This window comes from Mauremys reevesii, unplaced genomic scaffold, assembly GCF_016161935.1.
Source record: "Mauremys reevesii isolate NIE-2019 unplaced genomic scaffold, ASM1616193v1 Contig11, whole genome shotgun sequence".
NCBI lineage: Eukaryota > Metazoa > Chordata > Testudines > Geoemydidae > Mauremys > Mauremys reevesii.
In genome coordinates this window covers 90,057-160,580 of record NW_024100727.1, presented here as the reverse complement: position 1 = coordinate 160,580, position 70,524 = coordinate 90,057, and the positions used below count along the sequence as shown (strand labels likewise).

General features: G+C 49.4%; 1 protein-coding gene across 1 annotated transcript; it reads left to right on the top strand.

The window, feature by feature from the left end:
• The first annotated feature begins 9,950 nt into the window (after window positions 1-9,950).
• LOC120392689 (stonustoxin subunit alpha-like) lies at window positions 9,951-61,036 on the top strand. Its single transcript, XM_039517425.1, has 4 exons — window positions 9,951-9,978; window positions 27,235-27,366; window positions 34,600-36,651; window positions 60,504-61,036. Exons 2-4 carry the CDS (start codon window positions 27,270-27,272, stop codon window positions 61,034-61,036), a joined length of 2,682 nt encoding a protein of 893 aa, XP_039373359.1. The 5' UTR covers window positions 9,951-9,978; window positions 27,235-27,269.
• The last annotated feature ends 9,488 nt before the right edge of the window (window positions 61,037-70,524 follow it).

Below are 70,524 nucleotides of genomic sequence, written 5' to 3'. Positions count from 1 at the left end.
CAGCCAAGTGCCTGGCTTGCTTTGGATATTCATGCGTTGATCTCATTATCCAGTGATCCATCACTGGATATGACACTACCCAGATATTTAAAGTTCTCCACTACTTTAAGCTGAGTGCCGTCAATGGAGATACTCGGGACAAAAGCATTTGATCCAGGTGAAGGTTAATGGAGAACTTCTGTCTTTTCGAGGCTGATAGTTAGTCCAAAGAGTTGCGAGGCCTCGTCAGGCTTGTTGACAATGTGCTGAAGATCATTTTCAGTGTGAGCCATGAGGGCACAGTCATGGGCAAAGAGTGCCTCAAGAAGTAGTTTCTGCACTGTCTTAGTCTTTGCATTCAGACGACAGAGGTCAAAAAGTGAACCATCGTGCCGGTATTTCAAGTATATACCTCGGTCCAGATCTTTCATTGCATGGTTAAGGACACATGCAAAGAACAGGTTAAATAGGACAGGAGCGAGAACACATCCTTGTTTCACACCGTTGGTAATGTTGAAGGGGGCTGATGTGGCTCCAGCAGACAATACTTCGCCTATCATGCTGTCATGAAAAAGGCATGTAATCTGGACAAATTTTCTTGGGCAGCCAAGTCATGTTAAAATAGTCCAAAGGGATTCCCTGTTGACGGTGTCAAACGCCTTTGTCAGATCTATGAAGACAGCATACAGGTGCATGTTCTGTTCAATGCACTTCTCTTGTATTTGTCTGACAGCAAACACCATGTCGACTGCGCTCCAGCCAGGTCGATAACCACATTGACTTTCAGGTAGATTTGCCTCGGAAATACTGGCTATTAGGCGGTTCAAGATGATGCGGGCGATGATCTTCCCTCCAACAGAGAGGAGGAATATGCCTCTATAATTTCCACATTCTGCTTTGCTGCCTTTGTTCTTGAAAAGAGAGACAATAGTAGCATCGCGGAGGACCTGTGGTATGTTTTCATCCTCCCAGATGCTGATGATCATGCTGTGGAACGCTGCTAGTGCTTCTGGACCTGCTGCTTTGTATATCTCTGCTGGTATCCCATCTTTTCCAGGAGCTTTTCCTGAACTCATCTGGCTAACAGCTTTCTTAATCTCATCTATAGTGGGCGGAGAGTCAAGATCTGTCAGAGCAGGTTGTTGTGGAATTTCATTGAGGACATTATTATTCACGGGTTGATGGTCTATTGAGAAGGTTGCTAAAGTGTTCTTGCCATCTTTCGTTGATGCCTTCTTTATCTTTAGTCAGCGTTGTGTTGTCTGATGAGAGCAGAGGGGTGGTCCCTAGTTTAGAAGGTCCATAGACAGTCTTAATAGCACTGAAGAACATCTTTGAGTTGTGGGTCTCAGCATAGTGCTCAATTTCTTTGGCTTTGCTCTCCCACCAGTTGTCTTGTATCTGACGGAGGTCTTTCTGTGTTTTGCTCTGAAGGAACTTGAAGTGGTCCCATTTAGAGACTGAGGAGGGATCATTCTGCCATTCAATAAAGGCTTTTCTCTTTACTTCTAGTACTGAGCATATTTCTTCTTGGTTCTCATCAAACCAATCCTGATGTGCTCTTTTCTTTGGTCCAAGAGATGTTATTGCTGTGTCAGTCACTATCTGCTTGAACTGGTCCCACTTTTCGGTTACAGTACCGATAAGTTGTCCATGCGATATCAGTTTGTCATCAAGACTCTTCTGGAAATTTGATGAAACATTGCGCATCCTTCAGTTTGGCTATGTTGAAAGCAGGTCGCACATGCTTAGGGCGTTTGTGGCGAGAGGGAGCGATGTGAAGTTGAAGAGACATCCTGACTAATCTGTGATCTGTCCAGCACTCTGCTCCTCACATTACTCTGGTGATCAGTACGTCTCGGATGTCTCACCTTCTGACAATGGCATAATCTATCAGATGCCACTGTTCGGACCTACGGTGCATCCATGTCGTTTTGTATTTGTCCGCTTGTCGGAACAGAGTGTTTGTAATGCTCAGGTCATTTTCAGAACAAAGGCTCAAAAGGAGTAGTCTATTGCTGTTCATTTTGCTTACACCATGTGGCCCGATTACTCCTTTCCAATTCTCGCTGTCAGTCCCGACTCGGGCATTGAAATCTCCAAGTAGGAGTAGTTTGTCTGTTACAGGTGTGGCCTTGATCAGTCTATCGAGATCTTCATAGAATTGTTCCTTTGAGTTGTCAGAGCATGTTAAAGTGGGTGCATATGCACTGATGATGATGGCATGACGTTTGGCATTTAGTGGGAAACGTAGTTTCAGCAATCTTTCATTGATACCCACTAGAAGGTCTGGGAGTTGATGCATTAGTGAGGTTTTTATTCCCAGACTGACTCCATGTATTCTATCCTCTATCTCAGTCTTACCCTTCCAGAAGAAGGTGTAGCCACTTCCTGGTTCGCTCAAGGAACCTTCCCCAGCCAATCTTATTTCACTTAATGCCGCTATATCAATGTTGTAGCGGGCTAGTTCTCGAGCAATGAGAGCTGTCTTTCTCTCAGGTCTTGCAACAGCTTCTCGATCCATGAGGGTACGAACATTCCATACACCAATGGTGAGTTTCCTCAAATTTTTCTTTTGGTTTCGGACGCAGGTTGGGTTGAACTGCCAGCCGCGGCTTGCTGGCCAGTTGTTGTAGAGCAGGCAATTTTTAGGCCACCTTTTCTAGGCCCCTCCCTTACTAGGGTGAGCACTGCTGTCCTAAAGATGGCTGCTCAGACGCCTGGGAGGCTGCCGGGCAACTCTGCTGCCCCAGGTACAGAGCTGGACGACCACCTATCCACAGGCCGCCTGTGTGCAGGATTGGGACTATGAGGCCCAGTGGTAACCTCCACCTGTTGCTTTGCCCCTCCCCCATCGCCACAGGACTTGGGTGGTATGATGATGATGTTTGATGATTTGCACAGGACCTGTGTGTGAAAGCTATTTAAGTGGTAGAGCCGTTGCATGGGAGCAATCCCAACGGTATGAAAAAATGGTCACGACTGGTAACTTCTTTGGTTGCAGTGGATGGCCTTGACGTCTTTCGTGCCTCGTCAAGCCCTTCGCTGTCCACAAAATGTTGCAGAACTGCCTTCTTGGCCATTGGATCTTAGTGATCTCTTTCGCCCAGTCTGCCGGAGCTGACGTCGCATGCGGGTAGGCATATCCCTAATTCACTGAGGGTTTGAGTCCCATCAGTTGCACTCACCTGGTTTGGCCAGCCTGTCGAAGTCGTTGCCTGAGGTGTGGCCGCTGCGCGTGCTCCAGCTACTTGGAGCCACAGGTGAGAGGTGAGTGACAGGTGGGGACCAAAGTGGACGGACCACCCCCAAAGGGGTACGACAAGTCCCCCCCATCAGAGGTACTACCCCTCCCTGGGCACCCCATACACCCCATCCCTAATATATACATTCTGCATATTATATATACTACACTCTTGTTCTCCCACTTCTGCTTCTCTTCTCACCCACCTCTCCCAAGCGTCCTCTTCTCCTCTCCCCAACCCATCACTTATCCTCAGCCCCCTTTCATGCCTGCAGAACGCCTGACTCTGAGGAGGAGGAGAAAGAAAAGTAATAGGGAGGACATGTTATGCAAGATCCTGCAAGCCAATGCTGCATCAGACTGCAAACCAAAGGCCTGGAGGGCCAATATGGATTGGCAGAGAGCACGGAGAAGGGCAGAACGGACAAGAGAGAGGTTCAGGAGTCCCAGCAAGAAAAGAAGCCAGAGATGCACTAAGTCTGGAACATAATGGGTCTTCTCAGGCAGCAAACAGAAATGCTGCAGCTCCCTCCCCCCTTGCAGCCTGTGGAGAGTTCCAGGATGGCAGCTCCCTACAACTGTCAATGCTTCATTGAGCACAGGACCTGCAGCAGCAACTGTACATCAAAACTGGGCTGAGACAGAGAACAGATATTTGACTTCTGGTGCAGCCACACCCAAAGCAGTGAGCGCACTGTCCCCTGCACAGCGCTAGGGGATGAAAACTAAACCCACATGAAAACACGATTCACTCTCCTATTTATCATCTTCCTTGGGCTCAACGACCCCCAGCCCCAAGCAGCAGAGCAAACAATTGGAATGAAAAGCTGCTCAGAAGGCTGGACCAGCCCTTGAAACACACTAGGCCAGTCAGTGGGAGCAACAAATTAAAACCAGCCGCAAGCTGGACTGCTACAGATCCCTGCACAGAACTATCTCACTGCAGACACCTTGCCACAAAGACGTGCAGAAGTGAGGCCTTTCTGCCCTAGCCCAGGCTCAGTGACCCTAAACAAACGGTGGAATCAGGGGCCACAGAGCACAGGCAAAGGAAAGGAGCCTGTGACTCCAGTATGACAGAGCAGAGATTGGAGTCAAAAGTGCTCCTCTCTGTGTCCCAGATACAAGTGCAAACCAATATTCCATCATCTTCTCAGGAGCTAGAACAGCATCTCCCTGGGAAACAATGAGTCGCACACTATGGAAACTGACAGGAGGACGCTGCAGAGCGGCCGGCCACTGGGGCAGGAATGAAGAGAAATGGACCCAAGAATCAAACTCCAAACACACTTGTAACCCCGTCCTGAGCACAGTGCCCCAGTAACAGTCTCCTCAGTGCTGTGTGCACAGCTAACACCTCCCTACTCCGACATGGTGTTTCCCTGCGGCTGCACCCTGAGTAGGTCACACCCACCCCGACAGACACTGCACGGCCTGGCTTTAAACCACTCTGGCAGCACGCAGAGAGCTTGCCCTGCCCATGGCATCTCGCTGAGCTGAAATGGCTTCTTATAAACTAAGGAAGAATGATGGACTCCATGTGTCTCAATGCTCTGGTGAGCAAGAAGCAGAGGGGCAGGGAACTAGCCATGTATGTAAAACGCTTTCCTGCATCATAGAGCAGTGTCCTTAGTACTGGCTTCATCATGCTTCATATTCCACTGGCAAAGGGCTTTCCTCCCACTCCCCATCCCCTCTGGATCGCCGCTGGTCGTTCCACCCCCTCCACCACCTGGGAACCATTATTACCCCTTTGTTCTACTAAATACCCCATTCAATGCTGTCCCTGATTCTGGCCAGATTTTCCTCTTGGACGTCATCCAGCATCACTTCGACTCCTTCCCTTTGACAGCAACTATTTCTGTGCAGAGTGTTTCCTTCAATATGATTTAGCTGCTTTTGTGCCAAGGGATGAGGTAAAGCCGGCTGAGTCACTGTAACCTTGTCTGTGATTTCCCAGAAACAGAACGTGTTCTTCTAAAGCATTTGCTGTGCACCTACCCCAGCCCCAATCCATGCACATGGGGCAGCATCTGGCTGAGGCCTGGTCTGACTCTGCACTATAAAGTTAGGTCAATGTAGCCACCTTGTGTCGACCTAGGTGGGCAAGTGTCTACACTTAAATGTGTGTCCCACCAAAGTGAGTCCCCCATTACAGCCACACAGTCACACCAGCGCCTCGAGCAGTGCTAAGCCAGGGTCAATTGACGGAGTCCGACGCAGCGTGAGTGGAGACACCGAGTTACTTGTTGACCTAACCCATGGGCGGGGGATGAACCGTGGGCTTGGGGAGGCCATGCCCCACTCATGGCTGGCCTGCTCCTTCTGCCCAGGGCTCTCCCCTCCCACCCTCTTTGCCCGATGGAGCCCGGAGACCCCCCCACCCTCTGCCCAGCCTGGGCTGCCCAAGCACCTCCAGCCCTGGAGCACTGCGCAGGCAGAGCGGCCCGTAGCCGTGGCCCCAGGAGCAGCAGGTGGGGAATGGGTCAGCACAGCCCCTCCCCCCAGCCCCAGCACAGCCAGCAGCATGGCCCCAGCCCCCAAGTACTAGGCGGGTGGGCAGCGCAAGCCCCCGGCTCCAGTCGCCTGGACTCCCTGTCTGCAGGCCGCCCCCGTCAGCCCCAGCCCAGGGCAAGGGCACCTGAGCCCTCCCCAAAGTGGGGCTGGAGGTTCCCGCCCCCCAGCCTGAGATGGAGGCAAAAGTAGCCCCCTGCCCGTGTCCCAGGCCCCCACCCAGGGCAGGTAGAGGGTCTGCAAGTCTTTGGCCCCTCACAGCTGCCTGCCTGGCTCTTACCATGGCTGGGCTGCAGCACCGAGCCCCTCCTCTCCCCTCAACTGGAACCGGATTGGGGCAGATGTGGGACCACGATGTGGAGTCACAGACCCTCTACTTGCCCTGGGCTGGGTGGGGAGCCTGGGGGGATGGGACATGGATCCACTCTCAGCCCCTCCCTCCCGCACCCTGGGCAGGTGGAGGGTCCGTCGCAGTTCCCCACAGGTGCCCAGGCTCCCTGACCGGTCTCCATGCCAAAACAGGGATGTGTGTGCCGTCCTTTGCCCCGCTGCAGTTCGGGTACCCCCCATCGCTGCAAATCCATCCATACTGGGCTTTGGGTCTGTCACACCAGCAATCTGGGTCCTGTCTCCACTCTGTGCAGGTTCTCCGCGGTGTATGAAGTCTTGTTTCATTATAGCGGCAGCTAAGGTTAAGATTCACTTACTGTTTAACAGAGAATTTTCTAAGTGCTCTGAAATGTACCTGCTGAATCAGATTGTCTTAAAAACTGCTGTGCCTCCTGGGGGTGCCAGGCAGGGTTAAGGGTCCATATTTGGGATTTTTGACTAAGAGGGTCTTGAGATGAAGCCTTCTATAAATCACATGACATCTCAATTTTCTAGCACTCACAGTATTTTTTTGTTTGCCTCTGAAACTCAAATGGCTCTGTTACTTCCCTCCCTCCCCTCTTACCCCCTCAGGTGTTCTCACCATCTTCGGATTGATCTCACCAAGTGTCTGCCCCTTTCGGGAAGCAATATTCCCAAAGTTCTTCAGGCTAAAGTTTGGAACTACAACCTAGGTGGAGTCAAACTGACGTACCAAAGAGAGTCAGTGGCACATATGCTATAGACCCATAAGCCTTACAGCTCCTCCTGGCAAATTGTTTTTTTATAATTGGAGATATTCCAATCTCCTAGAGCTGGAAGGACCTTGAAAGATCATCAAGTCCAGCCCCCTACCTTCAGTAGCAGGACCAATTTTTGCCCCAGATCCCTAAGTGGCCCCCTCAAGGATTGAACTCACAACCCTGCATTTAGCAGGCCAATGCTCAAATCACTGAGCTATCACTCCTTCAAATGAGTTGAATCACTCATTAAAGAAAGGACATCAGGAAGGGCACGATCCCAGTGACGTAGCCAGGTTCTAACATCAGGGGGAACGAACACACAAAAAAAGGTGCCACCCGACATATCAAATTACACCTCTACCTTGATATAACGCGACCCGATATAACACGAATTCAGATATAACGGGGCAAAGTAGGGCTCCGGGGGGGCTGTGCACTCTCATCTCTCCTGAGGGGCTGCTCTGCAATCTGTGCCCCCTGGAAGCAGGCAGCACACAGGAGCGGGGGGGGGCACAGTCCCCTGCATAAGAGAGACAATGGGACAGAGATGGGCAGGGTCTGTTGGGGGTTCGCATGGGGGAGAGGGGGTGGAGGGCTGCACTGGAGACTCCAATGCAGCACCTAGCCACGCTGGCTCTGTGCATCATGAGGCCACTCGGGAAAAGGAGGCAGCAAGAGAGAGAGGCCAAGGAGGGGGGTGCCCTTCCCCTCCCAGGTGGGTCTGAGTGTCCCTGATCTCAGAGTCTCAGCGCTGCAGGCCCCCAGCCCCCAGGTACTGGGCTGCAGTGCAAGAGGGGCTGATACAGAGAAGTCAGGACCAGTCAGAGCACTTCCCATGTCACCATGAAAACTCACTCCTGGAAAGCTGGGTGAGGTAATACGGGTGGTGGTGGGGGGTAAATATATATCAAGGTGGGTGAGGTAAATATTTTATTGGACCAGCTTCTGTTGGTGAGAGAGACAGACCGACCCCCTTCTTCCCCAAGGCCCCCGCCTCTCCTCCTCCCCAGGAGCCCGGCTTGCTGGAGCTCAGTTCTTTCCCCTCCCCTTGCTGATTAGCTGTCTGTCCCCCTCCTGCTGGGAGACAGCTGATCGGGGAGACAGGGAGGGAACAGGGTTTGTGCAGCACACTCGGGGAAGCCAGCAAAGCCTGCCTGCAGGAGCCCAGCTTGCTGGAGCTCAGTTCTTCCCCTCCCCTCCCTGCGGCGAGATCAGCTGTCTCCCTCCTGCTGGGAGACACAGCTGGTCAGCGGGGGCGGGGTATGCAGCAGGCTGGGGGAAGCCGGGCAGGCCCAGCTTCAGAGCGGAGTGTGGGCCCTGCCTCTGGCGCCATGGTAACTCCGCCTAAAGCTCCGCTTTTTTGAAAATGTGCTGAGGGGAAGCAGCTGCTTCCCCTGCACCCCACTAGCTACGCTACTGCATGATCCTATAGGGTCTAACCAGCATGGATTCTGCCAACAGACGTCACGTCTCACTAGTCTCAGAATTCTTTGCTTTATTGACATGTCCCCTGGACAGAGGGGAGCCATCGGAGCTGCTCTGGCTTCCTTTCTCCTCGCCAGTGTTTGATCCACGACGACCCTTTGCCTCTCACCCCACGACTGCTTAGCTTGTCTGGGAGCCTCCTGTGCAGGACTTTGTCAAAGGCCCTTTGGAAGTCTGAGGGTCTGTGCACACGGCAAAAGCTGTGCAGGGGCTCCCCTCCCCAAGCTAGCTTGGCTCCAGCTAGTGCAGGTAACAATAGCTGTGTAAACGGGGCAGTGCAGCCCTCAGAGGGGCTAGTGCACAGAGTGCTCACTCCCAGCCCATGCCGGACCAGAGGCCAACTTCCCTCATGGCAGAAGGTTCTATGCTAGGTCCGTGTTGTTTAACATATTTATTAATGATCTGCTCAGGGCTGGGGGTGAGCAGGGAGGGAGCAAAATCTGCAGCTGACAACAAGGTACTTAGATTAGTCAGGTTCAGAGGGGGCTGTAAGGAACTCGAGAGAGACCTAAAGAAGCTCTAGGAACAGGCAATGAGTAAAACTCACTATTGATAAATGCAGAGTGATACCCGCTGGAGGGAAAGATTTAAACTCCTCAGACACTTTGCAGGGTCCTAGGGTAATTGTACTGACTCATCAAAGGGTCCTGAGCATCACTGTAGGCAGCTCGGTGACGACCTCTGCTCAGGGTGCTGCTGTGGTAAAAAAAAACTAGCAAGGCATTAGGGTCCATAAGGAATGGGCTAATGCAAAGAATATCACAGTGCCTTTAGCCCAATCGATAGTGTGGGATAATGGGATATTGTGGGCAGTGCTGCTCACACCGTCTCTAACAGGCAATTGCAGACCTGGTATGGGGCTCAGAAGGGCAATGGGAATAGTCACTATCCAGAGTAGTTTTAATTAAAGCTGACAAATTTCAGGCAGTGTATTAAACCTCGTACTTCAGGGGTTAAGCAAATCTCTGTTAGAGACCAGGATGAGATGTATCAGCTTGGGGGGTGGAGGCAGCGTTGTCCCACATCTGGCCCTTGTGAGGTTCTTACACCTTCCTGTGAATCATGAGGAGCTGGGCTCTGTCAGAGACAGGCTGCTGAGCTAGATTGCAGAAAAAGGGAGCTGAGGACAGAGTCGTATTTCAAACTGTTAAATGTTCCCAGTCACCCAACCCCAGACCTTGGGCTTTCAGCATATGGGGAAAGAGAGACTCTATCAGATGTTGCAGACTTGGGGAAAAGAGCTGATCAACCCAACTGCTTCCCTGATGGGAGAGAGGTACCAGCACTTCAGTTCTCTGGTTCACACGCTGCTCTGTTTCCGATGCTGGGGCAGGTTGAGAGCTGTCAGGTTACCCAGTTCCTATATAACACATCTAGAATTCAGAGTGGTAGCCATGTGGTCGCTTGCTAATCAGGTTCCAACTCCACCCCACACAAACTACATACATCAATAATTGATTCTATCTCTGTCTTTCCATAAGCAGTTCGTTTCAGTTTTACTTTCTATCGGTGACATAGCAGAAGCATCCCTATAAATTGCTCTCAGTCCTGGCAGAGCCCCATTAGCCTGGCCGGACGGCACAGCGGCTGGAAGCGGCTCCAGAGGCTGCAGGAGGAGCACACGTTCGTTCTCCAGGCACACAGGTATTGTTGGCTGATTGTCCTACACTTGGTTGCAATGTCTGACTAGAGAATGTGTATAACTGAAGATCTGTCACTGAAAGTGCTCCGGGGTTACAGGAGGAACAGGTACTTGACTGGCAGAGCTCTGTCTGACTCTCTCTCTCTCTGTCTGTACAAGATCCAGCTGATGCAGGGCTGGCTCCAGGCACCAGCTGAGAAAGCTGGTGCTTGGGGCGGCAGATTCTAGGGGGCGGCTTCCGCCCACTCCTAGGGCGGCACTGACGCTTTTTTTGCTGCTCTGGCCGCCATGTAGGGGGCGGAGGAGGGCAGCACCCGGCAGGGCAGCCCGCGTCCTTCCCTCCCCGCCGACCGGAGCAGCGCGGAGCTCTCCCGGCAGGCGGCGCGGAGGTGGTGAGCGCCTCCTTCTCTCTCTCTCCCCTCCCTCCCTCCCCTTCCCCCATTAGCCCGGGCGCCCGCTCTGCAGCACAGGGAGTCCCCTGGCTCCGGCCGCCCTGTAGGGTTTTTTGTCTTGTTTTTCCCCTGCTTTGCCGGCTGCGCCGTTCCCCCCCCCCCTTTGCCGCCCCAGCTGCGCCGTGTTTTGCCCCCGCGCTTTGCTGCTCTGGCCGCTGTGGTTTTGTTTCTGTTTTTTCCCTGCTTTGCGGCTCCGGTGGCCCCACCCCTCCTTTTTTTTTTCTTGGGGCGAGCCAGAGCCGGCCCTGCACATGACGTTACAAATTCCATCTGTGTGACAGCCTGGGGCTTTCAGCTGCTAGTATAGATTCAGCAACATTGAGATCCTCCCAGCCGAGTTTACCTGATACCTGGGCACTATCTTAAAGAAGCTGGTCTCCAGGATAGCTGGGTCTGGGGTATTTCAGAGCTTTGAGTAAAAGCACCAGCTTCAGCCGGTTAGGATTCATGATGTTACATCGCTCGTTACAAGTATTCAGGCAACTGCTGGTTATTTATTAAAAGGTTCACAAATCACAAAAGCTCAGTGAGTTTTAGCACAAATGAATATTCTTTGAACACTTATTGGAATGAATAACATTCAAAGTGAAGAGGCTGCAAACACATACCCTGCCAGAGAGCATTTCATCCCGAGTATTCTGAATAGTTAATAAATCATGAATACACTTGCAGAAGTCAGGAGTGATTCACTAACCAAAATGTGACAAGCTCATCAGTCATTTGGCACATGATATCTGACCAGCTGTAGTTATCACCAGGGAATGACCTATAGACCAGAAAAACCTGAACACCACGAATCCATGTTTATAGAGGGGGCATCCTCTGCAATATGATGCTAAAGATACTAAATGTATTGAGATGCTTTCAAATTAGCATGAGATTATTAACCGAGTTCAGTCAAAGATCTCAAGGATCACCTACTGGGTGATTCCATCTCTCTTGGGAATTGGCATCAGCCCCAATAAAAATAACAATAATTGTAAATTACAAACGATCGGCGCTGATGAGTGATCGTTCCTGGCGGCCAGAAAAAACCAGACTCCACCCGGTCACGTTTATGGGGATTGTTATTTTTAATTTTCAAAGGGCGAGGAGAGGGGATGGCTGGAGAGTTTCCATTGTTGTTCGTTCATGAAAAGCACCCGGGTGGGGCACGGGCGCTAAGCGGAGACTCGCCGAACAGCGACGTGGCTCCACTTTAGGGAAGCAGCGGATAGCTGCGCGGTGTGTAGGAAAAGCCAGTCCCGGCCCGGGCACTGATCGGGGCAGAGCCATCGAACCGGCTGCGATCCGTGCAGGGAACGCGGGGAACCTCCACCTCCCTGCCCTGCCCTGCCCTGCCGAGGACCCCAAGCAGGGGCGGCTCTAGGCACCAGCTAAACAAGCAGGTGCCTAGGGCGGCGAAATTTAGGGGGCGGCGAAATGACGGGCGTGTATGTGCCCGCTTAACGGAAGAGCGGCGGGAGCTCTTCCCCGGCTGCAGAGGACAGGCCGCTCCTCGGCTTGTCCCCGCGGGTGCACACCAAGAAGCGGCCCCTCCTCTGCAGCCGGGGAAGGGCCGCGCTACCAGCTCCGCCTGGGGGGGAGGGAGGAGGGAGGTTGCTTACCGCGGAAAGGCGGGAGCCGGTAGCGCAGCCCTGCCCGGGCTGCAGAGGAGGGGCCGCTTCTCCGCTTGTCCCCGCCGGTGCACTCCGAGAAGCGGCCCCATCTCTGCAGCCCCAGCAGGGCTGCGCTACCGGCTCCCGCCGGTCCGCGGTAAGCAACCCCCCCCAGGCGGAGCCGGTAGCGCGGCCCTGCCCCAGCTGCAGAGGAGGGGCCGCCCCTCAGCTTGTTCGCGCTGCTCTCCTGCGGGCAGCGGCCACCCCCCACCCTTCAGACCAACCGGTAGCCAGCTGCGGGCCGCCTCCCTGGGGGGGCTAGGGCGGCGCTGCGCTGCTCGGGGGGCGGGGGCTCGGGCTGCGGTCGGCGCCGCTGGGGGGGGGGCGGCGCTCTTCTTTTCTGCCTGGGGCGGCCGAAAAGCTAGAGCCGGCCCTGACCCCAAGCGCCGGCTGAGAAGAGGGCTCGGACCCAGAGCGGGAGCGGGCAGGAGGCCCAGCCGCGCTCAGCGGCGGGGTTTGAACCAGGCGCTCGCTGGACCTACCAGCTGACCGCTCCCGCGGGAGTTACAGGGGAACCGCAGAGAGGGGGACAAGCGGCGAGAATTTCACTCCCGTTTCGGAGGGGCCGGGACACCCCGCAATTGAGAGCCTCGGCTGGGTCTCCGAGGTTAGCGCCGGAGGGTGGCTGGCTGAGCGCTCCCCGCTCCTCCCTCGGCCCAGGCTGGAGGGACTCCCCGGGGAGGGGGACCCTGAGATCCCCGCTGGGCCCGGCAGCCCCGCAGCCTTGAGTTACTCACCTCATTGAGCAGCCCGGCCCCGCCACCCGGGTTCCCGGGGATTTCTCCTCTCGCCCCCGTCACTCGAACTCCTGGGTGAGGGGCTGCTTCTAAAGCGGGTCCCCCCTTTCCTTTCCCGAAGGGATCCCGCCGGGGAGCTGGAGAGTTTGGCCAAGGCAACACTTGAGGTCTCTCTGGGCTCTGCAATCGCTCGATTCCTGCCTGGTGCCGAGCCTCGGGTTCACATTCAACAGTCACCGATTTGCCAATTGCGTTCTGAGCCGACACTCGACTCACCGTGCTGGAAGGGAAAAGTGGGGAGGCTTTAAACCGGTGCTTCTGGCTCAGCACCTTATCTGTCTGTGGGCTAGCAACCCCTCCGGTGGCCCCGTTCACCGGGCGGGTTTAGACTAGGATGGGGGGAGAAAGAGAATTCAGGATCGAACTGGAAGCTCTGTGCTCTGTCCAGGGCGCTAACTTGCTGGGGCAGGGCTGCCTGTCGCTGTCCCTGGTGCTGAAAGGCGGATCGGCCTCACTCCGTCCGGGGTTCTGAGGGGCGATTGCATTTTCTAGACAAACCCAGAAACACACACGAAAAATATTTCATTTTTTTTCTTAAACTGACTCTGACTTGTTAAACATTTCATGGCCGGACCCTCTTTCATCTGCCATGTCCATAATTATGAGAGAAACCACAGTTCAGTTGCGCTGCTATAATCTCACATTGAATCTATTTCCCCAATGTTAAGTATTCTCACACCTTCTTGTCATTATCACTACAAAAGGTTTTTCTCCTGCTGATAATTGCTCATCTTAATTAATTAGCCTCTTAGGCCTGGTCTACACTAGGACTTTAATTCGAATTTAGCAGCGTTAATTCGAATTAACCGTGCAACCGTCCACACCAAGAAGTCATTTAATTCGACCTAGAGGGCTCTTTAGTTTGAATTCGGTACTCCACCCCGACTAGTGGAGAAGCGCTAAATTCGACATGGCTAGCTCGAATTAGGCTTGGTGTGGATGCAAATCGAACTTACTAGCTCCGGGAGCTATCCCACACTGCACCACTCTGTTGACGCTCTGGACAGCAGTCCAAGCTTGGATTCTCTGACCAGCCACACAGGAAATGACCCGGGAAAATTTGAATTCCTTTTCCTGTCTGGCCAGTTTGAATCTCAATTCCTGGTTGGACATCGGGGCGAGCTCAGCAGCACCTGCAACGATGCAGAGCTCTCCATCAGAGGAGTCCATGCAATCCCAGAATAGAAAGAGGTCCCCAGCATGGACAGACCGGGAAGTCCTGAATCTGATCGCTGTGTGGGGCGATGAGTCTGTGCTTTCGGAGCTGCGCTCCAACAAACAGAATGCAAAGACCTACGAGAAGGTCTCCAAAGCCATGGCATTCAGAGGATATAGCCGGGATACAATGCAGTGCCGCATGAAAATCAAGGACCTGAGACAAGGCTACCAAAAAGTCAGAGCGGCAAACGGACGCTCCGGAGCCCAGACCCAGACATGCCGCTTCTACGAGGCACTGCATGCTATTCTAGGTGGGTCTGCCACCACTGCCCCACCAGTGACCGTGGACTCTGAGGATGGGATAGTGTCGAGGGGCAGTTCCTCGGCGATGTTCGCCGATGGGGAAGATGAGGAAGGGTTTGTGGAGGACGACGCAGGCGATAGCGCTTACAATACCGCTTTCCCCGACAGCCAGGATCTCTTCATCATAAGAACATAAGAACATAAGAAAGGCCATACCGGGTCAGATCTCGGGTCACCCTCACAGAGATCCCCTACCAACCCTCCCCGGCCGTTAACACGGACTCAGAATCAGGGGAAGGATCAGTCGGTAAGTGTTATAAACATGGAACCATTTATTTCTTAAAAAACAGGAATATATACTATCTAAAAACTAGCTAAAAAGTTGTCCATATAAAACTATATAAAAAGAAGGTCCACACATATAGGGATTGAATAGAAATCCTCTTCGGTCACTTCCACGAAGGTCTCGTAGAGGTGCTCGAAAAGCCTCCACAGGAGGTTCCTGGGGAGAGGTGCCTTATTTGGTGCCCCATGGAAGCACACTCTTCCGCGCCAGGCCATCCTCACATAAAGCGGAACCATTGCCTCCACCAGCATGGCTGCATATGGTCCTGGTCTGTGCAGGGATTCCCGCAGCATCCTCTCTCTCTCTCTCCGAGTGACCCGCCTCAGGGTAATGTCGTGCGGCGACTGCTGCATCTAAGTAGGGCAATTAGTGTACTGTTACTATTGTGAATGCTTGACTTTTTCTTTGCATAGCAAAGACCTTCGTTCAACAGGCACGTGTTGGAGGCCGCAGAGGAAAAGCATACAGTGATCTTTCCCGGGCCCAGCCGCGAGGGGCTGGAACAGGGTCGGACTTTATGCTTTCCAGATTGCCTTCTGCGGGAGGGCACAGCTACCCATTAACTGTCAAGCAGCCTATAGTGTAGGGCTTACCAGGCCTGGCTGATAAAGGGATTCAGCTGTACCGCCCCGCTTGTCCGATCTCCGGTGCAAGACCGCAGCCACTGAAAGTGTCTTCCAAAATCTCGAACTTGTCCTGAGAGCTCGTGAGACTAGGTTCCCTGTATGGTCTTGTTCACAGAAACTGAGTAGACTGTGTTCAGTGTTCGCAAACATGTATCTTTTCAAGGAAATCACTTCCTTTTTCCCATCACACAGCTGCGGCTCTTTCCCGAACTGCCCCGGCATCCCCCTCACAGAGGCTGGCGCAGATTAGGCGGCGAAAGAAAAAGACTAGGGACGACATGTTCTCGGAACTGATGGCCTGCTCCAGAGCCGAGGCGGCCGAGCAGAGACAGTGGAGGGAGACCCTATGTCAGCACCAGCGCTCACACATCGAACGGGAGGACAGGTGGTGGCAGGAAGACCAGCAGGTGACTCAAACGCTGCTTGGGCTAATGAGGGAGCAAACGGACACGCTCCAGCGCCTTGTAGATGTTCTGCAGGACCGCAGGCAGGAGGAGAGAGCCCCCCTGCACTGTATCTGCAACCGCAATCCCCTGCCACAAAGTCCTGTCCCCCCCTCACCCAAAATAACAAGAAGGAGGGGCGCTAGGGGCCGTGAAAACTGGCACAGCACCCCAGCAGAGCGCTCATGTACCACACAGCTCTGATGCCATAAACTTTGAGAAGTGCTTCCCTTCCTGCATCACCCAGTCCCAAATCCAAGTTTCATCCCCCCACTGTGTAGTTGAGTATTAAAAGTAGTTTGTTGTTATTCACTGTTTCCATCCCATTTTTCTTGTCAGAAGACTTTGTCTGAAGGGGGGGGAGGGTTTTTTTAATTGCATAGGACAGCCTTCATTACCAGGGTACAGACTTGGGGGCAGGATCAACAGCAGGACACACACAGACTGCAGTCACTAGGCACCAGGGTCAGTCTGGGAGGTGTATGCTGCCCCGGGTCAGTCTGTGAGGTCTATGCTGCCCCAGGGTCCTAGCGCCTGCCATCCACAAATGGCAAGGCAGGCTGCCCTTACCATGCCCTTCCACCCTAGCCACGAGCCTCTCCGATGCCCTGAGCCCCAGCAAGAGCCCTCATCCACGGACACATACTCACCCTTCCCACACACCCCTCACCCCTTCCTACGCCCCAACCCCCAGCCCAGAGCCTGCATCCAAACTCCGTCCCAAAGACGGCACCCCTCACCCCTTCCTGCAAACCCACCCCTTCCTGCACACCCACCCGCAACCGTCCTCCCCCCAGAGACCGCTGTAGGAGCAGAAGCCTGTCATTCCTCTAGTGTAGAAGCGGTCTGTACATCAGTGCACACCGTACCCACCACAGTCTGCGTCCATGTTTCAACCCTAGAACAGGAATTCATAATTAAAGAAAACTTTGTTAATAATCAGTGTTCAATTAACTTTATTTTAAAACGTGTGTTAGAAGGGGGGAAACCTGGAGAACGGGGTATGTAACCGCAGATCGAAGTCAACAGTCACTGAAACAGGCTCAGGTTCAGCTTGTCTGTAAGTCAAGTGGACAGTCATAGGTTACCCTACTCTCTGAGGAACCTAGCTTTCAAAGCCTCCTGGATGCACAGCGCTTCCCGCTGGGATCTTCTATCGGCACGGCTGTCTGGCTGAGCGTAATCAGCAGCCAGGTGATTTGCCTCAACCTCCCATCCCGCCATAAAGGTCTCCCCCTTGCTCTCACAGAGATTGTGGAGCATACAGCAAGCTGAAATAACAACGGGGATATTTTTTTCGCTGAGGTCCGAGCGAGTGAGTAAGCTCCGCCATCTCCCCTTGAGACGTCCGAAAGCACACTCCACCACCATTCTGCACTTGCTCAGCCGGTAGTTGAAGAGTTCCTTCTCACTGTCCAAGGCGCCTGTATAGGGCTTCATGAGCCAGGGCATTAGCGGGTAGGCTGGGTCCCCGAGGATCACTGTAGGCATCTGCACATCCCCAACCGTTATTTTGTGGTCCGGGAAGAAACTACCTGCCTGGAGGCGTCTAAACAGACCAGAGTTCCTGAACACACACGCGTCATGAACCTTGCCCAGCCACCCGACGTAGATGTTGGTAAAACGTCCCCTATGGTCCACCAGTGCTTGCAGCACCATAGAAAAGTAGCCCTTTCAGTTAATGTAGTGGCTGGCCTGGTGGGCTGGTCCCAGGATAGGGATGTGAGTCCCATCTATAGCCCCACCGCAGTTTGGGAATCCCATTGCGGCGAAGCCATCTCTGACGACCTCGACGTTTCCTAGAGTCACTACCTTTGAGAGCAGTTGCTCAACGATTGCATGGGCTACTTGAATCACAGCAAGCCCTACGGTAGATTTGCCGACGCCAAAGTGGTTCGCTACTGACCGGTAGCTGTCTGGCGTTGCAAGTTTCCAGAGGGCTATGGCCACTCGCTTCTGCACAGTCAGGGCTGCTCGCATCCGGGTGTCCTGGCGCTTCAGGGCAGGGGCCAGCAAGTCACAGAGTTCAAGGAAAGTGCCCTTACACATCCTGAAGTTTCGCAGCCACTGTGATTCATCCCAGACCTGCAGCACTATGCGGTCCCACCAGTCCGTGCTTGTTTCCCGGGCCCAGAATCACCATTCCACACCATGAACTTGACCCATTGCCACCATGATCTCCACTGCGCGGCGTACCCTGCTTTGTGAGAGGTCTGCGCGACTCTCCTCACCGCGCTGCCAGAGCCTCCTCGCCCGATTTCTCAGCAGCTGACTGTGGAAGAGGTGGACGATAAGGTGCGAGGAGTTGACAACGGCCATAAGTGCAGCGATGATCGCAGCGGGCTCCATGCTCGCAGTGCTGTGGCGTCCGCGCTGTAACCGACCAGAGAAGGGCGCGAACAGATTTCCCGCCGGCGCTTTCAGGGAGGGAGGGCGTGATTGACGGTTCAATGACGACAGTTACCCAAAACCACCCTCGACACATTTTTTCCCCAGCAGGCATTGGGGGCTCTACCCAGCATTCCAATGGGCAGCGGCGACTGCGGGAACTGTGGGATAGCTTCCCACAGTGCAACGCTTCCAAAGTCGACGCTGGCCCCGTTAGTGTGGACTCACAAAGTCGAATTAGTGTCCTTAGTGTGGATACACAAATTCAACTTCATAAGGTCGATTCCACAAATTCGAATTAAGTTAATTCGAAATAGTCTTGTAGTGTAGACGTACCCTTAGAGTTGGTAGGGCTACTCCCACCTTTTCATGTTCTCGGTATGTGTGTCTATCTGCTCACTACGTGCATCCTATGTAGTGGTTTCTAGCCCAGGAAAGCTTATGCTCAAGTAAATTTGTAAGTCTCTTAGGTGCCACAAGTACTTCTGTTTTTTAATCTCAATGTAGTTATCTTTAAATCTTGCCTTGATAGCTATTTCTAATACAGTAGTTCCATTTTTGCCGCCAATGCAAAGCTTTCTTTAGGTGTTAACTGGTGTCTTTGTTTTTAGGCAGTGGCTGGAGTCTGTGAAGTGTATTTTGATCATCGAAAAACTACTGGTACTGCTCAATATTTCTGAGACACAATCTAAAATAATGGAAGAAAGGCCTGAATAATCCCCCCTCCCATTTTCCCCTTATCTTTACTTTTTGGATTGAATATCATCTAATGTGACTTGAGATATTAGGACATCTGAACAAGTGTTATTATTTTAAATAATTGTTCTGTTGCATCACTATTGTAATATTTTAATAAGCTGGGTTATTAATAACTATTACCCATTAATGGATACCTATTTAGGCATGGCTCACAAAGTAAGAGGTATATTTAGTTTCCAGGATACACAAGAAATATTCATAAGAACCAGCACCACGTGTCTCACCTTGCAACTGTTGCAAACTTTCAGATGAATCTTCCCAGAGCAGATAAGCAGGTAGGGAAATGCTGTTCTAGGGAACTGATCAAACCTTCCCAGCAGTGATTCGGGAGGGTGCTTTTATGACAGTAAATTTCTGAGGCAATAAAACTTCCAGAGGGGAAAAATGCCTGTGACTCTTTTGATTTGTCCATGGTCCAGTTAGGGGGGGAAAATGCCCCTTGACACTATGATAAGAAGGACCGGACCCATTCTTCAGTATGAAAATGAAGGACCATTCAGAAATAGCTCTCATGTAACTCAGTCAAAGTGAATGGATTTAGGTAGGGATGGTTCTGACCATTATGTTCTCTTCCAGTTCTGCAGTTTCACATTGGAGTCTGGTTTTGAAGGTTTTTTGTTGAAGAATTGCCACTTTTAGGTCTATTATTGAGTGACCAGGGAGATTGAAGTGTTCTCCTACTGGTTTTTGAATGCTATGATTCCTGATGGCTGATTTGTGTCCATTTATTCTTTTGCGTAGAGACTGTCCAGTTTGGCCAATGTACATGGCAGAGGGGCATTGCTGGCACATGATGGCATATATCACATTGTGCATATCTCTCTTTCAGTGATACACAGGAAGGTTTCAAGTAAACAAGGCCATTTGCAACCAATTGTCCTGGTCAATGGGAGCCATCAAGTTCCTAATGCCCCATTGACGGCCCTCACCTGGTGACTACATCAGTAATACAAGTTCATATCTTATATTTCTAACTTCAGATATAAGAATGATACATGTGTATGAACAGGATGAACACATGCAGTAGATTATAAGCTTTCTAATGATACCATACAAGGGGTATTCAGTGTAAAGCATATTTCAGTTACGTCATATTCAAAAGCATATTTTCATAAAGCATATGGTGTGCAACATCACAAACTCAAATGGTCAAAACTTTTCTGACAGACTTGACAGATCAACACCTTCCACGGGAACATGTGAGTTTAGTCACAGGATCACCCTCCTCCTGCTGGGTTGCCATGTCTAGGGAATACATTGAAACAACGAGGAGTCCGGTGCTTATGCCCAAATAAATCTGTTAATTTTTAAGGTGCCACCAGACTCCTTATTGTTTTGTGGATACAGACTAACACAGCTACCCCCAATACTGGGGAACACATTGTGTGTCTGTGACGTTATTGATATAACTTGGGACCATATAGAACATGGGTTGCAACCAAGGTCCTGTAGTGGCACCAAATCTTAAGTAAAGGGGGTCATATAAGGTGTCTAAGACCAGGTTCTGGGTTGCTGGTTATGATTATGCTGTCTGTATGTCTGTGTATCATTTTGTAGTTGAAGTATAAGTATTGGCTCTGTACTGTCTGTATTTTGTATTATGCTCTGCTTCTGGGAAATATCCCAGACAAGCTGGTGTTAGCCCTGCCTAGCTGGCTTGATGGCCCATTAAGGACCATCAGCTACACAATTGACCCATGGAGAGGAGGCAGACACGCCTTGTGACTCAGCAAAGTATGCAGAGACTTGTCCTTGTGACTGCAGACTCCATTTTGATGTAATTTTCCACAATGAGGACAAAGAGATTCTTACACCTGGAAAAGTCTATATAAGGCTGATGCATCATCTCCATTTGGTCTTCAATCCTGCTTCTGACCTCTGGAGGGACTTTGCCACAAACTGAAGCTCTGCACAAAAGGACTGACCGACCCATCCCAGCGGGGGATGTTCTCCAGAGACTCAATTTGAACCTGCAGTTTACTCCATCACTGCTGCAAGCCTGAACTAAGAACTTTGCCATTACTGTATGTAATTGATTCCATTTAACCAATTCTACCTCTCATCTCTACCTTTTTCCCTTTGTAAATAAACCTTTAGATTTTAGATTCTAAAGGATTGGCAACAGCGTGATTTGTGGGTAAGATCTGATGTGTATATTGACCTGGGTCTGGGGCTTGGTCCTTTGGGATCGAGAGAACCTTTTTCTTTTATTGGGGTGTTGGTTTTCATAACCATTCATCCCCAGGACGAGTGCACTGGTGGTGATACTGGGAGACTGGAGTGTCTAAGGAAATTGCTTGTGTGACTTGTGGTTAGCCAGTGGGGTGAGACCAAAGTCCTCTTTGTCTGGCTGGTTTGGTTTGCCTTAGAGGTGGAAAAACCCCAGCCTAGGGCTGTGACTGCCCAGTTTAAGCAATTGGTCCTGATTTGGCACTCTCAGTTGGGTCCCGCCAGAATCGCTCCGTCACAGTGGCGTAGTCGTGCTTGGATCCACAGAACCAGGTCAATTAAGCTTTGGGTCAGAACCCCACGCTATCCAAATTTTAACTTTGGGATTGAGAGTTTGGTTGGTTAAAGATCAGTGACTATGAGACAGAAAGCATCAGGAAAAGCAAGGAAACTGCAAGCCTTGAGAGACAGCCTGCAGTTTGATTATGAGCAAGAACTGGCAGAAATTCGAATGGAGAAAGAGGCTGATGAGAGAAAGAAAGAAGTTGCTAAGAGAGAAGAAAAAGCTCGTAAGAGGCGTCTGGAGCTGCTGGCTGCTGAGGAGAAAACTCGACAGATGCAACAGGAGACAGCTAGACTCCAACTCCAAGTCAAAAAAGCAATGGAAGAACAGCAGAGACTGTATCCTCTTGAAAGTCCAGTTTGTAACAATGTTGGTATGTTGTATAACTCTGAGCAGTTGTCTGGGGGTAACCAAATGTACCCCAACAATGCCACCTTTTATGTCAATGCTGTTACTGTGTGTTCAGTAGAGGGTGGCCCCATAAATTGTGCCAGTGCTATAGATGGGAATGGTAATGGAAAATTCATAGAGTGTGTAAAAGTCAATGGTAAAAGCTGTTTAGGGCAAATTATGGCTTCTAACATCACTCTTGTTAAAGCAGATCTGGTCAAAGAGGAAGATTATTTACCAAATCAGAGTGTGAATGTTGTGATCCTCTGTCAGTTTACTGTCCGTGTGCCTTTAGCCAGAATCCACCTTGAGTGGAATGGGGCTCAGCATGAAGTGATAGCTGGCGTCAGGAAGTTATTGCCTAAAGATCTTTTAATTGGGGAAACTGTTAAAGCTTTGTTCAGTCCAGGTAGCCAGTCACAGGGGAGAAATGATCTTAAACCTGTGTCTATTGTGGGCAATGATTTGCCTGAGGTGGGTTGCTCCAAAGGTTTGTCTGTGCCAAGAAGCAGTGTGTCTGTGAGTGGAGTTTCTGAATGTCTGTCTGATGTCTCAGAAGTGAATCTGGAGTTAGATCAAGAGCAGAAAGATCTCATTGGTGAGGAAAATGTTTCTCAGGAGCAGATTAAAGTAAATGGTCAGGTTAAAGCCCTAACTGAGGAAGGAAAGGGTAAATTTGTGATAGGTGATGGATTGGTGGCTAGTGCAGCTTGTAGAAGTGAACCTGAAATGGGTAACTGTGATTTGCTGAAAGTAGCTCAGTGTAGTGAAAAAAGCAGCAGCTTATCTGTTGGGAGTGGCAATGTGCCTGGTAGGGAAAGTTTGGAGGAGCCTAGGCAGCCTTGTGAGCTGATGGCTTTGTCTAATCAGCAGTTTGGGAAGACAGGGATAGTGGAAGAGGAGTGTCCCTATCCCTTACCTGTGTCCTGTGTGGAGAAATGTGACAGTGGAGGGAATGTGCCTGTGTCTGTCAGGAGTATTGACTTGCCTATGAAGGAAGCTACCCCAGTCTCCAAGCAGTTGTCTGTGAACAGCCCTGTGCGCTGGGACAAGGGAAGTGAAATCCCAAGCTGTGTGTCTGGTGAAGGAGAATGTGTCTCCGGCTCTTCTGTGTCTGTGGAGCAGACAGAAGGTGCCTTTCAGCCTGTGATGGTTGAGGGTGATGCAGTTGTCTCGGAGTTGGTTGTAAATACAGCTAAAGCCCAGGGAGGGAATGGTCCTAAGTTTGTGTCTGATGGGGAGAATGGCACTGTGACTAGGTTGCATCCAGTTAGTGTCTTAGCAAAATCCCAGAGAACAGACAATTCTGGTGCTTGTAGTTTGCCAGTTGCTAATGTGTGGTTGGAAAAGGGTGCAGCAACTCTGTCTGGTCAGGGTAATACCCTAGCCAGGGCACAAGGAGAGCAGGAAGGTGATTTAATTGTGTTACCTACTGACAGTTTGACAACTTGTAGCAAGAAGGAAAAGATTCCTGAACTTGTTCATGGCCAAGGGAAGGAGACTGCTTCTGACCTGTTATCTAGAAAGTCTGTAGGTGTGCCTAAAAGGGGATTGTGTAGGAATCCGCCTGTTGGGCCTGAAGTGATTCTGAATGTAAGTGAGACCCAGAAAGCGTCTGTGGGTGCGCAGGGAAGTGTTCCTTTAGAGCAAGCCCTAGGTGAAGAGGGGAAGGGCAGAATTTCTGAGAGGGGTGAATTGCTGCTTAGAGAAGCTCCTAGGGAAAGGAATCCTCATGGTAGCCTGTGCAAGCAGTTTACTGCAACTGAAGGGTGTAAAAGTGATTTAATCAAGAAAGTTTCAGTTCCTAACAGCCAGAAATTTTCGGTTGTGAATGGATCCACTGACTTTCCTTTTGAGAGATCCAGTGTGGGCAGCTTTGAAAAGGTCTCAGGTGGAGTAGAAGCTGTTAAGGAAGTTGAGCAGCCCTATAACCACCTGGCTGTGTGTGGCCAGCTTGTTGGAGAGACAATGGTGTTGGGACAGGAATGTCTCCATGCTGAATCTGTAAGTGAGCAGTCTGTGCTTCAGGGTCTGAGGACAGATTCAGTTACTGGTGTTTCAGAGCAGAACAGTTGTATGGCTGAATGCTTGAGGAGGCAGGGGAGAGCAAGTCAGCTCTCACCCTCAGACTCTTTGAATTGGTGTGGTATCTCTGTAAGACCAAGTCCAGCTTTGGAATCCATAGCAGCTAAAGAGTTAAAAGCTAGTGTCTGTGTTAATGTGAATTACTTGGCTGGCAGGGGGAAGAAAGACTTGCTAATAGCTGTTAGCACAGAGGGCCCACCCCATCAGCCAGTGAATTCTGTTAAGCAAGAGAAATCAGGGTCTCATCCTGCAGAACAAGGAGGAAAGAGAGAACTGATTTTTGCAAAGGGAAGCCACAGGTTAACCCTAAAAGGCCCAAACTCCAATGGTATTGAGCCAAGGGTATGGCATGACAAACATGTTTGTAGATGGACACTTGCAATCAATTTGTTGTTATTGCTAATGCTAATTTTTGTAACTAATGTGTTGCTATTGCCAAGAACTGTAACAATGTACAATGTGCCTAATCTTTTGGAAAGTCCCTTGAACATGTTGAAAGGAATACATGAAAACACACTTTACGTTAAAGGGCCTTGCTATACTAATGTTTCACAGTTAATGCCTGTAAACAGTATTGGAACGTTTCACAGGGGAAAATACATTCCAGACCTGATGTGCTGTATGAAAGGGGAAACTGAGGCACACTACCATATTGCTTTCATGGCTAAATGCCAAGATTCCTGTACTATGAACAACATCAATATCTACATTGGTTTAATGTTAAATGGGTTCCAAACAGTGGCCAAAGCTGGTATGGATAAAGTAGCTGTTTTCTTTAGCTCTTGGCAAGATCACATGAAACATACAGGAACCATGCTGCAAAAGCTAACCAAGTTATACCTTTAGTTTGTAAAGAGATTCATTCATGTTATTGAACATGACTTTGATAAACCATTTCGGTTATACACTGGTACGGCCTCTAGCCCAACACTAGCTGTAGTGAGACAAACCCAAGGAAAGGGGGCTCTTGGGATGCAGTCAGTGATGTTTTGTCATCCCTTCCTGCATCAATTTTGCGTTGGGGGTGTGACGTTATTGATATAACTTGGGACCATATAGAACATGGGTTGCAACCAAGGTCCTGTAGTGGCACCAAATCTTAAGTAAAGGGGGTCATTTAAGGTGTCTAAGACCAGGTTCTGGGTTGCTGGTTATGATTATGCTGTCTCTATGTCTGTGTATCATTTTGTAGTTGAAGTATAAGTATTGGCTCTGTACTGTCTGTATTTTGTATTATGCTCTGCTTCTGGGAAATATCCCAGACAAGCTGGTGCTAGCCCTGCCTCGCTGGCTTGATGGCCCATTAAGGACCATCAGCTACACAACTGACCCATGGAGAGAAGGCAGACACGCCTTGTGACTCAGCAAAGTATGCAGAGACTTGTCCTTGTGACTGCAGACTCCATTTTGATGTAATTTTCCACAATGAGGACAAAGAGATTTTTACACCTGGAAAAGTCTATATAAGGCTGATGCATCATCTCCATTTGGTCTTCAATCCTGCTTCTGACCTCTGGAGGGACTTTGCCACAAACTGAAGCTCTGCACAAAAGGACTGACCGACCCATCCCAGCGGGGGATGTTCTCCAGAGACTCAATTTGAACCTGCAGTTTACTCCATCACTGCTGCAAGCCTGAACTAAGAACTTTGCCATTACTGTATGTAATTGATTCCATTTAACCAATTCTACCTCTCATCTCTACCTTTTTCCCTTTGTAAATAAACCTTTAGATTTTAGATTCTAAAGGATTGGCAACAGCGTGATTTGTGGGTAAGATCTGATGTGTATATTGACCTGGGTCTGGGGCTTGGTCCTTTGGGATCGAGAGAACCTTTTTCTTTTATTGGGGTGTTGGTTTTCATAACCATTCATCCCCAGGACGAGTGCACTGGTGGTGATACTGGGAGACTGGAGTGTCTAAGGAAATTGCTTGTGTGACTTGTGGTTAGCCAGTGGGGTGAGACCAAAGTCCTCTTTGTCTGGCTGGTTTGGTTTGCCTTAGGGGTGGAAAAACCCCAGCCTAGGGCTGTGACTGCCCAGTTTAAGCAATTGGTCCTGATTTGGCACTCTCAGTTGGGTCCTGCCAGAATCGCTCCGTCACAGTGTCAGGGACACCGAAACAGCAGCCTGGGCAGCTGGAACATTTCGGTATTTCCAAAACAAAATGTATCAGACTTTTAGTCCCACTAAAAATGTCCAGCTTGGGGGTTTTGGTCCTGATTTGGGACAGAACATCTTTCAAAAAATCAATTTTTTTCATGGGCTGGAAATTCTGTTTCCTGGCCAAATAACAAAACCATCCCAGCTTCCCCCGTGCTACACACCTACCGGATACTGTGACCATTTCCTGTAGTGTCGGCAGGATTACAGGATTCATTGTGTGAAATGCACAGGCACAGAATTAAATGTATTAACAATATGGCAAATCGCCATTAGTGATTTAAAAAGCTCAGGGTCCAAATCACTCTTGCCCTGCACCCTGTGTAGTCACTTACACCAGTGCAAGGTGGGAGTGAAACACGACCATTCTGACTAACAGCATTTCACACCCACTCTCAGCTCACTTTGCTCTGGTGTCTCCACAGCGTGCAGAGCTGCAGTGAATCAGGTCCCTTGTCCTCACCTTCTAGGCCCTGCTTGTTCTCTTCCCTGCCCACATCTCTCCTCACACTGTCTCCCAATCCACTATTCTTACTGCTTCCTTCGGTTCCTAACTGCTTGGATCCTGAGTCTCCCTGCCTGGTGCCTGCCTCATTTTTGATACCTGTGCAAAAGTGGGTTTAAAATGCTACCAGACCAGAGCGGAAGCATTTCATACTCATTTTATAGGGGTATCAGTGATGACACCAGATGTAAAGCAGTGGAGAGTCAGGCCAGGGTCTCCTACCCTAGTCTGCCTTATCCTGTCCAACCATCTCCTTCTCTCCCCCTTCAGCTTTCTCCTTTAAACCCACTTCTTCCAGCAACCCTGCCCTGGCTGAGCTCACCAACAACTTCCCTTCACTGGTGCTCAGTGCTCTGTGTTTACACTAGACAGTGAGATCACTGAACTCCCCCAGTCATGTCAATAGAATCAAAAATGATGCACAGAAGCGTGAAACTAGCCCTTTTGCCAGGCTCCTGCATGGACTAGTTACCGTTGGGAATCGGTTTCTGGGACCTCAGTACATTGCACCTGAGTGTGTGTCAGGAAGCGACACAGAACCATGCTCACAAACTCACACTTCCAGTGTGATGAACCAAACTCACCTGGTCGGAGAGGTGTGAAGTCCACAGCCGAGGAGGTGTTTGAATCTGCCCCCTGGAGGACGTCAGTGTAACACAAGTTATTTCTTGCAGGTGAGACACAGAGGAAAGAGTTTGGACGTTAAACCATGGCCGGGTCAGCTGACACCATTGTGATGCCGGCTCTGGGCCGCCCGTTCCAGCTGGGGATGCTGTACGACTGCCGCAGTGACTCTCTCATCCCAGGTAATTCCCCAGCTGTAGCCCTGAATTCAAGAGTGAGAGGAGGGAAGGGTCACAATGCGAATCCCTTCATACCTGAGAATGAGCCAAGTGCGCTGTGAGTGGCCTGGTTACGGGTATTATGGAAATGGCCCTTCACATTCCCCAGGGTCCAGGCTGTAGTAACTGGATGGGGCAGGAGGTACCTGCATTGGGAGACCTGCTGCCATTCGTTCTAGGTCAGTGGTTCTCCCCTTCTTTGTGTCTGTCATAGTTTACCCTCCCCCAGCTCCCACCACACAAGTACATACACCAGTAAAAGAAAATCAACATGCAGCTCTCACTGCAGATTACAAACAGTGAGGCCTTGATTCAAACAGAGCCAACGATCCATTGTAATAAGAGCAAAAGCAAACCTGCGACTGTGATACGTGCTTACAATCAAATGTGCACCCCGCCCCCGCCTCGTAGCAAGCGGGATAATGTACAGATGGCAGAGACCTCGTATAATGCTTTGCAGCTTCCCAGAAATCCATCAGAATGCACAGCACCACCTAGAGTCAAATACACAGCACCATCCAGAATGTAAGATCAACCCAGGATCTACCCCGCCCCTTCCCAGAGACCCCGCCCCTTCCCCGAGGCCCCGCCCCACTCACTCCATTCCCCCCTCCCTCCGTCGCTCGCTCTCCCAAAGGGCTGGGGTGCAGACTCTGGGCTGGGGCCGAGGGGTTTGGAGTGGTCGGGGGAGCACTCCAGGCTGAGCCTGGGGCAGAAGGTTGGGGAGCAGGAGTGAGGGGTGCAGGGTCTGGGAGGGAGTTTGGGTGCAGGAGGGGCTCCAAGCTGGGACCGTTTGGGGATGCAGGAGAGAGTGTCAGGTGCAGGCTCTGGGAGGGAGTTTGGGACCGGGGCAGGGGGTTGGGGTGCAGGAGGGAGTGTGAGGTTCAGTCTTTGGCTGGGAGATGCTTACCACAGGCAGCTCCATGCTGGCGGTGCAGCGGGGCTCAGGCAGGTTAGTGACCACTGATCAAGAGTCAAATGCACAGCGCTTTCTGAGAACCTGATATGTCTGGAGGAATCGGCGTTGCTCATTATTCGTTGCTGTGGGTAAAATGTGGCCAGTGAGGCTTTTTCTCCTAAAGCTTCTCATGCCCCCCAGTGTGAGAACCTCTGTTCTAGGTCTGGTAGAACTAAAACATCTGGTAAATGGCAGGGAGTGGGGGGTGGGAGAGCACTCTTTTATGGACACCAGCCAGTCAGTTAGCTATAAAAATCCTTCTTAGCAGTGGGATTCTACTTGCTTTGCCTGTAAGGGATTAAGAATCTCACTGAAATGCTTAGGTAGAAGGAACTGAGTTGGCACCTGGCCAAAAGAGCCAGCGGAAAGACTTGAAACTTTTAAAATTGGAAAAAAACCTTCCCTTCTGGGTCTGTGTTCTCTGAGCTGGAGAGCCAGAGCCAGCAGGTCTGCTACAAGGAGCTTGGGCCAGGTATGAAAATTCCTCATTATTCATACCTAGAATTATTCATTTGGAACTACAGATCTGTAAGTAGCACAGGGAATGTTTAGCTAGATGGGATCAGGTTTATCTCTTTATTTGGGGCTTGAGGATTTCTCTGTGCTGAACACAGGTGCTTTTCTTTTCTTTTGTACGCTGGACCCCCAGGGAGCCATTTCTGGTGTTTAACCCTTTTCAGTTGCTCTTTAAAATCTAGCAACAGCCTGATTTCCCAGATGAGCTGGCTTTCTTTTTTTTAAATAAAAATTACCCTTTTGAAGAACACGATTGGATTCCTGTATCTTAAGCGGTAAAGAGGCCTGTGCGCATGTTACTCCGTTAGCTTCTAAGAGGGACAAAGCGTTCCAGGTTCAGCTGGTGGCAACAGCTGATTTCTTTTTCTCTTTTCTCTCTCGGCTCTGCCCCGGAGGAGGGTGAAAGAGCTTGAGGGTGTCCTACAGCAGCAGTTCCCAACCTTTCTCTTTTGGAGACCCCCCCAACACGCTATAAAAACTCCCTGGCCCACCTGTGCCACAACAACCAGTTTTCTGCACACAAAAGCCAGGGCGGGCGTTAGGGGGTAGCAAGCAGAGCAATTGCCCAGGGCCCCATGCCACAGGGGGTCCCGTTGTTGGGGACTTTAACCCCGACAGCGAAATTCGTTGTCTGTTCACAGAGAGACAGGCAACACCAGCAAGGTCCGATCAAAAGCCCTTTATTGACAAGTGCACGCATCAATAAAGGGCAGCTCGTCTCCAGTGAGAACCAGCCAGGAGTTTACATCTTAGTATTAGCCTATATAGACAGTTTTATTACGTCATACATCACTCACTTGAGCAAAACCCACCCCCCTTTGTTTAACAACTTAAAACTAGACACTTTTAATATACACACATGCCTAGACTTTATGTCTACAACTTTAAATTATTAATTATATCTTAACAACACCCAAAAGTTAGAAATACAGGGGAGTTTTAAACAAACCTATAACTCACCCAAAGAGTTAGAATCTGAACCGTGGGATGCTAGAGTTTCTTATCAGTTCTTCAAACACTGTCCTTAGCACAGCTAATGGTATGCCAGGAATGCAATCCCTGGCTTATCTCAGGCTTATCTCACGTTTTCCAGGGCTCTGTAAAACAATGCTGCTTCTCAGTACTTTTCCACTCTGGGATTACCCAGAAACCTCTGTAAGCCTGACTTCAGTCAGGTTGGCATAACTGTTTTGCCTGCTATATTTTCATTCAGGCCTAACACCGTGCAGCTACACTGCTCAGGCTTCAGCCCTGGGTGGTGGGGATCAGGGCCCTGGGCTTCAGCCCCATGTGGTGGGGTTCAGCTTTCTACCCTGAGCCCTAGTAATGCTGGCCCTGCTTGGAGGCCCCCCTGAAACCTGCTCGAGGCCCCATAGGGGGGCCTGGACCCCGGGTTGAGAACAGCTGCCCTACAGGAAGGAATTCCCAAGTGCAGCTTCCTAGGCTTTCAAAAGGGTTTTTGCATTTGGGTGGTGGCAGCACTATGCCCCAAGGCCAGGGGGATCTGTAACCTTGGGAGTTTACTACAGGCCTGGAGTGGCCAGTATTATTTTTTCAAAAGTCTTTGTGGGCCCCCACCTTCTGCACTGAAAGTGCTTGAGTGGGGAATTAGCATTAACAACATCTCATGTTCCTAATTACATGAAACTTCCCAGCTGGGAAGATTTATTTTCTCCTGATTTTTTCTCAAGGTGACTGCTCTCTTACATCTCCACCCACCAACCAATAAAGTCTAAACATGGAGCACATGACTTATGAGGAGAGGCTGAGGAAACTGGAACTGTTTAAGCTGCAGAAGAGAAGAATGAGGGGGGGGGGGATTTGATAGCTGCTTTCAGCTACCTGAAGGGGGGTTCCAAAGAGGATGGAGCTCGGCTGTTTTCAGTGGTGGCAGATGACAGAACAAGGAGTCTCAAGTTGCAGAGGGGGAGGTTTAGGTTGGATATTAGGAAACACTATTTCACTAGGAGGATGGTGAAGCACTGGAATGGGTTACCTAGGGAGGTGGTGGCATCTCCTTCCTTAGAGGTTTTTAAGGTCAGGCTTGACAAAGCCCTGGCTGGGATGATTTAGTTGGGTTTGGTCCTGCTTTGAGCAGGGGGTTGGACTAGATACCTCCTGAGGTCTCTTCCAACCCGGATATTCTATGATTCTATGATATCACAGGCTAGTAAATTTCACCTCATTACCCCTGTATTGAGCCCAGGAACTTGTGTTTGACTAAAGTCAGCACGTGTTTGACTCTGATACTAGGCTGCCACTTTCCCCCTCACTCTTCTCCAGCCCCCTGTCCCCTGAGGAGCTCTCCCACCCGACGTGCACCCTGGAACCTCCAGCTGGGGCGCTGGCTCTGCCCTATGCCAGGCCATGTGCCGGCTTCCTCCCCAGTTCCTCGCAGGCCGAGACGTTAGCAGAGCTCCCTTTGGCACGACAGGGGTCACTAGTGCGGATGAGCAAACATTCAGCATCTCTACTTCCACGTGGAACTGCAGTCACAGCCCCTGGGCGGCTCCCACTCCACATGGACCCAAGAGTTCAGCTTGACACTTAGGACTGTTCCCTAACCACTGAGTTTCAGCCAGTGCACAGAACGAGCCCGGCCAGAGAGCAAACTCCTCCCTTAGTGCGCACACAGCATGTGCTTTGCTCAGGGCCCCGACTGAAATGCAGAACAAACATGTGCTGCACTCGCAGGGTATTTGCACTAATAGAGCAGCATTGTAAAGGCCGTGCAAAAGGAGGTTTCCCCTTTGCCAGGAATTAATTTCTGCTCATTGTGTAATTTCTGGCTTTCTGGCTAAGGTCACGTGAAGTGCTGTGGAGAGACAGTCGTGTCAAACTCTGTTTTCCAGTTCATTGGTTTCAATCAGGAATAATTCTAGTGACTTCAGTTTGCACTGGGGTGAGCAAGAGCAGAATATGGCCCAGTAGCATAGTCAGGGTGAAGCTAACTTTCCATGACAGGCCTGATTTCTTACCCCCTCCCCCTTATCTAAATACACCTCCAACCGTTCAGCTAGAGAAGCCATTGGCCTCCTTCCACAGAAACTTGTCTCTGTGGGCTGCGGTTCCTGTGCGGTGGAACTGCCTTGGTCCTTCTAACTTTCAGGCCTGGGATTGGGGCTTGAATGTGGTTGATGAAGTCACTAGAAACGCAGCAGAGGCCATAAGGTGCACACAGCACAGCTACAGGCCTTAGAAAGTCAGTAACATCCTTGTGTAGCAAGTGGAGCTGGGTGAACTAAGCATGTGCCTGGTAGCCAGGACCCCACGTTCTGTCCTACCCCTGCTATATCATTTTAACAATACTTGGCACTATAGAAATGTTATTAAGTTAGGTCTCAAAGAGCCCTATGAACAAGTAAATGTCATCCCAGCATCACAGCCGGACCAAGTGACTTTGAGAGGTTACGTAATTTATCCAGATCCCACCGAAAATCAGCATCAGAACAGTAATGAGAATGGAGCATGGAGATGGCAGAATGAGCCAGAAGCCAAGCGGGGCAGGTCAGGCAGAGCCAGGAGGAGACTGAGACGTGACCCAGAAGGGGAAAGGAAAGGAACCAGGAGCTGTGGGGGGCGGGGGGCACTGTCACGGGGCAGACGGCAGACAGGGCACAAGACAGGGACCAGGGTAGCAGGGGTCAGCCCTGTGGGGGAGAGAGGTGGAAGGGCCCCGAGTCTCCAGTGTCCTTACCCCCGAGTGTTATGGCAGATAGCTTCCCACTGGGGGGCGCTACAGCGCGAGGATGTACAGGAACTTCGAGAACCCGACCTTCAGGGAGCTTGTGGGGAAAGCACAGTAAATGTCGAGGGCTGAACAGAGCCTGAAGGTTGCGCTATCTTGGCTCTCTCCCTCTTTATGTTTGATCCCTGGACACAGGCTCCAGGGGCCAGATTTTTAAAAGGACGAACCAGGCTTCTGAGAATCCCACTAGGCACCTTTGTGTCCCTTTATGCATCTTTAAATACCTTTAAAAATTTGGCCCTATGTTTCTTTGCTGATGGCAAATAGCTGCAAATCCCGCTGGAAGATGTGCCCCTCTTCCCCTCTGTGGCTGGTCAGATTTGCAGAAGTGCTGAGCACTCACAGCTGCAACTGGAGTCACTGGGAGCTGCACTTGAACATGTAAAGTGCTATAAACCTGCTAAAAGCTCTGAAAATAATCAGGCTCTGGGGTTCTCAAGTTGGGCATCCAAATTAGTGGATGTTTTAAAAAATTTTGGCCTTACTCTCTGTGCCTCAGTTCCTCCTCTGTAAGATAGGAATATAAACACCTCTCTGCCTCCCAGGGGTGTTGTGAAGAAAAGTGTATGAGTGTTGTGGCCCACACTGGTTCAGCAGGGGTTAATCCCACTCTGTGGGCTGAGGAGACCAGCCCCCCTTGGCCCTGCTGGGCCTGCTCTGGCTGGAACCCAGGCACAAAAGGGAGCAATTCAGCTCCGTCCTGAAGAGGGAGGATGCATGTTGCTGGCTCCAGCCTGGGAGCTGCCACATTGCCAGATTGCAGAAGCCAAACTCACCGAGACCAGGCAGACTCCAGGCTGCCAGAGGGTGCCCAAGAGAGGTCGGAGTCCCTGGAACAGTCCCTGGAACAGTCCCTGGAGGAATCCAGAGGCCCCAGAGACACCCAGACCACCACACGAAGAGACAGGGCAGAAAGTAGGTCAGGGGGACCAGCCATAGAGCAAAGTGACATCCGTGGGTTTCAGCCGGATCCCTGCTGACTCAGTGGCGAATACACTCGCCACTGACAGGGCCCTGGGCAGGGACCCAGTGGATTAGGGAGGGCCGGGGTCCTTCTACCCCGGCTGCCATCAACCCCTAGGTGGTGACCCACTTTCCCCACTGGCCATTAGGCCATATTAACTCCAGCCCTTAGGCTGCACATCCCTGCGAGCAAAGGGCTGTCACACTGACTTCAGACACTAGGCCACTCCACCCCGAGGCCAAGGGTGGACGGGACGTGCTGGCCCCATGACACACTTATGGTGATGGTCACCCAGGAGAAATTAACAATTCTGTATTCAGTGCAGGCTTTGAATGGTGACAGTGAATGAGGCCTGGCCGCACATTGAATGTGTGGTATACAAAGAAATATTGGACATCACCATTCCGGTAAGAACCATTCCAGCTGTGCACTGAACGAGGAGTTCTGTGGAAAAGACACTGTTTGATCACGTAATTAAAGACTGTGCCAGAATGCACACACACAAGGTGGCTCAATTAAGGCTGGGTGGAAACCTTAATTAAGACATTTCCTTACTTTTGACTGCTTGGCTTTGTAACCTTCACTTTCCTAATGTAAAAGGTTTTTTTGTTTTTTTTTTAATTAAGAGTATAGCTATTGAACTGGAGAAGGAGCTAGTCCAATCTGTTACATGCTTTGGGATCCACATGGATAATAAGAGCACATACGTGTAACAGTCTCATTATCAGCTGCTGAAACTGCTCTAAGTGCAGCAGGCTACAATAAAAATGTCATTTTAATCATACCTTTGCAGAGTCAGGGTTGTGTGTTTATGTTAGACTTTTAAACATATGTTAATCTATTTTTCGTCTCACACACAGACACAAGAAGTGAAGCGTGTTACCAGATCAGACACTTTGTTCAGGCACATCCAGCTCTTATTTTAATTTTAGACAATGTCTTGCAGTTACAGAACAGAAAGGTTTCTTACCCTCTCTGCCATTTACCATGTGTCTGTCTGTACTATTCTAGGCATCACTTTATGGGACCTGGAGACACTTCGAAATCATGTAGATGCAGAACCACAGCCCAAGACTGACTATCAGATTATTGCATCTGACACCACTGACGACAAGGCATCTGCCCTCAATGTCACAGCATCGCTGAAGGCCAGTTTCCTGTCTGGCCTGGTGGAGGTGAATGGATCCGCAGAATATTTAAGTGATACCAAGACATCAAAACATCAAGCCCGTGTTTCTCTCCGGTACTCAACTACAACACAGTTTAAGCAGCTGAGTATGAGCCGGTTAGGGCTCCCTAATATCTCTTACCCTGATGTGTTTGACCAAGGCACGGCCACCCACGTGGTCACGGCTGTGCTGTACGGGGCGCAAGCTGTTTTTGTCTTCGATCGGGACATTTCTTCATCGGAGAACGTACAAGACATACACGGAAACCTCCATGTTATCATTAAAAAGATACCCCAGGTTTCCATCGAAGGGGAAGGAGCTCTCAAAATGGATGACACGGAAAAAGCACAAGCTGAAAAACTTAGTTGTAAGTTTTATGGTGATTTTGCTCTTGAGAACAATCCAGCTACTTACCAAGATGCCATGAAAATTTATTCCACCCTCCCAAAGCTGTTGGGTGACAGCGGGGAGAAGGCCGTACCCGTGAGAGTCTGGCTGTACCCGCTGACCAAGCTGGAGTCCAAAGCTGCTCAGCTGGTGCGTGAGATCAGCACAGAACTCATCTTTGATGTTCAAACTGCTCTAGAGCAACTGACAGAATTAGACATGCGATGTAATGATGCAGTGAAGAAATCAAATGCCACAAAGTTCCCTGAAATCAGGAGCAAAATCCAGCAATTTAAGGATCTGTGTAAACAACACAGAGAGACTTTCCAGAAACAGCTAGCAAGTATCTTACCCTCCATCCGTGGAGGTGGAAAAGAGGAAGGGGCCCTGGTGGACATTTTATCTCGTAAAAAACAGTCACCGTTCAACACTCAGAAACTCAATGAATTTCTGGATACAAAGGAGCGAGAGATGAATTATGTGAATTCCTACCTTAGGGCCCTAATGGATGTAGAAGTGGTGTCCTCTCAGAGTGCACTAGATGAAATCATACTCGACACTGGGCTTGATTTCATCGTCTCATTTACATTCACCTCATTAAATGAAGAGGAGCCATATTTATCAGATTTAAAACAATGGCTTCAGACCCAGTCTATGGAAGAAACTCATGATCCTGCCTTAGCCAGTTCTGTCGCTGAGAAACTAAAATCCAAAGTGTGGTTTGAGGAAAAAGAAATGTATAAAAAAGCTCGAAAATCTGTGAAGTCCCTTTCAAATTTTGCCAGTGTCAACAAATCTAATGGGAAGACTCGGTTCATTGTGGCCTCTGTTCCAGACAAGGACAATCCAGGCACTGCCATTTACCTGTATGAGGATGGAGAGCTGGTCAGCACCGACTTCGAGCCTCCATCAAAGCCTCTTCCAGCCCTGATTGATGGAATCAAACATGACCGTGTGCAGCTCACGTTTAACCCAGCAGCCTATGGCAGGGCTGAGATATCTGGCTATCAGGCAGAGTACAGACTTGTAGGGCAGGAGAACTGGGCGGCTGTGACTGTAAATAACACACAAGAGACATTCACAGTAACAGGGCTCCGTGCAAACACCGAGTACCAGTTCCGATACGCTGCAGTGAGCAAACCAGGGCTCAGCGAGAGCAGCAACGTGAGTGATCCTGTGAAGACCCTTCCCCCGACCAGCCCTCCTGGGAAGCCTGTAACAGCTACTGTAGATCCATCAGCCATCACTCTCACCTGGCAGAGTCCAAGTGTCATTGGAGATGGAGTCAGTATAAGCGAGTATCAGGTGGAATATAAAGAGGAGGCAGGAGATACGAGTCACGAGGGAAAAGAGAAATGGCTGGAACAAAGGACAGGAAAGAGAACTGAGTTCTGTACCATTGATGAACTGCGTCCTGAGACGCCCTACAGATTCCGGGTGTCGGCTGTGTGCGCGGATGGGGCTGTGAGTGACCCAAGTGAAGAGATTTGCCTCTCAACGCTAAAGGGTAACCATTTAAATATATTTGCATTCCCCCCAACACACAGAACTCTGAGGCACTTGTTTCGGTAAAACTGTCATTGGAAGAATACTGAGCCATCTCAGGCTCATAATGTACAAATGACTTGAGAATCAAACAATTTATTGGTTTCAGAGTAGCAGCCGTGTTAGTCTGTATCTGCAAAAAGAACAGGAGTACTTGTGGCACCTTAGAGACTAACAAATTTATTTCAGCATAAGCTTTCGTGGGCTACAGCCCACTTCTTTATGCTCAAATAAATTTGTTAGTCTCTAAGATGCCACAAGTACTCCTGTTCTTTTTGCAAACAATTTATTGCTATTTAATAACTGATTTGTTGTAATGCATACAGAACCCAACCACTGGGTCCAATAATGGGCCAAACCCAGCAACAGGCTTTTGTAGGTGACAAATCTGAGGAATTGTCACAGACTGAGGTGTCACTGGAGGAGGTTTTGGAATTAATTGATAAACTCAACATTAACAAGTCACCGGGACCAGATGGCATTCACCCAAGAGTTCTGAAAGAACTCAAATGTGAAATTGTGGAACTATTAATTAGGGTTTGTAATCTGTCCTTTAAATCAGCTTCTGTACCCAATGACTGGAAGTTAGCCAATGTAACGCCAATATTTAAAAAGGACTCTAGAGGTGATCCCGGCAATTACAGACCGGTAAGTCTAACGTGAATACCGGGCAAATTAGTTGAAACAACAGTAAAGAATAAAATTGTCAGACACATAGAAGAACATAAATTGTTGGGCAAAAGTCAACATGGTTTCTGTAAAGGGAAATTGTGTCTTACTAATCTATTAGAGTTCTTTGAAGGGGTCAACAAACATGTGGAAGAGGGGGATCCAGTGGACATAGTGTACTTAGATTTCCAGAAAGCCTTTGACAAGATCCCTCACCAAAGGCTGTTATGTAAATTAAGTTGTCATGGGATAAAAGGGAAGGTCCTTTCATGGCTATGAACTGGTTAAAAGACAGGGAATCATAGAATATCAGGATTGGAAGGTCATCTAGTCCAATCTCTGGACAGATTTTTACCCCAGTTTCCTAAATGGGCTCCTTGAGGATTGAACTCACAACCTTGGGTTTAGTAGGCCAATGCTCAAACCACTGAGCTGTTCCTCCCCCCAAAGGGTAGGAATAAATGGTAAATTTTCAGAATGGAGAGGGGTAACTAGTGGTGTTCCCCAAGGGTCAGTCCTAGGACCAATCCTATTCAACTTATTCATAAATGATCTGGAGAAAGGGGTAAACAGTGAGGTGGCAAGGTTTGCAGATGATACTAAACTGCTCAAGATAGTTAAGACCAAAAATCCATGAAGAACCTCAAAAAGATCTGACAAAACTAAGTGATTGGGCGACAAAATGGCAAATTAAATTTAATGTGGATAAATGTAAAGTAATGCACATTGGAAAAAATAACCCCATCTATACATACAATATGATGGGGGCTAATTTAGCTACAATTAATCAGGAAAAAGATCTTGGAGTCATCATGGATAGTTCTCTGAAGACGTCTACTCAGTGTGCAGCGGCAGTCAAAAAGCAAACAGGATGTTAGGAATCATTTAAAAGGGGATAGAGAATAAGATGGAGAATATCCTATTGCCCTTATATAAATCAATGGTATGTCCACATCTCGGATACTGCGTACTGATGTGGTCTCCTCATCTCAAAAAAGATATTCTGGCACTAGAAAAGGTTCAGAGAAGGGCAACTAAAATGATTAGGGGTTTGGAGAGGGTGCCATATGAGGAGAGATTAAAGAGGCTAGGACTTTTCAGCTTGGAAAAGAGGAGACTAAGGGGGAAAATGATAGAGGTCTATACAATTATGAATGGTGTGAAGAAAGTGATTTTACTTGTTATTTACTTGTTCCCATAATATAAGAACTAGGGGCCACCAAATGAAATTAATGGGCAGCAGGTTTAAAACAAATAAAAGGAAGTTCTTCTTCACACAGCGCACAGTCAACCTATGGAACTCCTTGCCTGAGGAGGTTATGAAGGCCAGGACTATAACAGGGTTTAAAAGAGAACTGGATAAATTCATGGAGATTAAGTCCATTAATGGTTATTAGCCAGGATGGGTAAGGAATGGCGTCCCTAGCCTCTGTTTGTCAGAGGATGGAGATGGATGGCAGGAGAGAGATCACTTGATCATTGCCTGTTAGGTTCACTCCCTCTGGGGAACTTGGCACTGGCCACTGTTGGTAGACAGGATACTGGACTGGATGGACCTTTGGTCTGACCCAGTACAGCCATTCTTATGTTCTTAATAGGGCCCCATTGTGCTGGGCACTGTAAAAATTATATTGAACTGCCAGGTATGGTCAAGTTAAGGTTCCAATCTGGTTTCTGTGAAAAGTTTCATTCTTCTAAGTGCTCTAAAATCAGCATGATTACTCGGATTGCCTTGAAATTTGGTGTGCCTCAAGGGGTGCTGGCTAGGCCGAGTGATCCAAATTTGGGGTCATTTGACCAAGGGATTCACAAGATGCAGCACCCCCTCATTGTCCCCCTGATTTTCTAGAGGTTGACATGTTCTATCCACATGGTTTTGCCCAGACCTGGGGATCAAGCCACGGCTCTGATCCTGGCGAAAGGGTCTCACTCACTTGAGAGTAACCCCCAGAGAGTAAACGGCACCCCATGCTCTTTGGGGGAGCACAATTTGGAACATTATTAGGTAAATAATATTGTTTGTTAACTAAGTCGATCATACTCAGCACATATGGACAGAGGAGCCAAGAGGGTCAGTAGGTGGAAAGCTTTCACTCTGGCTAGACAGGTCTCTGCAGATATGACAATTTCCTGCAATATCACTGAAACCGAATTTGGGTTCTTTGAGCAGGAGAGTCGTGAGATCCAGCCCCCTGAAAACACAGCTGTTCTTAAAGTTCACACATTCGATCAACTACTCTGTGCACATGTGGCTTCTAAAATGCTAATGGATGAATGGACAGGAATGGGAGGGGTGAGCTGGAAACGATGGAGGGGGGGAGCTATCTGTTGTGGGGACTAATAGGAGAGGGAGGGGAGAGACACACACCAGCCTTCTCTCCTATGCTTAAAGTTACTGTAACCACAGGTGTTAAAGCTGCCCATTTCTTGGGCTGCAGGCTATGTCTGAGATTTCTCTCCCTGGCCATTTTAGCAACTACATAAGAACATAAGAATAGCTATACTGGGTCAGACCAATGGTCTATCTAGACCAGTATCCTTGTCACAGGCCCAAGGACTCCCTCCCTCAGGGGTTCCCATGGGGAGGCAGATGAGCATTGTATGCTCATGCGGTTGCAGGCATTGCAAGGCATTTCGGGGGATGGTCAAAGGTGTGAGTGTGAAATGGAAGATTCCTTTGCAGGTTGCAAGAGGCCAAGAGGGGGAAAAAGAAAGAGAGCAGAGAACGGGTTAACTCCATGCTCCTGCTAGGCCCAAAAATAAGACGCTGACTCCAGCAAGCCCAAGGCCACAGGATGCAGCTGACTCTCAGCTGCCTGCCAAGAATGATGGGGGATGGGACTAAATTCCACCCCGACCAGCTGTAAGAAAAAATAATGAATCTGAACAGACAACAGACCTGCAGAGGCAGCCCCAAAACAAACAGGACAGCGAAGGCTAACGCAGAGGAAAACAAAGTCTAGCCAGTGTGTCTGGAGCCGGTGTGTTTTGGAAAAGCTAAGGAGGCCACAAAAAGACCTGGTTTGAACTGATACAAAGATCACCAGGAACAGAGGTTGCTAAACAAAAACGCCACCAAAAGAACCCAGGACTTAAAAACTCTCCCCAAAGCCAAAGCAAGCCGGAGATCACAGTGGACCCCAGACAACCTGGGCCCAGGACAGAACTCCTGGCCACCTTTCCCCCTCTTCTTCTTACGTTACACCCAGGCTTGCTCAGCCTTGAGTAGAGCATGTGTGAGCATGAAAGTGGGTTAGGGCTTGGGGCACTAACACTTCGTTCCTTCCTCTGAGTGACGTGGGGAGCATCCATCACTCTCCGCTGTTATTTTATTATTTAATTAATAAAGCTTTAAAATTTAGACAGGGGTCCCCAGCGCAGCACCCGTGGGTGCCATGGTGCCCGTGGGGGCATCTAAGTTCGCCCGTGTCCTGGCCAGCGATCGAGCATCCACCGAAATGCTGCAGAAATTCAGCAGCATTTCAGCAGCGACGCTTCTCGATGATGCCGCTTGCCGCTGACAAACGATGTCATCGAGAGGTGTCACCGCTGAAATTTGGCAGCATTTCGGCGGATGCTCGACCACTGCCACAGTCCTTTGTTTGGCACCCGCCAGACAAAAATGTTGGGGACCACTGATTTAGACACTTGGTGTGTTTTGTCATCTCCTCCCCAAACAATCCTGTGGTCTCAGCCTGATCACTGGATGCCTCAGACAGATTGGTAACAGAAATCTGTCACAGTTTTGGTGGAGAATTGTGGGGGGGGGGGAGCCCTGCAGAGCGCACCAACCATTTTGCCCTTGCTATTTCATGTTTGCTCTGTCCGGCACTGTTGGTTTTACACGTTGAGGATTTTATGATTAAAGGTTTGCCCACTCTCAGCCGTAGTAGATCTGAGAACCCGAGAGAGGTTTAGCATTCCTCTTTCTATCCCGTTTGGTGGGGATAGGGTGCAGGTGGGTATACTCCCAGTTGTAGAAGTCCGAGGTAGCAGTAGGACTCAGGGAGTCTTGCTCCACACATATAATCCTAGGTGCATACACCCCCAGTCATAGCATGCCTGAGTTGAAGAGGAGGACATAGGGTGTCTCACTCTGCTCAGGAAGGGTTTTGATGGATGGACCCTCGGTGATATCGGACTGAGTAATATGGAGGGAGGCTTAGCATCTCTCCCTCCGGCCCAGGGGGAGTGAACATTGTAGGCCCCAGTGCCAGTGTGGGCTACATGAAATCTCAAGTAATTAAAAGATCTTAAGAGCTATACTAATAAATTATAACAACATGTTCAGGAAACAGAAGGGTACAGCTGCGGACTTGGGAGTCCCGCAGTCATGGGCGATGGCATCAACAACGGGTTCAAGGCTAGACATACGGGCATTAGGGAGAGCGGACATGGAAGTCCGGCTGCCCGGTCAGCTGGCATCACAGGAGGCAGGTGGACCTGATGCCCGAGCCACGGGAGGGGTGACAAAGAGGGACGGGACCCTGCTGTCTCTTTCAAGTGGGGGCTGAGGATCTCTCCCGGTTGGAGAAGGCTCTCACCAAAGTGGGATATAATCCCTGGGGTTCTGTAGTAGAGCTTCAGAAAAAAAATGCAGACTGGGCAGGATTTGTTAGACCCGTATGCCGAGTATAAAAAGCTAAAGGGTAAAAACCTAGGGGTAGCTGTGGGATTAATTTGGACTGCAGTGGCCATGTGATACCAAATGTTGGGACAGAGAAAGAAGTTGGGGAGAAGGGAAGAGGTGTGTACCCGACAGCTGGTGGAAATTGAACAACTGAAAGTGCAAATCACTAGCCAGGCTGCAACCCATGTCTATGCCCAGGACAAGTTGCAAGCCTTGGAACAGGACTTCCAGGCAGAAAAGGTGGAACGTGCCCGCCTGGAAGCACTGGCTAAGCAAGTACCGGTCCTTCGGGGACTCGCGAAAGACTTGACCATCTGTGCCCAGCATATGCCACAACGGTAGTGTGCTCTCCATAAAAAAAAATTGAACAGTTAAAATGTCAGTTGGCCGTGCGTTCGGTCCAGGTGGCGAGCCTCACGGGAGATGATTCGGGTGATCCTTGTGAAAACTTGAATCTCTCCCTTTGTGGGGAACCTCAATTTTGGACGGAACCTTGTTGCACCCCTATAGTGGCCCTTATTGAAACCGAGCAGGTGAAGGGGGAAAAGGTTGTATGTACGGCATCCCCGACTACGAGAAGAGCACCTCGTGGGGTAATGACAAAGAGCAAAGGCTTTGCGAACAGGGGCTGCTAACAGGGAGTTTCGCAAGGGAGTTTAGAAGGGGAGTGGGAAGGGAGTGGGAGCCCCTTGCCAGCCCTAACCCCTTCCCCGTGCCCCCCCCCTAAAACCTATAAACCGAACCACATTCCAAAACTACTTTCCGTAAACCACCCTTTCACTAACTAGGAGACAATGCAGGCAGAAGCCCAGCAGCAGAGTGGGGGCTATCCAGTTTATTGCACTGACTGTCACATGTATGATTACCTGCCCTGTGGGTGGGTGGCATATGTGTGCAGTCGGTGCAAGGAGCTCTTGGCCCTCAGAGACCATGTACGGACTTTGGAGGCCAGGGTGGCGGAACTGGAGGAGCTGAGAGAGGCAGAGAGGTATGTTGATGAGGCTTTCCAGGACACAGTAGAATTGTCCCACCTCCGCTTAGACAGCTCCTGTGCTGTTGAGGAGGAAGAAGGGCCCAGGGAAGTAGATCAGTCGATGGGAGCAGAGGGAAACCTTCCTGTAGTTGGGACCCTCCTTCCAGATGGTGCTGGGGTTGCCTCCCACACTGAGGTTGCCTCTCCGGGGGAGGGAACTCCAGTTTCTAGGAAAAGGCAGGTGTTAGTAATGGGAGATTCGATTATTAGAAATGTAGATAGCTGGGTCTGTGATGACCGGGAGAACCGTATGGTGACTTGCCTGCCTGGTGCGAAGGTTGCGGATCTCTCGAGGCATCTAGATAGACTTATGTGTAGTGCTGGGGAGGAGCCGGTGGTCGTGGTACATGTAGGTACCAATGACATAGGGAAGGGTAGGAGAGATGTCCTGGAAGCCAAATTTAGGCTGCTAGGGAAGAGACTGAAATCCAGGACCTCTATGGTGGCATTTTCAGAAATGCTCCCAGTTCCACACGCAGGGCCAGGTAGGCAGGCAGAGCTTCAGAGTCTCAATGCGTGGATGAGACGATGGTGTAGACAGGAGGGGTTCAAGTTCATTAGGAACTGGGGAAACTTCTGGGATGGGAGGAGCCTATACAGGAGAGATGGGCTCCACCTAAACCAAAGTGGAACCAGACTGCTGGCACTAAACATTAAAAAGGTTGTAGAGCAGTTTTTAAACTAGGAGATGGGGGAAAGCTGACTGCTGCAGAGGAGCGTGTGGATCGGACACAGACTTCTCTTAGGGGAGAGTCTGATGATAGAGAATCTCCAGGTTATAGTCAGGAGCAGAGGAATGAGAAGTATAATGTAAGGGCCGGATCAGATGATAAACAGTCACATAAAAAAGAATCTGGCACATCAGAAAAAGGCAGGCTAATAAACAGGGACAAGTTTTTAAAGTGCTTGTACACAAATGCCGGAAGTCTAAATAATAAGATGGGTGAACTAGAGTGCCTTGTGATAAAGGAGGATATAGATATAATAGGCATCACAGAAACCTGGTGGACTGAGAGCAATCAATGGGACAAAATATATCGGAAGGACAGAACAGGCCGTGCAGGGGGAGGAGTGGCACTATATGTGAAAGAAAGTGTAGATTCAAATGAAGTAAAAATCTTACGCGAATCCATGGATAGAAATTTCATGCTCTAGTAAAAATATAACTGTAGGGATCTATTATCGACCACCTGACCAGGACAGTAATAGTGATGATGAAATACTAAGGGAAATTAGAGAGGCTATCAAAATTAAGAACCCAATAATAGTGGGGGATTTCAATTATCCCCATATTGACTGGGAACACTTCACTTCAGGACGAAATGCAGAGATAAAATTTCTCGATACTTTAAATGACTGCTTCATGGAGCAGCTGGTACGGGAACCCACAAAGGGAGAGGCGACTCTAGATTTAATCCTGAGTGGAGCGCAGGAGCTGGTCCAAGAGGTAACTATAGCAGGACCGCTTGGAAATAGTGACCATAATACAATAGCATTTAACATCCCTGTGGTGGGAAGAACATCTCAACTGCCCAACACTGTGGCCTTTAATTTCAAAAGGGGGAACTATACAAAAATGAGGGGGTTAGTTAGACAAAAGTTAAAAGGTACAGTGACTAAAGTGAAATCCCTGCAAGTTGCGTGGGCCCTTTTTAAAGACACCATAATAGAGGCCCAACTTCAATGTATACCCCAAATTAAGAAAAACAGTAAAAGAACTAAAAAAGAGCCGCAGTGGCTTAACAACCATGTAAAAGAAGCAGTGAGAGATAAAAAGACTTCCTTTAAAAAGTGGAAGTCAAATCCTAGTGAGGCAAATAGAAAGGAGCACAAACACTGCCAACTTAAGTGCAAGAGTGTAATAAGAAATGCCAAAGAGGAGTTTGAAGAACGGCTAGCCAAAAACTCCAAAGGTAATAACAAAATGTTTTTTAAGTACATCAGAAGCAGGAAGCCTGCTAAACAACCAGTGAGGCCCCTTGATGATCAAAATACAAAAGGAGCGCTTAAAGATGATAAAGTCATTGCGGAGAAACTAAATGGATTCTTTGCTTCGGTCTTCACGGCTGAGGATGTTAGGGAGATTCCCAAACCTGAGCTGGCTTTTGTAGGTGACAAATCTGAGGAACTGTCACAGATTGAAGTATCACTCGAGGAGGTTTTGGAATTAATTGATAAACTCAACATTAACAAGTCACCGGGACCAGATGGCATTCACCCAAGAGTTCTGAAAGAACTCAAATGTGAAGTTGCTGAACTACTAACTAAGGTTTGTAACCTGTCCTTTAAATCGGCCTCGGTACCCAATGACTGGAAGTTAGCTAATGTAACACCAATATTTAAAAAGGGCTCTAGGGGTGATCCCGGCAATTACAGACCGGTAAGTCTAACGTCGGTACCGGGCAAATTAGTTGAAACAATAGTAAAGAATAAAATTGTCAGACACATAGAAAAACATAAACTCTTGAGCAATAGTCAACATGGTTTCTGTAAAGGGAAATCGTGTCTTACTAATCTATTAGAGTTCTTTGAAGGGGTCAACAAACATGTGGACAAGGGGGATCCGGTGGACATAGTGTACTTAGATTTCCAGAAAGCCTTTGACAAGGTCCCTCACCAAAGGCTCTTACGTAAATTAAGCTGTCATGGGATAAAAGGAAAGGTCCTTTCATGGATTGAGAACTGGTTAAAGGACAGGGAACAAAGGGTAGGAATTAATGGTAAATTCTCAAAATGGAGAGGGGTAACTAGTGGTGTTCCCCAAGGGTCAGTCCTAGGACCAATCCTATTCAATTTATTCATAAATGATCTGGAGAAAGGGGTAAACAGTGAGGTGGCAAAGTTTGCAGATGATACTAAACTGCTCAAGATAGTTAAGACCAAAGGAGATTGTGAAGAACTTCAAAAAGATCTCACAAAACTAAGTGATTGGGCAACAAAATGGCAAATGAAATTTAATGTGGATAAATGTAAAGTAATGCACATTGGAAAAAATAACCCCAACTATACATACAACATGATGGGGGCTAATTTAGCTACAACGAGTCAGGAAAAAGATCTTGGAGTTATCGTGGATAGTTCTCTGAAGATGTCCACGCAGTGTGCAGAGGCGGTCAAAAAAGCAAACAGGATGTTAGGAATCATTAAAAAGGGGATAGAGAATAAGACTGAGAATATATTATTGCCCTTATATCAATCCATGGTACGCCCACATCTCGAATACTGTGTACAGATGTGGTCTCCTCACCTCAAAAAAGATATTATAGCACTAGAAAAGGTTCAGAAAAGAGCAACTAAAATGATTAGGGGTTTAGAGAGGATCCCATATGAGGAAAGATTAAAGAGGCTAGGACTCTTCAGTTTGGAAAAGAGAAGACTAAGGAGGGACATGATAGAGGTCTATAAAATCATGAGTGATGTTGAGAAAGTGGATAAGGAAAAGTTATTTACTTATTCCCATAATACAAGAACTAGGGGTCACCAAATGAAATTAATAGGCAGCAGGTTTAAAACAAATAAAAGGAAGTTCTTCTTCACGCAGCGCACAGTCAACTTGTGGAACTCCTTACCTGAGGAGGTTGTGAAGGCTAGGACTATAACAATGTTTAAAAGGGGACTGGATAAATTCATGGTGGCTAAGTCCATAAATGGCTATTAGCCAAGATGGGTAAGAATGGTGTCCCTAGCCTCTGTTCGTCAGAGGATGGAGATGGATGGCAGAGATCACTTGATCATTGCCTGTTAGGTTCACTCCCTCAGGGGCACCTGGCATTGGAAAAGATCCAGGGCCTAGAGCTGAAGGTAGAAACCCTGATAGAGAATAGAAGGGGGTTCGAGCAGCTGATGGAGCAATGGCAAGCAGTAACGGAAGGGGAACGCCCAGTGGCAAAGGGGGAAGCAGGGGCTAAGGCCAACGAGGGGGGACCACCAGACAAGGAAGATGGGCGGTGGAAGCATGTGACCGTGAGAAGCAGGCAGAGGAAAAGGAGAGCCAGTGAGGGGGAAATAGAGCTAAGGAACAGGTATGAAGGTTTGGAGAATGAGGAAGGGGTACAGCAGGTGGTAGCTGATGGTGGGAGGCCAAGGAAAAAGAGACGAGCGGCCAGTCCCATAGAAAGAGGGGAGGAGTCTATGGAGACAGCACCAAGTTTGGGCCCAGGGAGGTTACAGGATGGTTTAAGGGGAACCATAAGGGACGATAGGAATGGAAGGAGCGTGCGACGAGGGGGGACAGGGGATAGGTTAGCAGACCGCACTGTCCCCAGGCAAAGGCAGGTCTACGTGATTGGGGATTCCATACTGAGAAGGGTGGATAGGCCTGTGACCAGGGCCGATCCGGAAAACAGAAGGGTGTGCTGTCTACCGGGCGCTAAAATACGGGATGTGGACCTGAGGTTGAAAAGGATCCTAAGAGGAGCAGGTAAGAACCCTTTGATCATCCTTCATGTGGGAACGAATGATACTGCTAGATTCTCGCTAGACAGGATCAAGGGAGACTATGCCAGGTTGGGTAAGACGCTCAAGGAAATTGAGGCTCAGGTGATCTTCAGTGGGATCCTACCTGTTCCTAGGGAAGGGCGCCAAAGGGGTGAGAAGATAGTGACGATTAACAGTTGGCTGAGGGAGTGGTGTTACAAGGAGGGCTTTGGGATGTATGGGCACTGGGAGGCTTTTGGGGACAGACAACTGTTCTCACGGGATGGGCTCCACCTAAGTAGGGAAGGAAGTAGACTTCTAGGAGGGAGGCTGGCTCACCTGATTAAAAGAGCTTTAAACTAGACACTGAGGGGAGACGGTTGGGAGAGGTCCTGGTGCTCTCACGCCAAATTTATACATTGGGAGCGAGAACAACAAGATAACAACAGATATAGCCAGAGGGGGGCAGGCAGGTGTAAGGAAGAGGGGGGGGACGGATACTAGATCTACAGGTCATGCTGGTAGTACTGTGTCCCTACCGAGTTGGGTGAAAAGAGTGAGAGGAGCCCAACAGCAAAAATTAGGATGTTTGTTCACCAATGCAAGAAGCTTAGGTAATAAAATGGAGGAACTGGAGCTCTTGGTCCGAGAATTGAAGCCGGATATCGTAGGAATAACCGAAACATGGTGGAACAGTAGCCATGACTGGAGTACAGGTATGGAAGGGTATGTGCTGTTTAGGAAAGACCGATGCAAAGGTAAAGGGGGGGGAGTAGCATTGTATATCAATAATGAGGTGAAATGTAATGAAATAACTACCAATGCAATGGATAATACGGAGTCTGTCTGGGCAATGGTCACATTGGGGAAGAAAACTACTAGAGCCTCACCCGGGATAGTGATTGGGGTGTGCTATAGACCGCCGGGATCTACCCTAGAGATGGATAGAGAGCTCTTTAATGTTTTTAAGGAGGTAAACACTAATAGGAACTGCTTGATCATGGGGGATTTTAACTTCCCGGATATAGATTGGGAAACAAATGCTAGTAACAATAATAGGGCTCAGCTTTTCCTAGACGTGATAGCTGATGAATTCCTTCATCAAGTGATTGCTGAACCGACGAGGGGGGATGCCATTTTAGATCTGGTTTTGGTGAGCAACGAGGACCTTGTTGAGGAAATAGTTGTAGGGGACAACCTTGGCTCGAGTGATCATGAGCTAATTCGTTTCAAAATAAATGAGAGGATAATCAATAGTGCATCTGAGACTAGGGTTTATGATTTCAAAAGGGCTAACTTTACTAAACTAAGGCGACTAGTTAGGGAAGTAGACTGGCCTAACATATTTAGGGATCTAAGGGCAGATGACGCCTGGGGTTACTTCAGGTTGAAGTTGCAGGAGATGTCAGAGGCATGTATCCCAAGAAAGGGAAAACGGCTCGTAGGTAGCAGTTTTAGACCGAGCTGGATGAGCAAGCGTCTCAGAGGGTCATTAAGAAAAACAGAAAGCGTACAAGGACTGGAAAATGGGAGGGATCAGCAAAGAAACCTACCTTATTGAGGTCAGAGGGTGTAGGGAAGCAGTGAGAAAGGCAAAACAACGGGTGGAGATGGACTTAGCGAAGGGGATTAAAACCAATAGCAAAAGGTTTTTAGCCATATAAATAGGAAGAAAACCAAGAAAGAAGAAGTGGGACCGCTTAAAACTTTGAACGGAGTGGAGATTAGGATAATCTTGGAATGGCACAATATCTGAACGAATATTTTGCCTCGGTCTTTAATGAGGCTAATGAAGGGCTAAGGAATAGTGATACAGGGACCGATGGGAATGAGGATATGGGGGTAGACATTATGGTATCGGAGGTGAAAGCCAAACTTGAACAGCTTAACGGAAGTAAATCGGGGGGCCCGGATAATCTTCATCCTAGAATATTAAGGAACTAGCGAGTGATATTGCTAGCCCGTTAGCGATGATTTTTAATAAATCTCTAAATTCGGGATTGTACCGTTGGACTGGAGATTAGCTAATGTAGTTCCTATATTCAAGAAGGGGAAAAAGTGACCCGGTAACTACAGGCCTGTTAGTTTAACATCTGTAGTATGCAAAGTCATGGAAAAATTTTTAAAAGAGAGAGTGGTTACGGAGCAGGAGGCCGATGGCAACTGGGATAGTTTACAGCATGGATTTACGAAAGGTAGATCGTGCCAAAGCAACCTGATCTCCTTCCTTGAGAAAGTAACAGATTTTTTAGACAAGGGAAATGCAGTGGATCTAATATATCTAGATTTCAGTAAGGCGTTTGATACGGTACCGCATGAGGAATTACTGGTTAAATTGGAAAGGATGGGGATTGAAATGAAAATCCAGAGGTGGATAAGGAGCTGGTTAAAGGGGAGACTGCAGAGGGTAGTATTGAAGGGGGAACTGTCAGGTTGGAGGGGGGTCACTAGTGGAGTTCCTCAAGGTTTGGTTTTGGGTCCAATTTTATTCAATCTATTTATTGCTGACCTGGGAACCAAGAGTAGGAGTGGGCTGATAAAGTTTGCGGACGACACCAAGTTGGGAGGTATTGCCAATTCGGAAAAGGATCGGGATATCCTCCAGGGAGATTTGGATGACCTTGTAAACTGGAGTATTAGTAACAGGATGAAATTCAATAGTGAGAAGTGTAAGGTTATGCATTTAGGGATGACTAACAAGAATTTTAGTTATAAGCTAGGGACGCACCAGTTGCAAGTAACGGAGGAGGAGAAGGACCTAGGAGTCCTGGTTGATCGTAGGATGACCATGAGCAGGCAATGTGATGTGGCCGTTAAGAAAGCAAATGCGGTATTGGGATGCATTAGACGAGGTATTTCTAGTAGGGATAAGGAAGTGCTAGTCCCGTTATATAAGGCGTTGGTGAGGCCTCATTTGGAGTATTGTGTGCAGTTTTGGTCTCCCATGTTTAAGAAGGATGAATTCAAACTGGAACAGGTACAAAGAAGGGCCACTAGAATGGTCCGAGGAATGGAAGGCCTGTCATATGAAAGGAGACTTGAGGAGCTCGGTTTGTTTTCCTTAACCAAAAGAAGGATAAGAGGAGATATGATTACACTCTTTAAATATATCAGAGGGATAAATACCATGGAAGGAGAGGAATTATTTCAGCTCAGTGCTAATGTGGACACGAGGACAAATGGATATAAATTGTCAGTTAGGAAATTTAGGCTAGAAATTAGACGAAGGTTTCTAACTATCAGGGGAGTGCAATACTGGAACAGCCTACCGAGGGAAACAGTGGGGGCGAAGGACCTCCATGACTTTAAGACTAAGCTAGATAAGTTTATGGAGGAGATGGTATGATAGGATACCGGGCTTAGTCAATAGGTTAATTAAGTGCCACACTGGTAAATAGTACAATGGGTCAATGATATGTTATTCTTAACCTTTTTCCAGAGGGTATGGCTGGAGAGTCTTGCCCGCATGCTCGGGGTTCAGCTGACCGCCATATTTGGGGTCGGGAAGGAATTTTCCTCCAGGGTAGATTGGCTGTGGCCCTGGAGGTTTTTCGCCTTCCTCCGAAGCATGGGGCAGGGGTCGCTTGCTAATGGAGTGGGGAGATCGGCTAATGTGGCCTGCATCTTGCAGGAGGTCAGACTAGATGATCATATTGGTCCCTTCTGATCTATGATTCTATGATTCTATGATTCTATGAATGTTTAAAAGGGGACTGGATAAATTCATGGTGGCTAAGTCCATAAATGGCTATTAGCCAAGATGGGTAAGAATGGTGTCCCTAGCCTCTGTTCGTCAGAGGATGGAGATGGATGGCAGAGATCACTTGATCATTGCCTGTTAGGTTCACTCCCTCAGGGGCACCTGGCATTGGCCACTGTCGGTAGACAGGATACTGGGCTAGATGGACCTTTGGTCTGACCCGGTACGGCCTTTCTTATGTTCTTATGTTCTTATGTAAAGGGACCAGGAGGGGTGGTGGCTAGTTGAGGAGCCGACCTTCCTTGCTAAATTAGTAATAAAACAAAGCCTGTGCCCATAAAAAAACAAATTCAGCAAAAAAAGCAAAATTGGGCCCAGTCAAGCAAGCAGGCAGCAAACAAAAAAATAAAAAAAAATGGTTTAAAAGCACCAAGGGCATAGTGGCAAAAGTAAAAAAAGCAGTAAGTGCAGGTATAAAAAATTTGAATCCCTAAAATAGTACTTAAAATGGTAACATCTAAGTTAATGTATGCGTCATTTTAAAAAATAGGCAAGTAATTAAAAAAAATTAACTCTGTAAAAGCTAAAAAAGAATTAAGCAGTTAAACATTGTAACAATGTTAAAAAAAGTGTTATATTAAAAAAAAAATCTTGGTTTCTTTTCAGCCATTCTAAGGGAAAATGGGCCCTTTTCCAAAAAAAAGTCTGTAAATAATCCAAGGAAAAAACTATCGAAGTAAAATCACTTAACTATAAACAAGTTAGTCAAATTTGCTAAAAAAACATAAGGGGCTTCTATTAAAACGTAACTGCTCCAAATATATATAAAAAGGTAATTTATATACAGCTATATAAAAACAAAGCAATATAAGAAATGTGTATTTTCCCCAGGAAATGTGCAGTATAGATATAAATAAATAAATGAATAAATAAATGCAAACCTACCCTGCTACTTAATTAAAATCCTATAAGGGCTCCAAAGGGAGCCACAGTAAGTTGTGTTTTCCTTTTCAAATCACTGTGTGTTTTAAAAGCAAAAATTAAAAATTAAAAGTAATCAGAACTCTAGTAAAAGTTAATTGTGTCCCTGTAGCGGGGGGGGGGGCGCGAGTCACCCCGCTCCTGCCCTGAAGGGGTTAAAACGGCCCTTGGAGAGGGCTGGGGCAGGGGGAAGCTGGGCTGGTGGGGAAGCAGCCACAGCTGTAGCCAGTGCAATCAGGGCCCAGCTGGCCCCTATAAGAGGGTGGTGGCCAGAAGGACACTCTCTCCCGCTAGCTGCATGAGAGAGCAGGGCCTGGCTGCCTGGGAGCTGAGGCGGGTACCTGGGGTGGAGCAGGGCTGGGGAAGGGTGGAGGGAGCTGGGGAGCTCCAGCCTAGCAAAGCCCCAGGCTGCAGGCCGAGTTAAGGGCCCACAAGAGGTACTGGGGTTGCAGAGGGGCAGCCCAGAGCTAGGCAGAGGCGGCTGGTCCACCCCCCCCTTGCCGATGCTGAGTGGCTCACACACTGCGTCTGCCCCAGGCAGTGGGGGCTGGACGATGACGGGCAGTAGCCACTGAGGCGAGGTGGGGATAGAGGGTTGGGGGTTCCCCTGCATGGGGAGACCCAGATTGTGGGTTACTGTGGGGGCAGACTCCTGACATAGAAGGGCACCAGGGTCCAGGAGGGACATGGGGGCCAGTGGCAGGTGAGACACCGGCCTGCAGAGGGCGCTGTGGGCTGGAAGAGCCAATTCCCTGGATGACCAGCAGGAGGCGCCGTGCTGGTGAGGCTTTGCCCCACCACAGTCCCTTTTAAGACAAAGCCACTGAGATGCTAATGGCTTTAAATCCAAAAGCTAAAAAGCGTCTGTTAATGCAAATTACCTAACTAATAAAAATAGAAGCCATTAAACCTGGCCTGCCTATAAAAGAAACAAAGGAAAATATGGGGGTAATTTCTCTGTTTTGCCTACAATCAGCAAAAATATTTATTAAAAAAAATATTTTAAACAATAATCTGCCATCTGTAGCCGGGTGAACCCCTGCTTCTTCCCTGAAGGGGTTAAAAACAGCCCTGGGACGGGGCTGTGACAGGAGAAAACAGCCTTTAGGCTGGGCTGACTGGAAAAGTGGCTGCAGCTGGGGCCACACCCCAAACTGAGCCACAGGACCTTATAAGAATGCCAGGGGAGCCAGAAGCCCAAGCAGTCTCTCTCTGCCTTCAGAGAGAGATGGGCCTGGCTGCAGGGAGCTAGAGACCGGATATCTGAGTGGAGCAGGGCTGGGGACAGGCTGGGGAGCTACAGCCTGGAAAGCCCCAGGCTGCGGCCTAGCATTGGGCTAACAGGTACTGGGGGTTGCAGAGGGCAGCCAAGGGGTAGGCCAAGGCAGCAGGTCCAAACCCTCTTTGCCAGTGATGAGTAGGCTGATACTGCAGTCCAGGGCCGCCCAGAGAATTCAGGGGGCCTGGGGCAAAGAAATTTTGGGGGCCCCTTCTATAAAAAATTGCAATACTATATTCTCCTGGGGGCCCTTGCGGGGCCCATGGCAAATTGCCCCACTTGCTCCCCCCCACGGGCAGCCCTGGGAAAAATAAACCTTCTGCATTTCGGCACAAACCCAGTTTGGAGAAAACTTCTTTACAAGGTATCACTGGTTCTCAGCATCAGCTAGTGCTAAAAGGCACTAAAGCTCATTAAAAGGGTTGGACAAATATTTTCCATCAACATTTTTTCTGGATTGAAAACTAGGGGTTTTAAAAAAGCAGAAAAAAAAATCACGGGCAATGTCTGCTTTCCTTCAAAATTTGTTGTGCTTTTTTTTAATTGAAAAGCTGAAATTAGTCTGCCAAAACCTGAACATGGTTTGAGGTTTCAGAAGTGTGTGGCCAAATATTTGCTGCTTGCTGTGTTTGATTGTTTAAAGAAACAATAAAAAAATTCTGCTTAAAAAAAAAATCCAAAACTTTTGAACCGCCTCAGCTTGTAACCAAACACCTGAGCCCATCCAGGCAGAGATTTTTCCAGGTTTCTGATACTCTGCTGGCTTCCTTGACTCATATCTGTCTCCATAACTTTGGGTTCATTTAGGTTAGAACATAAGAACAGCCAGACTGGGTCAAACCAAAGGCCATCCTGCCCAGTATCTTATCTACTGACAATGGCCAATGCCAAGTGCCCCAGAGGGAGTGAACCTATCAGGTAATGATCAAGTGATCTCGCTCCTGCCATCCATCTCCATCCTCTGACAAACAGAGGCTAGGGACACCATGCCTTACCCGTCCTGGCTAATAGCCATTAATGGACTTAATCTCCACGCATTTATCTGTTTCCTAGAGACTGGCTCCATGGGGTCCCTCACAAACTGGAGACGGTTACTGTGGATTTTTCTTTACTATAGCTTATGTACATACTCCACAAACTGAGCATTTGAGCTTGTTCCAGAATCTGGGATGAGCCTATGTTGTCAAAACTGAAATGCTCAAAATAGCACATGCATGTGAATGGACACAGGGTGCTAAAATTAAATTACCCCAGGGGTTCTCAAACTGGAGGTCAGGACCCCTCAGGGGGTCACGAGGTTATTACTGGGGGTCATGAGCTGTCAGCCTCCACCTCAAACCCCGCTTTGCCTCCAGCATTTATAATAGTGTTAAATATATTAAAAAGTGTTTTCAATTTATAAGGGTGGGGGTGTCACATCAGAGGTTTGCTATGTGAAAGGGTCACCAGGACAAAAGTTTGAGAACCATTGAATTAACCCCTCTGGAGCCTCAGGGAATGCAGGGGAGGGGGGGAGTCTCCCTTGGTAGGGTTGGGAAGGATATTGCTCTTCTCATGTGATCCTTCCACCCAGTGGCTAATTTTAAATGAAGCTCCCCTCCCCTGACATGAATCTCCCTATGGCACTGAAATTAAATACAGACTATAATTTGGCATTAGAGAAGCGAAAGGGATGGGAGCCCTAATGGAAAAGCTAACAGCTTGGCTCTTCTGCAAGCCTCAAACTGCTGAACGAGCTTTAGGGTAGGGAAGGCTGTGCCTCCCAAACAGCCTGGCCCTGCCCCCTATCGAACCCCCACCCACTTCCTGCCCCCTGACTGCCCCCCTCAGAATCCCCAAACCATCCTGCTCCTTGTCCCTCACTGTCCCCCAGAGACCCACCACCACCACGGGACCCCCCCTATCCATCCCCCCTCGCTGAGTCCTGACAGACCCCCGGAACACCCACAATCCAACCCCCCTGTTCCCTGCCCACCCCCCCAACCTCTGCCCCCTCCCTGTGCCCTGACTGTCCCCAGGGCTCCCTGCCCCTTAGGCAACCCCCCTGCCCCCAGCCTCTTACCCCCGGCTCCCGCCTCACCTGGAGCTTCAGCGCCTCGCTGAACAGCTGCAGCGTGTCTCCGCCGGGGCCCCTGAGCTCCGCCCCACTCAGAGCCGCGTGGTGAGGGGGCGGGGCTGGGAGCTCCACACTGAGCGGAGGGAGCTGAGCTCAGCCCGGAGCTCCCAGCTCCGCCCCCTCCCCATGCGGCTTTGAGCGGGGCGGCGCTCAGGGGCCCCAGCCGAGACACGCTGCAGCGCTGTGTGAGGACGCCGCTTGATGCGCTCAGGCTCCAGGAGAGGGGCGGAGGTGGGAGCCTCAGCTGCTCTCTTGGGGGCCCCTGCGGAGCCCGGGGCCCGGGGCAAATTGCCCCCTTTGCTCCCCCCTCTGGGCGGCCCTGCTGCAGTCTGCCCCAGGGCGTGGGACTGGACAGTGACTGGCAGTAGCCATATACTGAGGCAAGGAGGGATAGAGGGAGGGGGTTCCCTGAGAAGGGGAAGCCCTGAGAGAAAAGGGGTTACTGCCAGGGGGCAGCACCTCCATGTAAAAGGGCACCGGGTCCAGGGAGGGACATGGGGGCCTGAGGACAGGTGGATCACTGGCCTGCAGAGGGCGCTTCAACGCTAGAACAGAGCTAATTCCCGGAGTCACCAGCAGGAGGCGCTGCAGGGGTGAGTCTGGCCCGTCTACACCATCCCAAAGGGGTAAAAATACGTTCTTTTTGTCTTTCAAAAAAAGCTAATACCAGCTAAAAAGCAACCCCAAATACCATAAATCTACTGTCACAATAGAAAGTGTGTTTTGTGTTCTATTTCTTGTGTTGTTTGTCTTGTTGGTAGCACTGTTATGTATCAAATACTGCAAAAAAACCCCATCCTCAGGTAGTAAACAGCATATTACAAAAAATTGGTTTTAAAGCAAAAATATAAAAAGATAGCCCACTCCCCGTATTGCACATAGAATCTTTCTGGCTACCCCGGATCTCAAGCCAGTGGGATAAAAAAAACCCAAAAAACTACTGGACACCAAAGGCTGTACTGAGTGGACTCCTCAGAAGTGGATGTGCCTGTCCTGGCTTGTTGCTCCAAAGCCCTGTAGTAAAAACTTGTCACTAAAATCCTGTATATAAAATAAATTAAATAATAAAACCAAAATACTGTATAATGGGCAATGTGTATATATTAATTCCTAAAAAAAGTGTTTTAAAAAAATAAATGTTAGCAACCTGCTAGTAAACAAATATAAATGTAATGTCAATATTATGTATCAGAGGGGTTGCCGTGTTAATTTGGATCTGTAAAAGCAGCAAAGAGTCCTGTGGCACCTTATAAACTAACAGACGTATTGGAGCTTGAGCATTCGTGGGTGAATGCCCATTTCATCGGATGCATATTCACCCACGAACACTCAAGCTCCAATACGTCTGTTAGTCTATAAGGTGCCACAGGACTCTTTGCTGTCAATATTATGTTTACCAATAATCACATTTACTGTTTGCCACAACCAAAAAAGTTTCAGCTTTGCCTGCTTGAAAAAAAAGCTATGCAAAGCTGTAAAGGCCACTTTTAAAAAAAAAGGCAAACACAAAGGAATCATCATTAAAACCATCTGGGAATAACACATTAAAAACAAGGTAATGTTGCAGAAACTGGGGAAAGTGGCCCACATCTTGGATGTTAAGTGGAGGGGTCCATATCCCATTGTAAGCTGCATCTCTCCGGTAGTATATCAACTTCAGCTACCCGGGAAATTAAAATGGGCACATGACAATAGGCTCAAAACATGTTTCTTCCTAGGTTTTTGGTCATGGCATCATGGGCCCCCAGTTGTGGACCAGCTGCCTGCCTGGACCATCTGGGTTTCCAGGTATCCATAAAATTATCTAAATAATGTATAATTAAAAAAAAACAAAAAAACCTTCAAAGGCTCTCCCTGGCTTGACCTGCTGATGGGGCCCAAGCCACAGTGTGGCACAAACAGGGGTGGCTCTAGGATTTCCGCCGCCCCAAGCAGGGCGGCACGCCACAGGGAGTGCTCTGGCGGTCGCTGGTCCCACGGCTCCGGGGGACCTCCCACAGGCATGCCTGCGTATGCTCCACCAGAGCCGCGGGACCAGTGGACCCTCCACAGGCACGTCTGCGGGAGGTCCACCAGAGCCGCGGGACCAGCGGACCCTTCGCAGGCATGCCTGCGGGAGGTCCACCGGAGCGGCCTGCCACCCTCCCACGGGAGGCCGCCCCAAGCGCGTGCTTGGCACGCTGGAGTCTAGAGCCGACCCTGGGTACAAAGCTAAAAAAAAGGTCCCTTAAAAACAATGCCTAGTCCCAATAGACACAGCAGGGCCACAGCAAAATACCTGGTGCATGGCCCTGAACCTCATGGGGACAAATCCTGTTCCTCCTGTGGTGGCTTAAAGCAAAATAAAAAACCCTCTGGCAAATAATAGTAATCGCTAATCCCTGAACGCAGTATTGTTATTGCAACCTCCTAAACCAAGCAAACAACATCCACAACAAAAGCCAAAAAAAGCTATAACAAAACAACTAATAACTTTAAAAGTGTTTGTATGTGCCTCAATTTCCCCAATAAGTTCATTTACGTTGTTCTTTTTCTTTTCCTTTTGCTTTATTTACAAAACAAGGCAGTAATAGCGAGAGCCCCAAAACACCCTGAACAGAAGTGGTGGAACCGCTCTTGCTGCTTCAGGCCTGCAAAATCCTTCATTGTAATACAATGTTTTTCTGGGTATTCTTCAAAAGCGGCCCCAGCCAAAAGCCCCAGGTCCCCTGGCTCTGCATATCCCTCCCCAATTAAGTCCCAAACAAAATTGACCCAGAAAAGCTCCATACCTGCTGGGCATCCCCAGATGGGACAACATCTCGTCCCATTGCCCCACCAGCGGTGGTGGCAAACATTACCCGCCACTGAATGGGAGGCAGCCACTTAACACTGAATCCTCCTGAATGCCACCTTGGGAGCTTTAGACATTTAAATTTAGACATTTAGACACGCTTTCAGGTCTCAGCCTTCCTTCCCAGTTGTACCAGGGAGGCCACCCTCCAAATGGCCCTCCTCAGGCAGACATTGTCAGTGGTGAGCTGGAGCCGGTTCCCACAGGTTCTCAAGAACCGGTTGCTAAAATCAGACCTCTGTGGAGAACTGGTTGTTAAAGGGCCAGGAGGTGGGCAAAGAGTCGCAGGCCGGATCATCCTGTTGCTCCCAGGATTCCCAGCTGGGGAGGCTGAGGCTCCCCAGCCCCTCCCCTGCTTCCCCCCAGCTGCAGCGTGGCCAGCCGCTGGCACCAGCTGGGCAGCTCAGCTGAGCTCGGGATTTGTCCTGCCATTGCTTTTTGAGTGGCCCGGCAAAGTGGTGGTGGTGGTGGGGCTGCTACAAGCTCCAAGGCTGGCCAGAGGGGAGGGAGCAAGTGGGGCAATTGGACCAGGCCCTGCAGGGGCCCCCGGCCCCACGAGTATGTCTCCCCCCCCCATTAAAACAGAACTTTTTATAGGGAACCGGTTGTTGAGATTTTGGCAGCTCATCACTGGACGTTGTCCTTGTCCCCCCCGCAAAAAACCCAAACCTTAGTGGGCTCCTTGTGAAATGGGCCCAATATGGCAGCTAGTATTTAAAATATTCAGCAAGGGGCCATACAAAAGAAACAATTAAAAAAGGCCATAAAACTGGTCACAAGTACAAATCTCACCCACCTGACAGTGGCCACTGCCGCCCTCAAACATACTGCCAAATTGGTCCTCCACACGCGGAATACCTCGCAGGGACTAATTAAAACCATAATTAAGGACAAAAACCAACTAGCATGAAATTCAATGTGCTCCCAGCTCCAACAATATTTAACTGAACAAATCTGTAGCATGTTTGTGCTATATCGGTGTTTATGCAAAAGGCCAACAGTAACTCTAGCCACTGTATCAAAACCAGAATGGTGACCCCTCATAACAAAATGTTGATTCGGGGTCAAGGGGGGGACTGTCACCAGGCCCAGGACTCCCTCCCAGGGGGTCCCATGGGGAAGCAAATCAGCAAGGTGTGTTGCTAATGTGGTTGCAGGCATCACAAGGCGTTTTAGGGAAGGGTCAAAGGTATAAGTGTAAAATAAAAAATTCCTTTGCAGGTTGCAAAAAGCCCCACCCCCAAAAAAGGAGGCAAAAATGGGTTAACTCCACACTCCTGCTAAGCCCAAAAATAAGATGCTGACTCCAGAAAGCCCAAGGCTGCAGCATAGATCTAACTCTGGGCTGCCTGCTAAGAAAGCTGGGGGGGGGGGTGTTAAATTCCACCCGAACCAGCCATAAAAATAAAATTAAACTAAACAAACAACAATCCTGCAAAAGCAGCCCCAGACAAACAAAACAGCAGAAGCTAACACACAAAAACAAAGTCGAGCCGGTATGTCTAAAGCTGGTATGTTTTAAAAAAGCTAAAAAGGCCACAAAAACCCAGTTTAAACTAATACAAAAAGCACTAAAAGCAAAAGTCACTAAACAAAAACACCCCCCCCAAAACCCCCAGAGCTTAAAAACCCTCCCAAAAGGCAAAGCAAGCCGGAGATCACAGCGGACCCCAAACAACCTGGGACCAGGACAACCCCCGCCCCTTCTTTTTACGTTACACCCATGCTTGGCAATTCTCAAATAAAGCGTGTGTACGTATAAAAGTGGGTTAGGGCTTGGGGCACGAACACTTTCTTCCCTCCTCTAAGTAACATAAAAAGCACAGATCACTCTCCGCTGTTTTAGTTTTTTATTAATAAAGCTTTAAAATGCTCGTGTTTTATCATCTCCTCCCCAAACAATCCTGTGGCCTTGAAGGGCGCAAGTATCACCAACACCTTAACGCTGGGTTAGTGAAGTATTTTTGCCCTGTAATTTCTCTCTCTGTGTAGATAGTTAGCTATATAAAGAGCAGCACTGACTGGCACACGTATATGTTACACAGTAGGTGAGTGCAGGGCGGGAAGATTCTGAGTCTCAGGTCTGGCCCAGCTGATCCTTTCGCTCTGTCATTGACCCATGTCTGCCAATAACGCTCTGATTCTGTCTCTCCCCAGCGAATCTGACTCTGGATCCAGACACGGCACATCCTGAGCTCGTCCTGTCTGAAGATCTAAAAACCGTGAGCCGGGGACACAAAAAACGGAGTTTGCCTGACAATCCGGAGAGATTTGATTATTCTTACTGTGTGCTGGGCTCTGAGGGCTTCACCTCGGGGAAACATTCCTGGGAGGTGAAGGTGGAGGGAGGGCCAGCTGGGCTCTGGGCTGTGGGGGTAGCTAGAGAGTCTGTGCAGAGGAAGGGAGAGGTTGGCTTTACTCCTGAGGAGGGGGTCTGGATGGGGGTGCGGCAGTGGGATGGTGTCCATGACTACCGGGCTCACACCAAACCTATCACCCCCCTGTCCTTGAGGAGAGATCCCAGGAGGATCCGGGTCTCTCTGGACTATGAAGGGGGGTTGGTGGCATTTAGTTATGCTGATAATCTGGCCCCAATCTTCACTTTCCCACGGGCTTCTTTCAATGGGGAGAAAATCTTCCCTTTCTTCTGGGTCTTGAATACAGGATTCCATCTGACCCTGCTTCCCTGAGACTCAGGGTAGCCCGGGGCCCTGTCAGTACCATGGAGAGCAGGCTAGATAAACCCATCTCACGGTCCGGCAGTGATGGCCCAGTCTGCTTGTTCTCATGCTGTATGGTTCTGTAGGGTTATATCAGAGAACAGGGTCAGAGAAAGGTACGGGGGGAGGGGGGAAAGGAAGGAGGAGGGGATGGGAAAGAAGAACGGGGGGCTTGGGGGGGAGGGATGAAGAATGGATTACAAAGTGAACAGCTAGAAGGAGGAGGGGCAGCCACCCTGCAAAGTACGCAGCCCTTGATATCCATTTGAGGTGAGGATTTAATATTTCTCCTCGTGGAGTAAGTGAGATTCTCTGTCCCAGGGTAGGATAATGTCTGGAGCACGCTCAGTGCACCAATACATCTGACAGAAACAGGATCCCTTAGAACAGGGGTGGGGAACCCTTTTTGTATCAGGAGCCATTGACCCACCCAAAAAATCAGTGGAGGGCCACACATGTTCAACTCACCCGCCCAGGGGGGCACAGAGGCTGCAGCGGGGTGAGCCGGCACTCATAGCTCCAGCCTGTCAGGGGGGCACTGAGAGTCAGGGCTTCCCCCACGCAGCGGGGTGAGCCGGCACTTGCAGCTCACAGCCTTGGCGTGCACATGCACCCCCCCGGAGCTGGAGTCATGAGAGCCGGCTTGCCCTGCTGCGGGCGGGGGGGGGGGAGGGGGAAGCCTCCATTCACTTCCCCCAACCCCCAGCAAGTGATTGGCACATGTGTGGCCTGTGGGATGGATGAAAATGAGCAAGGGGCTGGATCCAGCCCATGGGCTGTAGAATGAGTCCGTGGGAGGTTCTGGCTGGACCCCACTCGGGCGTGGAGGGTGCAAAGGAAAGCTGAGGGGTCGGCAGGCAGGGCCAGAATGCCACTGGCAGTGCAATCCCCACCCCGTCCTAGAGCCACTGCGGCTGGAAGCTCAGCTGCACAATGGGCACCAGGAGCTCTGCCCTTTGCACCCTGTGCAGGCCTTGGCCAGAACCCCCCATGGTGCTCACTGCCTGAAAGAGATGAAGTAAAACCAGGGCCACCGCCCTGCATCTCCACCCCCTCTTCCTGTACGGGGCACAAGCCCTGGCAGCTCCCTGCACCGTCTCCACGTGCTCATCGGGGGTTTCTAGCTGATTCACATACACTTGCCCCACTCACAGCATGGGCCCTTTGCACAGTCTGAGGGGGCAAGGTGTAGCCAGTTAGTTCATTTGATTATCCATGTACGGTTGTGCTGTGTGATGTAATGATTAACTCATATGCTAAATTACTTCTAACGAAGGTAGCTAACTAGATTTAAGGTGTAGGATTATAGAAGTAGAAGAGTGATAAGTAGCATTAGGTATATACGTGCAGCATGGCTGAAACGCAAGGCCTGCAGGCTGAGGCCTGTCAGATTTCAGCTTAGCCATACTAGGCCATAGGTTTAAGAATGCTTGACGTGAGTAAGTGACCAAATATTAACCCTACAGTAGTATGACATTATATTGGTGTAATATAATATCTCATTGAAAAGTGACACAAGGCCAGAAAGAGTTAATTAACTCATAGACAGACACGACCCATGGAAAAATTTTTAAGACTTGTTAGGAAGGAATATGTAATGATAGTTGGGCTATCCCATTAGGTTAGAATAGAACTTTGAAATGCAAGCCTGGATTGTTAGAGGTAGAAGGGTAGATGTTTGCTCAGGTCTTGTGATGTCAGCAAACAAGTCTTGTCTATTACTATAGCTTTGATTCAAGATCCAAAAGGAATATTAACATTTATGATGACACTTGATTGAAATAGGATTATTGTCTATGTGTCTCTTTGAAGGTTGTGGTGACCTGTATCTAACTGTTTAATGCATACATTACCCTGTGCTAATTGCCAGGATGTGTGGGAGACAGAAGGTTAAGCCTATTGTTCTCTCAGGCCAAGAGGCTGCTGGAAATGTATAAAGACCGTGGGACACAATCCTTCTTTATCTCAGATCTGCTTTGGGTTTCAAGAGGGGGGAACCTAAGCCATAGGAATTGAGATCCCCAGTCATTGGCTGGAGTCACCCTGAATATGGACATTGGACTATTTCTAAAAGAACTTTTGGCAACTACAAATTCATCATCTCTGCTGTGTATCTGAACCTCAAGAATTGAACTCAAGTCTGTCTGTATATCGATCTTTTAACCAACACTCTATCTTTCCTTTTTTAATAAATTGTAGGTTAGTTAATAAGAATTGAGTATGACTATATTTATAACTTGGGCATGGGTATTCATAGGATTTCTATATGCTTGGGTAATTGTAACCTTGCTTGTGACGCTAATAAAACGTGTAATACAGACTAGACGTGGTACTTGTGAACGTGTGTGTCACTATCCATGGTCTTCACGTGTTCCTAGAGGCTCTAAATCTGAAGCAGGTAGCAGAGGTGACTGTCACTCTGTTGATCTCGACACTGTGGCAACCAGAGCCGAACCCAGGGCGATGTAGGATCACGTCACTACATTTATTCTAAATTAAATAAAAGGCTACAAAGGGCAGAACCCTGCCCCAGGATCAGCCCCTACCACTGTGCTACAATGATTACTCACCTCTTCTCTCTGGGGTGCTCAGGGGTGTTTGTATCCTACTGTAAAAATATCTTTGTCTTGCGTAAGGAATGCAAAGTATTTTAATGGCAGAAATTACTAAATAAAATCCTACTTTATGCTTTCAGACCATTGTCAAATTGTGTGTTAGGTATATCTTACTATGAAATGTGTTGCTTTGTGCCAGAGCTAATCAAAATTTTGAAATACTTTGATATTTCAAAGAACAAATAAACACATTCCTCCACCATTCAACACAGCTACACTTAACACAGTGAATGCAGCTGGAGTGCAGGCAGGTCATTCCCAGTGGCTATTGCCAGCGACGGGGGCAGAGTTAAAGTTGCATGGGTGCTTAATTGAACTCTGTATTTTCTGGTTTTCAGACGTTTGAATGTTGGTGAACTTAATATCCAGGAAGGACACGAGAGATCACTGGGCAACCTTAACTCTAAGTTCATTAATTTTGTTGCCATTTAATTTAATTCAATTTTGTTTTGGCTTTCACCAAAAAGGTTGCCATAGAGAATGCCAGTGAAAATGGGGTAGGTTCAGCTGCTGAACTAGGGAAAGAACAAGTTAAAAGTTACTTGGACAAGTTAGATGTCTTCAAGTCACCAGGGCCTGATGAAATGCATCCTAGAACACTCATGGAACTGGCTGAGGAGATATCTGAGCCATTAGCTATTATCTTTGAAAAGTCATGGAAGACAGGAGAGATCCCAGAAGACTGGAAAAGAGCAAATATTGTGCCTGTCTATAAAAAGGGAAAGAAGGGCAACCCAGGCAATGACAGACCAGTCAGCTTAACTTCTGTACCAGGAGAGATAATGGAGCAAATAATTAGAACATAAGAACGGCCAGACTGGGTCAGACCTAAGGTCCTTCTAGCCCAGTATCCGGTCCTCCAACAGTGGCCAGTGCCAGGTGCCCCAGAGGGAATGAACAGAACAGGGAATCATCAAGTGATCCATCCCCTGTCGCCCGTTCCCAGCTTCTGGCAAACAGAGGTTAGAGACACCATCCCTGCCCAGCCTGGCTAATAGCCATTGATGGACCTGTCCTCCATGAATGTATCTAGCTCCCTTTTGAACCCCATTATAATATTGGCCTTCACAACACCCTCTGGCAAGGAGTTCCAGAGGTTCACAGTGCATTGCATGAAAAAATACTTTCTTGTGTTTGTTTTAAACCTGTGTGATAAACTCAGCACAGACAGCTACAAGGGAGGGGTTGAAAGCAGCCTCAGAGGGTTAAAAGGCCCCTCCTCCCTGTCAACTGGGGGGCAGCTACGGGTCAATCAGGTTCAGCTGAGAAGGGGTTGCCAAGGTATCAGTTAGAATCAGCTGAGAGGGAGCTACCTGATGTTAATTAGGATCAGCTGATTCCAACTAAGGCCTGTGACTTTTTTAAACCCTCCCCTGGGAGGAAGGAGGGGGAGAAGAGAGAGAAGGAGTCCTGCTGCCAGTTGCTTGGGAGCAGCAAGACCACGAGCCTCACCAGGAGGAGAGGCCGTATTCTTTCCCACAAGGGAGAAATTTACTCTAAGAAGGACTGGTGGAGGAAGGGAACAGACTTCCCCTGTGCCCCAAGGGGGACCAGACTACCCAAGCCTGTCTCACCCTGGCTAAAAGCAGAGGAGGCTGGGGAGACCGAGAAGGTGCCTTGCCACACCTGCTAATTAAGGAATCAATTTGCAAACATCTAGAAGATAATAAAGTGATAAGTGATAGTCAGCATGGATTTGTCAAGAACAAATCATGTCAAACCAACCTGATAGCTTTCTTGACAAAGTAACAAGCCTTGTGGATGGGGGGGATGTGGTAGATGTGATCAGTGATGAGCTGCCAAAATATTAACAACGGGTTCCCTCCTCCTCACCTCACAAGGGGGTCATGCCCCATCCAACCCCCCATGTTCCTTGACACCCCCCCAGGGACCCCTGACCCATCCACGCCCCTTCCCTGTCCCCTGACTGCCCCCTGCCGCCCCATCCAACCCCTCCTCTCATTCTTGATGGCCCCTGGGACTCCTGCCCCATCTAACCACCCCTTCTCTCTGTCCCTGACTGCCCCCACCTCATCCAACCCCTGCTCCTCCTGACTGCCCCGGGACCCCTGCCCCATTCAACCCTCCTGTTCCCTGCTCTCTGACCACCCCGACCCCTATCTACACCCCGAACTCCCCTGCCCTCTAGCCAACCCTCCCTACTCCCTGCCCCCTTACCACACTGCATGGGGCCGGGGCCGCGACTGGCGCTGCGGGGCCCGACTCCCCAGGCCGGTCTGGGCCGGGCCGGAGCTGCTCGGCCGGGACCAGGACCTGCGCCGTGGGGCCCAACTCCCCGGGCTGGGCCGAGCCGGGCCAGAACCGCTCAGCCGGGACCGGGACCAGTGCCATCGGGCCCAACTCCCTGGGCCGGGCCGGAGCCGCTCGGCTGGCACCGGGACCGGCGCCGCGGGGCCTGACTCCCCAAGCTGGGCTGGAGCCACTCGGCCGGGATTGGTGCTGCGGGGCCCGAGCTGGGCCAGGTCGGAGCCACTCGGCCGGGACCAGCCCGAGCCAGGGGTGATTGGCCAGGACCGGGCTTGGGCGCTCGGCCGGGCCAGGGGGAGCCGCTCACGTGGAGCTGGACTGGGCCGCGCGTGCCATGCCTCCCTGGAGCCCTCCTCACATCCTCCCCCTCCCACTTCCCCTCGCCCAGCTTACCTGCCTGCTGCTTGTTTCAGGCTTCCCGCGAACATCTGATTCGCGGGAAGCAGGGGAGGGGGAGGAGAAGGAGGGCGGAGCGTTCAGGGGAGGAGGGGGCGTGAGCTGGGGCCAGGGGCCGGGTGTACAGCTGCCTGAGTCTTTGTTAAATTTAAAAGCTTTTTTAGAACTGGTTGTCCTGGAACAACCGGTTCTAAAAAGGCTTCTAAATTTAACAACCGGTTCCTGTGAACTGGTGCGAACCAGCCCCAGCTCACCACTGGATGTGATATATCTAGACTTTAGTAAGGCTTTTGATACAGTCTTGCATGAAAGATGACAGAACAAGGAGCAATGGTCTCAAGTTGTAGTGGGGAGGTCTAGGTTGAAGATTAGGAAAAACTTTTTCTCTAGGAGGGTGGTGAAGCACTGGAATGGGTTCCCTAGGGAGGTGGTGGAATCTCCTTCCTTAGAGGTTTTTAAGGTCAGGCTTGACAAAGCCCTGGCTGGGATGATTTAGTTGGGGTTGGTCCTGCTTTGAGCAGGGGTTGGACTAGATCCCTCCTGAGGTCCCTTCCAACCCTGATATTCTATGATTCTATAATTGACCTTCTCATTAGGAAACTAGGGAAATACAACCTAGATGGAGATACTATAAGGTGGGTGCAGAACTGGTTGGAAAACTGCTTCCAGAGAGTAGTTCACAGTCAGGCTGGAAGGGCATAATGAATGGGGTTCTGCAGGGATCAGTTCTGGGTCCGGATCTTTTCAGCGTCTTCATCATCGATTTAGCTCATGGCATAGAGAGTGCACTTAGAATCATAGAATATCAGGGTTGGAAGAGACCTCAGGAGATCATCTGAACACTCATCCTCTGAATTTTTTAATCAGTGCTTAGTTCCCTGCAAGTTCAAAGGGTATTGACCAGGTGTTACATGTTGAACAGATTTTTAAATTAGAAAATGCCCAAATAATCCTAAAACTGTGTCTTGAACCAAAACTTGAAGAATCCAAATATCAGCAATCCAAGTATCAGCTTGCCACACAGAAAATATATTTCAGCCTCAGTGGCCTCAAATATCTTTTAAAGTGGATAAAAACACAAACAACCCTTCCCACCACCACCACCACCACACTCTCGAGAGCTATTCCACATCACTGGTTGATTTGTGGTGGTTTTCCAAAATGTTGGCGAGGCTGTATGAAGCCCCCAGATCCTACAATGCATGTTGTGGGCGCTATAGGATGAGTTAAGGAAATGGTTTATCTCTCAGGTTTCTCTTTCACTGCTGGACGGGGTCTAGAACAGCAGCCCTAGGCCAGCACACGTGTCCCACACGCCAGCCACACGTGCAGCTTGTTTGCTTTGTCGTGTTTCCTTTGCCGTTAACGTCAGGTTAGGTGGCCTGCCCACTGTAACAAACTAATTGAATAATTAGATGACAACCTAGAAGCTCTGTCTAACTACCTGACCCTGGTATATTCTCAGGACTGCAAGGCCCCATGAGATGGACCTTTTCTGAAACTCAGTGACTGAAATAAATTAGTCTTTTTTCCTAAACAAAACAAGAAAAGGTCGAGAGTTAAAGAAAAGAAAAGAAAGTAACACTGAGCAGTTTTTAAAACAAGGTTTGACAAGTCTCCATTGTGTTAAGGTCCACAGATCAGTTCCGGTGGGTACCCCAGCCTGGGGGGCAGACCCAGACCGGTCAGCCACAGGCAGCAGGGGATGCTCTGCCCCAGAAGCTCCTTTCAGGTTTATCCATCTCCACAGCAGCAGGGAACCTCTCCTTGCTCGGCTCCAGGAAGGCAGCAATGGCAGAAGGGCCGCGCACCAGATGGTAAATTGTGCTGATGCCCCTGGAGCCCATCCCAGCAGCTGGGCCTCTGGCCTCTGGCCAGGGATGGAGGGTGCTGCACACGGCACAGACACTGCCAGCACCAGAGAGTGCAGTGAGGGGCCTTGGGACCCAGCTCCCACCTCTGCTGCCAGCAGTGTAATGGGCCTCCCAGCAGACCCCTGCTGCTACCCCAGGCTGGGGCCTCTGGGGGAAACGGGCCTGTGGACCCCATGATTTAGAAAGGGGCAGAATACTCGAGGAGTCCGCTCCTGAACCTCCTCCCTTACTTAAGAGACTTCCAAGGGGCTCGTCCTGGTGGTGGTGGTGGTGGGGAGACACAAGCCCAGCCTCTTGGAGGGCAGGGGGGATCGCTGGTCATTTGAAATATTTTTGGAGCAACATCTGAGGCCCGTTTCACTCCCCCTCTGAAGCAGGATCATAGGGATGTACTAGGGTTACCAGGTGTCCAGGTTTTGACCAGAAAGTCTGGTGAAAAGAGAACCTCTGCAGTGTCCATTCTGCACTGTTGACCCAACACCAGAACTCTGGTTCCCACAGTAACCCCCAAACATCCTGCCTGTCAGCTTTGCTCCCGGCGCCCGAGGAAGCTGGGGAGAGGTTTTGGGGCTGGCTCCCACTCAACACCTTGACAGTGCCCACTGCCTGGGTTCTCCTGCACATGCAGCCCCAGGGAGGGGGCGGGCAGAGGGGGGAGGGGGGATCAAGCAGCTGACATGCAGGTCTGGGGAGTGATTGTGGGGCTGGGGTCATCCTCCCCTGGCCATGCTGAGCCAGGAGCTCTGCTGCTCCCCCAGCCTTGCAGGGCAGCTGCTTGGTCCCTGCTGTGCTCTCTGGTCCCTGCTCCCAGGGCCCCTATCCCCTCTCTGGGGCCATGAGTACACAGGACAGCAATAGGGCTTGGAACCTAGGTCCCAGCTTAACACGGGCCCAGACCCTCCAGCCCTGCAGAGTCCTGGGACCCTAGGCCTGAGCCCTCGGTTAACACAATTGGTGTGTGGATGCAAGGGGTGGGGGTAGGCTTGAGCCTCATATTGCTGTGTGGACAGACCCAGGGAGATTGGAACCATAATGTTCAGCAATTACTTGTGATATTTTAAGCTTGTCCATTTCATACTAAACCATTCAGACAGCAGGGACCACGCTCCTAGAGGTGCCTTAGAGACAAGTGCCTCCTTCCTCCGGGAGGAAATCCTGGAAATGTGACGACCGGGTTAGGTGCTAAGGAACTGACGTTCAATGATCAGAAGTGGCTGTAATAAGAAATTTGGTGATTTGCGGGTTCCTCAGTATAACTGCTGAGCCCCACGTCTCCAACCACTGCTAGCCACTGCCTGCCAGGCTGTATCGGTGTGTCCAGTACAGGCCTATAACAAGGGCCGGATTTCCGGTTCAGCATAGTAGGCACTTGCCTGGGGTGCCAGTGTTATAGGGGCACCTAAAAGTTAAAAGTGGGTGAAAAGTTTCATTTCGTACAGAAAACACAAAGGTCGGCTGGGGGTAGGGGAGCAGTGAAGACGCTGGGCCTAGGGGTGCGTAAGGTATAAATCCAGCCCTGCCTAGAGCACTGGCTGTGTCTCTCCTGGCTTGGCGAAGTGCTGCGGCTCCTGGGTTTAGATGTCAGCCCCCTGGGTTCAGTCCTTGCTGATGACCCCCAGGGGGACGCCGCACAAGGAAAGAGACAACGGGAAGCCAAGTTCTGCTCTCGTGTGTGCGGCTGCTCTCGGAGTCACCCGGCCACTTGTGCCGGCAGAATCTGACCCTAAAGTTACCGAGCTTCTTGTTTGGTGCTTGTCTCCTCCCTGTATTGCTGTTACGTGAAACAGCCCAAGATGCACCAGTGGGGAAGATACAATCTGTGAATAACTCCTCGGTCTTTCCCACTGTTCCTATCCTAACAGCAGCCTGGACAAACAATGGCAATTAACGCACATCATCAATTGGGGAAGCAAACGGCCACACGGTGGCGCCAAACCCCAGCAGTGAGTGAGCAGCTGCCCACAGCACAGAGAGACCAGGTTTCTCTGCCTTCCCCTCCGCGGGGAGAGATGGTTCTGGAGAGAGTGTTCCCTCTAGTCCCAGCCCTTAGAGGTGGGAAAGGCCTGTCCAGCCCCCTGCCCATCTCCAGAGCAGGCTGCTCCCTGCAGCACAGAGTGACCTGGAAACACCAGAGCCCGGCTAATGTTTTATTATCAAGCAAACCAAACCGAGTCCAGTGCTGTGGCCCTAGCAGGGGAGAACGTGGAGAGAGAACACAAGACTAAAACTTGGGCTGTGTTTCCCTCTGCTCCCCCATTTCACACCAGGGTTCCTTCTCCCCCACGGCTGCTGATGATGCATTCAC

What these genes read in the sequence shown, in the direction of transcription:
- LOC120392689 (XM_039517425.1), top strand. Translation starts at nt 27,270, where the DNA reads ATGGCCGGGTCAGCTGACACCATTGTGATGCCGGCTCTGGGCCGCCCG. An exon ending in CAGTGACTCTCTCATCCCAG is followed by an intron (nt 27,367 to 34,599) that starts GTAATTCCCCAG and finishes GTACTATTCTAG; the next exon opens with GCATCACTTTATGGGACCTG. An exon ending in TTGCCTCTCAACGCTAAAGG is followed by an intron (nt 36,652 to 60,503) that starts GTAACCATTTAA and finishes GTCTCTCCCCAG; the next exon opens with CGAATCTGACTCTGGATCCA.